General features: G+C 38.5%; 1 protein-coding gene and 1 long non-coding RNA gene across 3 annotated transcripts in view; one reads left to right on the top strand and one right to left on the bottom strand.

Moving 5' to 3' along the window:
* Positions 1-24,806: 24,806 nt before the first annotated feature.
* Positions 24,807-51,708, bottom strand: LOC120539139 (major histocompatibility complex class I-related gene protein-like). 2 transcript variants are annotated; one of them, XM_039768945.1, is made up of 7 exons: positions 51,426-51,708; positions 49,445-49,705; positions 45,393-45,671; positions 37,076-37,363; positions 35,453-35,548; positions 29,809-29,928; positions 24,807-25,661 (listed from the first exon to the last, which is right to left on the bottom strand). In XM_039768945.1, exons 1-7 carry the CDS (start codon positions 51,508-51,510, stop codon positions 25,618-25,620), a joined length of 1,173 nt encoding a protein of 390 aa, XP_039624879.1. In that variant the 5' UTR covers positions 51,511-51,708; the 3' UTR covers positions 24,807-25,617. The 2 variants fall into 2 exon arrangements, with proteins under 2 accessions (XP_039624879.1, XP_039624880.1); XM_039768946.1 differs by having other exon boundaries at positions 51,450-51,705.
* An 11,402-nt stretch (positions 51,709-63,110) lies between these two features.
* The window catches only part of LOC120539148, an 18,965-nt gene continuing 12,955 nt past the window's right edge, over positions 63,111-69,120 (top strand). Inside the window, exons 1-2 of the long non-coding RNA XR_005635561.1 lie at positions 63,111-63,190; positions 66,069-66,249. This is a non-coding gene — a long non-coding RNA (uncharacterized LOC120539148). The remainder of the gene's footprint in view (positions 63,191-66,068; positions 66,250-69,120) is intronic.

Here is a 69,120-nt window from a genome sequence, read left to right as displayed (position 1 = left end):
AGAAAGATAGAAAGAATGAAAGTGAAAGGGTACTATATGATAGAAAGAAAGAAAAAAGAAAGAAAAATGAAATGCACTATATGCTAGAAAGAAAGATAGAAAAAAGAATAAAAGAAAGACAAATGAAAGGCTCTATATGATAGACAGAAAGAAAGAAAGAAAGAAAAAGGCATATATGCTAGAAAGAAAGAAAGAAAGAAAGAAAGAAATGAAAGGCACTATATGATAGACAGAAAGAAAGAAAGAAATGCACTATATGCTAGAAAGAAAGATAGAAAAAAGAATAAAAGAAAGACAAATGAAAGGCTCTATATGATAGACAGAAAGAAAGAAAGAAAGGCATGATATGCTAGAAAGAAAGAAAGAAAGTGAAAGGCACAATATGCTAGAAAGAAAGAAATGAATGAAAGGCAATATATGCTGGAAAGAAAGAAAGAAAAATGAAAGGCACTATATGATAGACAGAAAGAAAGAAAGAAAGAAATGAAAGGCACTATATGCTAGAAAGAAAGAATGAAAGAATAATGAAAGGCACTATATGATAGAAAGAAAGAAAGAAAGAAATGAAAGGCACTATATGCTATAAAGAAAGAAAGAAAGAAAAGCACTATGTGCTAGAAAGAAAAAGAAAGAAAGAAATGAAAGGCACTGTGTGATAGAAAGAAAGAAAGAAATGAAAGGCACTATATGCCAGAAAGAAAGAAAGAAAGAAAGAGAGTTAAGTTTTTAGGACTGTGTCTCTAGCTGTGGATTAGAGATGTTTTATCTAGTTATTAAATCAACTTCAAAGTATGACATACACCTCACACTGAAGGAGCATGTAGAGGGTGCATGTCAAAATCAGCTATACAACTGTTACTTGTAACGTCTTGCCTGTGTCCCTGTGAGTTTTGTGCCTCACTTATTCAACCTGAGGTATCTTTCTCTCAAGCTACTTGCTGACTGGGTCTGCCTTTTACTTGCAATCCTTTGCTTCTATCCAGCATACCAACAATAAATGATATATTTTTCATTTTAAAATGATGTTATGTCAAAACAAATAGAAGTAAGTATAGTTGATGCAAACAATCGCATAATCTGGGTGGATCAGGTCTTCATTCAATCCCAGCTGAGAATTCTCAGATGATTTATTTAGATATACAGTATCCTCAATCGAAAAAGATGTCTGGTAAACAAATTTTTGTGAACATTGCCATGCATGAACTATGGCAGCTCAAACCCTCAACAAGTTTCTCTTCTTTCAGCAAGAAAAATAATGAACTTCTAGTGGAGAAAGCAACACTGTACAGAAACATTGATGAATCCCACTTTCTGCTAATATATGTTAATGGATAGACTAGGATATTGTAGTCCCAGTTTATAACAATGCTGCCTTGTGGTGGTGTAAGGGTGTAGGTGGGTTTTAATGTAAAACACAAAGCCCCTTGGCAAAAGCAGAGGAACCTATGAATGCTACAAGATACATGAAATTTGTTTCTGAATGAGCAAATCCAATGAAAGAATCCGTGTGTCTATCTGTGAATGAGCAGGGTAATGCTCCATTGTATAAACCTAGAAAAGCCCAGCAGATTCAGCTTAAACTAGAACTAGCAGTTCTGAGCAGTGACACAGCACTAATAACAGCCATGGTGTATTTACAAATGTACTTGAGGCTATCCAGTTGGTGCACCGGCATCAACACTCTCAGCCTGGATACTCTGAAAGCACTCATTTCCTCCTACACCACTGGTTACAAATGGAGTCACTGTCAGCATTTCATTTAAATTCCCACTCATGACCATCACTCAGTCTGAGCACAGATTTAAACATAACTCAAACCTTAAGATTCAGCAGCACCTCCACCTTGAATGCATCCGTCACTCCTACCGCAGACCTCACCAATGTCACACTTTCCTCGTACATATCCTGTACAACTCTTACGTACTTCTCTGCCACTCCCAACTTCCTCATACAATACCACAGCTCCTCTCACTCATCCTGTCATATGCTTTCTCCAGATCCACAAAGATGCAATGCAACTCCTTCTGGCCTTCTCTAAACTTCTCCATCAACATCCTCAGAGCACCATACTGCTGCTCTCTAATCATCACCTCACTTCTTAACCGAGCTTCCACTACTCTTTTCCACAACTTCATGCTGTGGCTCATCAATTTTATCACCTGTAGTTACTACAACTCTGCACATCCCCCTTATTCTTAAAATAGATGTAAAAAAGACAGATCTTTTAGATGTAAAAGAATAATAGAATATAATTTAACTTTTTGATGGAAAAATGTACATAAGGAGCCTGTTTAGGAGTATCCTGTAAGTCAGTGATATAGTTTAACCCTATTGAGGTAAGGAACTACTGTATCTGTTGGGGTCTATTAACCAATATTTCTTCAAAGAGTCTCTCTCAAAAGCTTCAGGAATGTGACAGCAGTTTAATTTTACCTGTTTGATGAACAAATGTAGATAACAACTTGTTTAACTATACCAATATTTCCCGACATTTTTTTCTGTGGTGGCACACTTTTTGTAACCAAAAACATCTCAAGGCATACCACTATTTTGCTGACCACAAACGTATTACATGTCATACAGGCGCTCAACTGTCCAAAGGGGTGGATCCTCAACAGCTGGCTTGAGGGACCCAAACACTCTCTCAACAGACAATGTATGGCCTACATAAAATAAGGTAAGAGTGCTTATTTAAAATTTTTTCTCTATTGTACTCCTCTGAAATGATTGTTGTAAAGTGGTAGGACTGGAAATGATGGACCTCACATGCATTAAACTGGAAAATTCATGGGGTCAGAAATCAACAAATATACTTTGGTCCTTTTGTAAATTCAGATCTATAGTGTTCAAGGAACACCATGTGGCCGTGTTGTTAAGCTTTAGGCTTGCAATTAATGTCAAGATTGATAGGTTTTAAGGAACAGTAAATAGCTAGAGACCTGTGACAGGGTCCCTTCAACTAGTTTGGATCAATAGCCATGGCAGAATCTGCTCAAAAATGAAAAGTTAAAATGAACCCAGCAAAATGCAAAACACTGAGCAGAGAACTGCATGCATTAAAAAAGTAAAAGAAAAAGTCTATCTGGCCTAGTTAGAGAATTCATGTGTACAGACTGAAAAGAAGTACAACTTAAAGCAGGAATCCCCAACTCCAGACCTGGAGGGCCACAGCAGCTGCAGGTTTTCATTCTAATCCTATTCTTAATTAGTGACCTGTTTTTGCTAATTAACTTCTTTTGAATTCATTTTAATTGACTCACTCTTGACAACTGGAAAACTGGGGAAATGATAATAATGACAAAGTTGAGCTTGCTGTAAACATTTTAAAAATATGCAAGATTATGAAGGCAAATGTAATTGTTTTGTACAACAGTGCCATCTGCTGGGACATTGGGGCAGTGCTTCAATTCCTCTAAATGCGGACCTGAGTCAGCAGCAGTATATGACATTCCATATTCAAATGAGCAGCAACAGCGCTGGTGCAGGGCAGTCAACAAAAAGAGAAAGTCGGCCACAGTCCTACAATCACCATTCTAGTGTGGCTAATTAAGCTGTTCTTCTAAGGATAGCAAGCTACCTAAATGAGTGATGAAAGGAGCAACAATTCATTTGGTCAGTACTTGCAAGTACCAAATAGTGCTACATATAAGTAACATACATCAGGTACGCTCATATAGTTGTACAGTATAAGGTGCTGAATAACGTTAAAACTGCCACTGAATCTACAGGTGCCTGTGCTAACAGACCCGTACTGTTTGCCAGTATGAAAAATGGAGAGAGGTGACTGTGCAAGATGACATGTCTTTAATAACACTCAGCCATGCTAAGGCAGTGTGTGTTAATACAACACACTCTGTACGTGGTTCTGAACTGAGCAGGTGCTGTACCGCGATGTTACAGTACAGGTAACAGAAGAATGCATGGAAACTTTTTGTTAAATATAAATTTGTACATTTTATGTTGCAGGTGGCTTAGTGACATACCAATCAGTGCGGCTTCCTCTCAGCCCTAGAATCTTGTGTTCTATTCCTGCTCCTGCACTATCCATTTAAAGTTTTCATAGTCTGTGTCTGCAAGTTTTTTTTCCTTCAGCTTCACAGTCAGCTGCAGGGGATTCCATAAAACTCACATAATAAATTCCAGCCTTTGCAGCAACAGCAAGCAGTTACTCAAAAAAAAGGACAAAGAGCTACTTGTAAGATAGATGTCACTTTGCTCCACCAAACTCCAGTGCAGCATTTAAATACTAATATATACTTTTTATGTAGATTACTGGATTACTTCATTTTATCCTTGCAGTGAAGCTCATATTTGTGAAGTCCTAAATTTTCATGGGCTTCATTAGATTGAAAGCTGATCAAACCCCCATTATGTGTGTTTAAAAGCAGTGCCTTTCAACCTTTGGGCTGTGACCCACTTTTGTTGCATCGCCTTTGGTTGGGAAAGTAAACCGCGAAAACGTCAACAGTGGTGCGACCCCTCCACTGTTACAATATTGCTCATTTCACCTTGATAAGGTAAATCTGGCTCGCAATACCATAAATGTTGAGAAACACTGTCTTAAAGAACACTGCAGAATTCATAAGCACTTTATAGAGATGTACAGCAAGCAAAAAATACAAAATTTTAACAATTTTCACACACGTGTGATTGGGAGGCAGCTAAAGGGTGGTTCCATACCAGACCAGGGGGTGGTGAGCTGCATTGACTTTCTCTCTCAATCCTCTGCAGACCATTCACGGGGAATCCTGCACGGTCCTGGCACCAATGATGACGTCACTTCCAGCTCCGAGGGTATCACTTCCGGTAGCAGCATTTCAAGCCGCCTTCTTTGCTCATCTAAGGCAGTTCTGTTTTGGACTTGGACCTGAACGCTACTCAGCTGAAAATAACCCATTTACAGCCAGGGCACAATATACTGGTGGCTGCCCGAAACTTTCTTTGATGTCTCTGGTCTCTTCTTATGACACAATAAAACTATTAACAAAATCATATGGTGCAAATTTACTGCATACTGTATGTAGCACCTGGAATATTTCCTCTATATCATAATGTTCTAGAGTAACCTGTAGCGTGATGTGTTAGACATTTATGAATGCAATGAAGAAGTGAAGCAAAATAACACCTTTAATATGCTAGCTTGCTGTACTTCACTTCTCATTGCATAAAGCAATCTTGGAAAAGGTAAAATGCTTTCCATGTTGTTTTTATCCAAAAGGTCTCATGAAATAAGGTTTTGTCACCTTTTGACACCTCCACCATTATATCTGCTCCTCCATTAACTCAGTGAGAAATGATCTAACCCTGGAGTGTTGTTCGATCACTTGCTTGCTCGCTCCTCCACTGGGCCGACTGCTCTGCCTTGTCTTCTTCAAGCTTGCTCGGGCACGCTATATCATACTCGCTCTCGCTCACAGTTCTGTTGTTTGTTTCTCCCTTTGACCGTGCATGAAGGCTTCCTTTTATGCACTTATCAGGTGCAGATGCTACAATCAGCCACTCTGAGGTGTGAAAGAAGCACTTGGCCAGTTCCGCCGGTGATTATGTGTGAATACGTGATCAGCCAAAGTCCCCCCATTCAACCTTGGAGCTTTATGTTCACACTCACACATACACCTGTATGCTCTGTGACTCCTATTTATTAAATTGCACAGTGCCACACATGTCTCTCATCACAACACAACCTATAATGTTTATCTGTTTCCACATCGTAGCTTCAGTGCCTGATCTTCTGTTCACAAGCATGAATTAATTTGTGAATGTTTTGTTTATCTTTGTTACACACGTGTGATTAGGAGGGAGTTGAGAGGACCAAGTGGAGGTAATTACCTGCCAAGCCAGGGGGTGGCAGGATGCACTAAACCTACCTCTGTTATCTCTGCTGGCCAAATACGGAAAAACCTACCTGAGTCATCATCAATAACATCACTTCCGGTCCCGGCATCCAGACTGATGTCACTTCCGGTCCTAGCACCCAGATCAGCATCACTTCTGGTTCCGGCCCTAGATGACACCATTTGCGGTGTTGGCTTATACAGCTGCCATCTTTTCAAAACCAAATCAGTTCAGTCTTGAAACTCAAAGAGAGCGCTTCTACGTTCATTTGAATACCCTTTTGCAGCCAGGGACAATATAAGGGTGGCTGCACCAAATTTTTTTGTGTGTTGAGACTCATTCTTTCACACTTTCAAAACTTGTTAAATATTACACTTCTATGATGGCCTATGAAGGCATGGATAGAGAAATTTTAAAGAGGACTGCAATTGTCCATACATAACATCCATCCATCCATTTTCCAACCCACTGAATCCAAACACAGGGTCACAGGGGTCTGCTGGAGCCAATCCCAGGGCACAAGGCAGGAACCAATCCCAGGCAGGGTGCCAACCCACCACAGGACACACACTAGGGCCAATTTAGAATTGCCAATCCACCTAACCTGCATGTCTTTGGACTGTGGGAGGAAACTGGAGCACCCGGAGAAAACCCACACAGACATGGGGAGAACATGCAAACTCCATGCAGGGAGGACCTGGGAAGCAAACCTGGGTCTCCTAACTGCGAGGCAGCAGTGCTACCATTGCGCCGCCGTGCTGCCCTCCATACATAACATCTTTTTCTAATTCCTTTTGAAAAGGCAACTTAGGGGCCTAGTCTGGAATTCACAACTTTTGATTAACTTGGGACTCTTTTATGTCATTTAGACAATCATTCTGACTTCTGATTAAAGGTACGTAAAGGTGATATGCAGTGGATTAAATGTTTTCAGCTATCATTTCAATTACTCTTCTCATTCAGAACTTCAATCTAATTTGTAAATGATTTATACTATTGAATTATCTAAAAAAATCTTAATTACAAATCATTTAAAAGAAAAGTATATTTTGTTTGAACAGTATTATGATGAAGTTGTTTGGGAGGGCCCCAGGATTTTCAAAACCCTGGAAGTGTTTCTGAGTTTGTCTCCTGCAGTACAGAAATTGGGGTTTAAAGTCTGCACAATGTCAATGGTACATGAGGTGATCAGAACCCACGGCATAGCTGTCATTAAGGTAATGGAACCAGTCTTTATGATAAAAAGAGTAAGAACAGAGATGACAAGGAGACTTTGGTGCTTTGAGCACAGTGTTTGAGATGGACAAGTGTGCTCAGTGTACGTGAAGAGGAGATACGGTGAGTTAAGTGGCAACTTCTCCCAGGTTTCATGGTGTATGTTAGTTGTTTTTGCAGGTATTCCCCAAATTCCCTGACATCATAGGTGTGTTAGGGCTCAGCATTTTATCTGTTACTGTGTAAAGCAACAAATAAAATCTTCCATCTAACCGCTGATCCTGTGTGATGTTTCCGTGTCTTTGAGTCTTTCCTGTCTCGGCGCTCATTACACTATCAAGAAAGACACATGGTGACCAAAAAGAAAGCATTTGTTGTTTGAAATTATGTTCACTAACAAGATAAGGACTGAGTTTACTAACTTATACTTCAATGTGTCCCTTGTGGCCATGGAAATGTTAAAGAAATTTCTTTCTTTCATGCACGTGAAATGCATGATAGGAGGTGCTAGTGAAAATCTTCAGTTTTGTGGACTCACTTCCTCAACCATTACATGAAATGGAATCCCCACTAAAACACTTGCTGCACCCGACTGCCTCAGACGACAATAATGTGCCCCACATAATTAATATGATTTGCTTAGAAATATCTGCACAATTTAAGAATTTAAATTCTAGTTAAGTCATTAACTGTAACATATTTGTTGCAAAGAAATATAATTAGACGGCAGTAATGCAGTACTTTGTACTGATTATGGTAATGCTGATACTTCTGTGTCTACTCAGATAATATTATTTTAAAATAACAGAATGGATCATTGTTAATAATCTACCCATTTTTTTGTATATCCATCCATTTTCTAGTCCATTTACATTGCCACTTGTTCCATTCTTCTAGAGTTACAGGCGAGAAATGCTCATAATCTAGAAATGCAACATAATTAGTTATTAGAGAGTGTGTGTGTTTATTTAAATATATAAAATGTTTCAAGTTTATACAACAGTAAACTTGGATGGCGAATAAGGCTTTTATGTAAGTATCAAAGTGTTTTAAATATGCTGCATAACAAACAGTACAATGTTGGGTTGTCGTATCTCTAAAGATCCTGCTGAAACCTCTAATGGAGGACTAGTCTAGTTTAGTCAGCTAATCGGTTTAGTGAAGGAATTCTTTTTAGATGTATGTAGGGCATGACCGTGCATTGTTTCATTTAAAGTAGTATTATTACTTCTATCTAGCCAGATTTTAAAAATTATGTACATAAAGGGAGGATGTTTTGAAACACAATTTTAGCATCTGAAAGTGTAACAAACAATAAATATAACCAGCAAACGATTTTGTGCTTCTTTTTGAAATGTACGCATCATTGTGACTCTCAGACATGCTGGTGTTATCTGTTGCAAAATGGCCAAACAGATTCGGATATTGACTCCATGGTCTGAATCCTCCAGTGTGTATTCTTTTTGGCTTCCCTGCAGGCAAGAAAAAAAACATGCTTATACAAAAGGTACAGTAAACAATATGAAAAAAAAATAATTAAATCTGCTTTTTATATTTTGGCTTAATAAAAATACCATCCTGAAAACTGACCTGTCATTAGTGGAGTCACCTCTGAAAAGCTGCTTTATTGATTGCTGCTTAAAGGAATACTCCACCCAAAAAGTATAATTTTTTGTGTTACTTAGCACGTGTACTTTGTAGCAGTGGCAGAAGAAAGAAAGTTATGTCATTTTTAGGTAGAGAAATGACATTTCTAATAGCATGGGACCCAATAGTGACCAAAGTTTGACAACTGCAAATGATGTCAAATGGGAATACCTTTTAAATAGAAAACTCCCCACGCTCCCCTGTTCATTGGTCAAGAGTTCTGTGTTCAATTCATAATGTGAATGAGACTTTTAGTTTCCTGTTTATTATTTGCTCTGTTTTTCTGGAAGTAACTATTTAACAATATTTTAGCAAAAAAGCATGCATTTTTCATGTTTTGAGCATATGATAACTGAAATGTGGATTATGTGGCACAAGTAATGTGAGCAGTGGCAGCTTGTAATGTGGGTGCCCCCATATATTTTAAAAACTCTGTTTGAGTTAATTAGGTCATGTGAAATAATCATGAAATAAATTTGCTTATTTACACATGTGCCTGGTGTCAGTGCATATCAAAATCCATTAGAAATTAGTTCTGACTTGCATTTGTTTAATTTCTATGTGAATAAAAAAATACCTTATTTCCAGAGTGAAGGGCGCCAGCCAAATGAGAGTCCATGTAAGTTTTTGACCTTTCGGCAAGAAGGTGACCTGAGGCTGCCTTTAATTGGTTGCTTTCGGATTTTTCCCAGGACTCAGCTGTCTGTGGCCCACACAATCCCATATTTATTGGCAGTGAATTAGTATTGTTTTAGGGTTTTTGTAATCAAATGTGAATGGAGAATTGTCGATGCAGTATGTCATGTTGACATCAATGGCTCACAGCAGTACAGGAAAAAAAACAAACAGTAATTTCAAAAAGAACATCTTTTCAGGGGGAGACACGGTGGCGCAGTGTGTAGCACTGCTGCCTCGCAGTAAGGAAACCAGGGTTCGCTTCCTGGGTCCTCCCTGCGTGGAGTTTGCATGTTCTCCCCGTGTCTGCGAGGGTTTCCTCCCACAATCCAAAGACATGCAGGTTAGGTGCATTGGCGATTCTAAATTGTGCTTGGTGTGTGTGTGTGTGTGCACGCCTGCGGTGGGCTGGCCTTGTGCCCTGTGTTGGCTGGGATAGGCTCCAGCAGAGCCCCATGACCCTGTAGTTAGGATATAGCAGGTTGGATAATGGATGGATGGACATCTTTTCAGACCTTTCAAAATGGCTGAACTTCCAGTCATATGTCCTTCCGGCAGGAAAAAGCGGTTCCAGGCGGACAGTCACTGGAAGTCACGCCAGAGGTGTTACAGCTATTAATCATCCATTCTGCAAAGGGAAGAAGAGAAAAGACATTACTGGACTTTCGTGTTAATTACAATTACTAGAGCCCTTTAGCTGTCCCCTGTGCACACATGCTTGACGCTGGCACTATAGTTCATAAACTCGTTCTTGCCTAAAGGTGGAAGACTCCTAATTTAATTACATTGGAGGACTGGCTGCCTTCCTTTAACAACTTGATCCTTCTGGAGTTGTCTGCTTAATGGAGCTGCCACAATTCACAACTGGTATTCCTTTGCTTCCGCAGTTACATCTGGCATGTGCGAAAGATTTGTGGTGCAGTCACTTACCTGATTGAGTGTGATGGTGTGGTTGGATGGAGTTGCTGTATATTCTGGCAGCATGGTATGGAACAAGGGATGGAGTGTGAGAGGTGGGTGAGGGACAATGTGCGAGTTAATTTCTTATGTTGATTGATCCTCATTTTGACATACTGATTCCCTTTTGACTTTGTTGATCACGAAAAGAGAGGTGCAGTGTAGAAAAAATGAGTACAAAAGAAAAAGCTGATTGATCACATCATCTGCATTCCACTTTATTATCCCTACCTCTTTGTGCAGGTTATCTCCAACAACTGAATTCGTTTTTCTCCTTTGATTGATGATTTTAAACTCTTGATCAATGAGTAAGCATGGGTGATTGAAAACTTATGATCTCCAATGAACTCAAGTCACATCTGCTTTTCTGAAAACACAGATTTAGAAAATGGACAGATGTAACATTATGGTAGAACTGTATTGAATAACTGAATACTAAAAACTATATTAAATAATTGAATTCTAAGTTTTATAGATATGCTTACTTTCTAATATGTACTATAATTCCGTTTTTTGTTCTAACTTCATTTCTTAATTTCATTTTTGCTGATATGAGAACATGTTAATTTTGTGCCTTTCATTCTGTCACATCAGTGTATTCTTATATTGCTCTTTTCTTTTCCAAGAACAGTATCCAGATGATTTGTCCCCAAAACAGATTGTTAATTTTAAGTCCTTACCTTTTTTCTGTTCTATCCATTCATTATCCAACCTGCTATATCCTAAAACAGGGCCTGCTGGAGCCAATCCCAGTCAACACAGGGTGCAAGGCAGGAACAAATCCCAGGCAGGGCACACACACCCACATCATCAAGCACACACATTAGGGACAATTTAGGATCGCCAATGCACTTAACCTGCATGTCTTTGGACTGTGGGAGGAAACCCTCGCAGACACAGGGAGAACATGCAAACTCTACGCAGGGATGATTTTTCTGTTCCATCTCTTTCCAAATATTTTATTAAAATAGAGAGTTCATACACAGGTGTAAACAGGAACATTTTAGATGTTAAATGTCTGTTTCTTTTGTCAATTTCCATTTAATTGTTAATTGGCAGTTGGTTAAGACAGCGTTTATCAACCTTTAAGTATTTGCAACCCGAGTTTTCATAACAGTTTTAATCGCCCTAACATTTTTTGAAATGTAGATACATATTTTATTATACCTACTTAACTTTTATCGACATTTATCTAACTCTATATTTATTGTTCTAGTATCAGAATGTAGTTTAAGTTAATTTGTTTTGGTTTCAACAGATTTTTTCATATTTTTGATTCTTGTTTTCTTTTTTCACATCTTTGCCCCTTTTGTTACTTCTTACTCCCCTAGGGGCCCACCCCACAGGTTCAGAACCACTTGGTTAAGAAAACGAGAAGCAAATAAAAACAGAGAATGCAGCCGTGTAGCGATTAAAGGTTCGATGTCTTAAAAATGAATTAATTAAATTGAAGTACATTAACTTTGCTTAGACAATAATTATTTTAGCCAAGGTAATTAGCGTTTAATTCTGAAATTGGGTTGGAACAAAAACCTCAAGCCACTGCAACCCCTGGATGTAGTTGATCAAAAAATGCCAAGGCTTTACATTTCATTTCAGCAAGTGAACAAAGTAATCTGCTCTCTTTTCCACATTTTACTGTCAACAGGAATGTTGTATTTGAGAAAAAAGTACAGAAGTGTTCCAGCCCAATGTAACTACTAAATTTAGCTCAACTGTTCACTTTTATTTCAGTGGCAACATACATTCAACTGTTTTATCTCTTGTATTACATACCGTCTTACATGAAATGTTTCATGTTAATCCCATCTACTTCTGAATAGCATCCTTCAGAAACAATACAACACCATCAGTAATTCCTCCCCAGAAGAATTGTTGGATTTTTTTTTTCCGTGAAGCACATCACATTATATGTTGGTAAAACTATTTGGATGTTAGGAAAACTTTAGCCCAAGATTAAACCTTACATTTACACCGTGTCTTTAACTTTTTGCATGTTTCCATTGCACTTTATGAAGAGCAGTGCTGCACCATATGATGTTTAATTTGTAATTGCATTAACTTACACATTGTCTGTTATTTCACAATGACTCTGAATGTGAATCTGTTATACAATAAAATGCTAAGGACTGCGTTCATTTCCACTTCCTCAGAGTAATCCGACTGGTCTTTTTGCCTTTGTTGACATGACAGAAAGAGGAAAGGCAACCGTGAGACCCACAAGGAGGTGTCAAGGTGTAGGAGGCATGCTGAGAGTCACCTTCAAAGATGGGAAGTGTAAAAGCAGACAGAAGGAGAGCAATAAACCTCGAAATGACAGTCTGTGAAGCAGACTTTAAGGCAACGTGCTCAAGAGAGAGAGCGTCAGTCAAGAGAGGTTCAGACACACAAGGATACCGAGAAAAAGGTGCTGAAGGTACATACAAAGCAAGATATACCACATTTTTTATCTGTCTTCAATAGGTAACGTGCCAAGCAATTAAAGAATATTCAAACAAGCCTTTTGTTATATGCAAGAGCAATCAAATGATAAGATTCTAAGTAATTATTGAGACAGTATCGCCACAGCATGTTTTTAAACATCAGTCTTATGAATTTAATGAGACTTCATATCTTTTGAACTGAATTGTTCTCACAATATTACATTTGCTTTTCAATTTTCAAGAATGCATTCCTGACATAGTGTTTACTGTTTAAATCCATATTTACTGATACACTTTTGGTTTAATAAGTCATACTGTTGACATTTACTCATTATTCATTTTGGGCAAAAAATAAAAAATAAAAATTTCAGTTGCTTTTTGTTGTGAATTGACAATGAAATATTTTGTTACAATAATATCAAATAATTATTTTTCCTGTGTGTTCCAAGTAGGATAGCAATTGAAAGGATGATAAGAGATGGAAAATAAAAATGTTGATGTCAGTCTGTACTCCTGCTTTCTGTCAGTACAAGATAAACAAAGTACAACTCACATGCTTAAGACAAATACAGTAAATAAGCCAAATGGGACACACTACTGAGCTGGAGTACTAGACACTAAATACTGGTGATGTGAATTCATTTGTTTTTAATATAGGCAACAGTGTTTTATTTACAAGAGAAGATTCTTCTAGATCTAACAGTCATATGCTAAGACAAATGATCGATCATGAATTCATAATCCAGACTCCTTCATTATTAACACACACACACACTGAATTAAACTTAATTTACTTTTGAATAAGCACTTTAGATTAAGTACAAGCCTGTAGTAAATACACATATTACAATTAATAGTAAAAAGGAAAATATTTCAACACATTAACAACTAAACCAACACAAAAATGCAATTACACTGTTATGTGCTGTCAGTCACAAAAGCTGATTCTAGGTGAATCCAAACAAAAGCTCATTCAAATGACATTTTTTCCATCAACTGCCCTCACTTATCCTGCTTGTGAAAGTCTTTAAAAACCTCTGTGTTTCATGTGATGATCAGTTTGAAATGTGACAGTCAGTATATCACCTACTTTCTATTTTATATATTTCCCATTTGTTTGGTTTATTATTTTTCTTTTATTTTCAACTACAAACAGCACATCAGGATATATTACTTATTTTCTTTTGCAACTGTAAATAAAAAGATTTCAAAAGGACAAAAGTGTACAGAATTGGCCATGCATTGATCTCTATAGCATCACCTGCTGAAATGTTTTGGAAAGTGTAAAATTAAAAGCAAAGTCTTGATAGGTACAGAAGTGAAAATAAAATGATATTTACAACTTTATTATCTTGCTCCTTATCTTTTTTTTTAATTTTATTGATTTTATTGTAATCATTCCATACAAATAAATCAATTTTTACAAAAAATAGGATTGAAAACAAATCAACGCCCACCCCTATCTTGCCCCTTATCTTAATGTATTCAATTTTTTTATCAGTTGTGACAGTCCAGATGTACATCACGCTCCCAGGCAGCTGTTGAACCTGGAGCCATTGATGGTCAGAGGCCAAGGATGAGTCTGGCAAATGAGAACACACACAGTCAGCAAGAAGTAGGTGTTTTATTTCAAACAAAATTAAACAGTGCAAATCAACTCAGTGCAGTGCTTCATTTATGAATAAATCCATAAAGGAAAGTGTTCTTCAGTGGAAGTTAAAAACAATAAATAAATAATAATTAATCCTTAAAATGAGGTTCAAAGTAAGGCAGGTCTCCCTTTAAAGCAGTCACAAGCCCCAATACATCTCTCTAAATCCAGCGTCTGCTCACCTTGCAGTGAGAGTAGACCCCCACCGAGAGGTGCAGTAATCCATTTTAAAAAGGGCTTGGGCCCCCACTGCCATTCCCTTGGCATCTGCAGGACGCTGCACCAAACCCCACTCACCTCTCCTTCTGCCAGGCCTTCGGCTACATAAGGGAGACCCTGCACAACTCCCCTGCATTGCTCTACAGGAGCGCCCCTTCTTAAGCCCCCTTCTCAAACTTGGGCCTGCTACTCGTTTCCCTTGGGTCAGACTCCTGACGAACTGCCTCCACACCAAACTACATGGGCTCCTCATAATCCTGCCTCTCGCTCTCAATCTTCCCTCAACCACTGTTCTCTTCTTCCTTTGTTCTCCTTGGTCTCCTTTTTTTTTTTAAACTGTGTCCAGGCACAGATGCTGCAATCACTGCCTCCATGGTGTGAATGAAGCACTTGACTGTCCCTCCCACCTCTACATGCAATCAGCCAAGCACCCCAGTCAGCCTCGGAGTGGTGTGGGCACATTTTCACATGTACCTGCACTCACCTGCAGTCTGCTCACTATGCCACGAACCACTGTCATCAAAAAGTTTATAGTTAAATCAGGCAGTTATTGCATAAAAAGATGATAAATGATAATTCTTTGCATTTATATAGCACTTTTCTCAATACTTAAAGCGCTTAGCAATTGCAGGTTAACACTAGAATTACCAGAGCCTACGAAAAAACTCGTAATTCCGTCCCACCTTAAACTGCTTCTTAAATCCCTTCACACCTCTCCGCCAGCGTCCTTTGTCTTCTAAATGTGCTGATAAAGAGAAGCTCGGAGCAGCCGGCTATTCCATCCCCCCACCAATTTAGAACGTGCACGAACTTCTCTCAGCTCATGCCTTGATTGAGTATCTGGGAGTGAAGTGGAGTTTTAGAGTGGAAATAATAGATCGTTGTTTGGAACACACGCATTTCATGTCTGTTCCGTTTCTACAGTAATCTGTGTCAACACATTGTTAAAACAGAAACGTTTTTTTATATTCTAGTAGTAGATGACAAAATGTAGGCATAAACTATATAATGTATGAAGCCTGAAGTCCAAATAGCAAAGAAACATTTTCACAAGAATAACACAATTGCGCTTTTATTCAAAAATATAACTGCAGAAACAAAAAGCCGCCTAAACATGTGACATTGACACCACTTTATTGTAACTGCCTCTGTGGCTCAATAGACTCAGCCTCCGCTTGGGAATCAAAAGGTCACGAGTTCGATCCTGCGCCCATCCGTTTTGAGAAGTAAACTGCTCTTAGTCTTACTGTTTTAAAATAAAAGCATACATTTGATTTCAGTATGTAACAGCCGGTGCAATTTATGATCCTTGTAAAGGCTAGCTTTTTTTTTTTAATTCACTTTTCATTCTCTCAGTCGCGTTCAGAATCAATCTATACAACCCCATCTGACACGGCTGTTTTCACTAAAGACGCTATAGCTCTGCAGTGTACCACGATGCATACTAACGCCAAACACCCTCAACCTAAAGTCCCCGGGTTCTGACACACAAACGCTGGCGAAGCTGCTTTCTTCCTATCTCACCGTCACTTGCTTTTCTTTTTATTCAGTTTTATTGAGTGTTCCTGCTAGTCCCCGCATGTTGCTGTATGCTGGATATGTTCATATGTATTGTCTCTTTCTTTCAGGTGTGTAATAGAAACCACAGCATAGAGAGAAGTGTGTACATTGCTTCTTACAGGAAAAGGCGATGGAAAAAGTGCACTTTTGTTATACTTTTACACCAATATATGTTCCTGTGTTTGAACGACACGGGCAGATGGGGAGTGTCTGATGATTGCATATAGCGCCGAAGTTACTGGTCTTTACCATTCTTTCCTCTGCATGTCCTGTAGTACAAAAGAAAAGCATACAGCAACATGCGGGACTGGCAGGAACACTCAATAAAACTGAATAAAAAGAAAATCAAGTGACGGTGAGATAAGAAGAAGAAGGCAGCTTCGCCAGCGTTTGTGTGTCAGAACCGGGTGGGGGGGGGCGTTAGTATGCATCGTGGTACAACGCAGAGCTATAGCGCGTCTGTATTCTGTTTCTTTTGTACTCCAGGGCACGCAGAGGAGAGAATAGTAAAGAGCAGTAAGTTTGGCGCTATATGCAATCATCAGACACTCCCCATCTGCCCGTTGTTTTGTTATACTTTTCAATACTTTTTATACTGCTCAAACGGGCATGCTCAAAAAATACACGTGTAATGCCACGAAAAGTGCACGCAGACACTTCATTTCGCCCCCCCACCCCAACCGGTTCTGACACACAGACGCTGGCGAATCTGCCTTCTTCTTCTTATCTCACCGTCACTTGCTTTTCTTTTTATTCAGTTTTATTGAGTGTTCCTGCCAGTCCCCGCATGTTGCTGTATGCTTTTTCTTTTGTACTACAGGACATGCAGAGGAAAGAATGGTAAAGACCAGTAACTTCGGCGCTATATGCAATCATCAGACACTCCCCATCTGCCCGTGTCGTTCAAACACAGGAACATATATTGGTGTAAAAGTATAACAAAAGTGCACTTTTTCCATCGCCTTTTCCTGTAAGAAGCAATGTACACACTTCTCTATGCTGTGGTTTCTATTACACACCTGAAAGAAAGAGACAATACATATGAACATATCCAGCATACAGCAACATGCGGGACTAGCAGGAACACTCAATAAAACTGAATAAAAGAAAAGCAAGTGACGGTGAGATAGGAAGAAAGCAGCTTCGCCAGCGTTTGTGTGTCAGAACCCGAGGACTTTAGGTTGAGGGTGTTTGGCGTTAGTATGCATCGTGGTACACTGCAGAGCTATAGCGCTCTTTAGTGAAGACGGCCGTGTCAGATGGGGTTGTATGGATTGATTCTGAACGCGACTGAGAGAATGAAAAGTGAATTAAAAAAAAAAGCTAGCCTTTACAAGGATCATAAATTGCACCGGCTGTTACATACTGAAATCAAATGTATGCTTTTATTTTAAAACAGTAAGACTAAGAGCAGTTTACTTCTCAAAACGGAGGGGCGCAGGATCGAACTCGTGACCTTTTGATTCCCAAGCGGAGGCTGAGTCTATTGAGCCACGGAGGCAGTTACAATAAAGTGGTGTCAATGTCACATGTTTAGGCGGCTTTTTGTTTCTGCAGTTATATTTTTGAATAAAAGCGCAATTGTGTTATTCTTGTGAAAATGTTTCTTTGCTATTTGGACTTCAGGCTTCATACATTATATAGTTTATGCCTACATTTTGTCATCTACTACTAGAATATAAAAACGTTTCTGTTTTAACAATGTGTTGACACAGATTACTGTAGAAACGGAACAGACATGAAATGCGTGTGTTCCAAACAACGATCTATTATTTCCACTCTAAAACTCCACTTCACTCCCAGATACTCAATCAAGGCATGAGCTGAGAGAAGTTCGTGCACGTTCTAAATTGGTGGGGGGATGGAATAGCCGGCTGCTCCGAGCTTCTCTTTATCAGCACATTTAGAAGACAAAGGACGCTGGAGAGGTGTGAAGGGATTTAAGAAGCAGTTTAAGGTGGGACGGAATTACGAGTTTTTCAGAGGCTCTGGTAATTCTAGTGTTAAGGGACTTGCTCAAGGGCCCAACAGAGCAGAGACCTTTTGGCATTTACGGATTCAAACCAGCAACCTTCCGATTGCCAGTGCAGATCCCTAGCCTCAGAGCCACCACTCCGAAATGAAAAAGAAGCTCAATTAAGTTACTTCAAAGTCAATAGGGATTTTTTGGTTCATGGCCGACCCCTTTTAATGTGCAGAATGGTTAATTTTATATAAAGCTAATGTTTTCACAAAAACAGTGTCAGAAAATCAGGTACTTTTTTTATCCTAAGTTGTACTTCAAAGCGAACACTAGGTGGCAGTATGGGTAAACTAATGGTAAAGTTATCGAGCAGTATGCAGGTGCAGTCAGGGCAGCTGTAGGCCTCGGACAGATCCGAGCACTTCAGACACTATGAGGACCATAAATTGACGCCCCCATGTTTCCCCTGGTGAACTGTATATTACACACCCTTCATGGCGATTTCAATTCCCTTTAGTTCCTGCACTTAAATGTGTATTCAGCATTTGTTAAACTTCTAAACTATCGAGGTCTCTCAGTTCTGCATCCGAAGCTGTTATTTTGGTGTCATATCTTAGAAACTTACTGAACCAAAAAAATCTTAACATTTTGTATTTTATAGTATATGTTTTATATCTGCATTTGCCATGTCTCATTCACGAGACTGCACTTTTTAATACGTTAGTTATATGCTGCACTCAACGGAGTAGTGGTTCTGTGGCTGAGGATCTACACTGGTAATCAGAAGGTTGATCCCATATAAAAATGGGAAATGCTAAGGAAGAAGACGAAGAATAAATGATACTAGCCAACCCGCGTAGCATATACCGCATAATCACGCCACTTTTTAATGATTTTTAAGCACAGGGGAAAAATGAACATTTGAAAAATCCATTAATTTAATAAACCACCAAGAAAAGTAACATTGCAACAATGCACGCTACAAACCAAGAGCAAGGGACGGGCTGGACGGTGCTCGCTCAGTATGCACTACCCGCTCATGTGCCCGTCCCCAACTTCTTACCTGAGTCGCTTTCATCTGTGTACAGTCCACATGCACCTGTGAGTCACGTTGACTGTTCATTTTCCAAACACTGCCTCAATCGCTTTTATCTGTGGTACAGTCCACATGCACCTCTGAGCTCGACCATGGTAGTAGCAGGGGAGGTTTGGTACAAAGGGCAGGGACGTAATCAGTGCAAGTGTATGACCTGCACGCATACTGAGAATTCCTCGTCGGGGGAACAATTGCAAGACCCTGTCTCCATCACAAATGGGGTTCAGCGGCTTACCCACGCCTCGGCGCCGGGTAGTCATATGTTGATCCATTCAGTGTAGCGCGCATTACTGGACATACAAGAGCATCACAGATCTGTTAATGCTCAATCTCACGTGGTTGAAAGCCACTTGTTCCTCTAAGAATTTGGACGCCGACCACTCTTGGGTCGCGTAACTATTTCGCAGGCGTGAGTCTCGTTTGTTTTCGGAATTAACCAGCCAAATTGGTCCACTAACTAAGAATGGCCATGCACCGCAACCCACAGAATCGAAAGAGCTATCAATCTGTCAATCCTCTCCGTGTCCGGGCCGGGTGAGGTTTTCCGTGTTGAGTCAAATTAAGTGAAAGGCTCCACGCCTGGCGGTCCCTTCCATCAATTCCTTTAAGTTTCAGCTTTGTAACCATACTCCCCTGAACCCAAAGACATCGTTTATGGCCGGAACTACGACGGTATGTGACCGTCTTCAAACCTCCGACTTTCATTCTTGATTAATGAAAACATTCTTGGCAAATGCTTTCACTCGCTCAAATTATTGGCGGGCAAAGTTCTGTCGTCGTGTGCCATGGTCGGCTGCTTAGTGAATTGTTAGTGGGCTGGGCTCTGTGAGTTGGTGGGCGGGCTCTCTCTGCGTGTGTCTTGTTTGCCATGAACTTAGTGAATTCTTAGAGTTGCTGGGCGGGCTCTGTGAGTTGTCGTCGTATCCCATGGTCTTAGAGTTGTGGGTGTGGCTCTGTGTTGTTGGCGGGCGTGGCTCTGTGAGTTGTCGTCGTATCCCATGGTCTTAGCGTTGGAGGGTGGGTCTCTGTGAGTTGGTGGGCGTGGCTCTGTCTTGCGCCTTGCCTGCCCATGGTTGGCTGCTTTAGTGAATTATATATATAGATGCTGCACTGAGCTATGATGAACACTACATATTCTTATAGATTCGGAATAGAACAAATCATATAATTTGTGTAACAACAGTCAAAATACGCAATAAACGTGCCGGACGTTTAGGAGCTCTTTAGAGTACTGCCTTTGTGATCATCTCTGTGTTACACCATTAGTACTGTATTATTACTGGTGTACATAATTTTAATACTTATATTAACGATGCATTAATTGAGTTTATGTTCCAGTGGAATGATGCACTTACCCTCAGAAGCACGATGAGGTATAATAGTCGCTCTAGTCGCCCAGCCAAGACCTTCTCTGTTAGTCGAGCGGCTTTGCGTACCCTTTGCGGATGGCTCGCGACTCGACCTCGCAGCAAGTACGAGGTAGACGTTTATTACATTAGAACGACTTTTTACCCCGGTGAAGTGTTTTTGTTTATAATAAATTTTTTTGCACGCACGTTCAGTTTGCCACCATTACAACAATAGTGTATTTACCACAAATCTGTACCGCTAACACAGGGCGGGGGCGTGGAAAGTAGGTGGGGTCAAAAAAGATGCAGCTGTCAGGGGCGTCATCTTATGGGCCTCAGAATGTCTCAGGTCGCTGAATCTGCCTGAGGTCTACAGCTGTACTCTGTGCTATTGAAGTTATCTGTCCGTCCGATACTCTGTTTTTAAAAATACATTTAAAACATGGTATAAAGTTTTCACAAGTAAACATTTTTGTTTATTGTGTTTTTTTATTAATACGTAATAATAACAGAAATACAAAATCGACTTCCAAACTAATAAAGACATTCTTTACCTTGGGCATTGAGGGACTGTTGTTTCAGCATAACTGCACCATAGTTTACTCTAAAAATATTGAATAATGTTGCAAACATTTAATCCGCAGCACTTCTATTTTAGCTCGACAATTGTACTAAAATGTAATCAAATCACTCATTTCACAAGAACAAAGCAGACTTTGTAGACAACATATTAGTCGTCTAGACATTTTGCTCACTATCACCAAAGGCTGTAATTAAACAATCTTTACAGTATTTTCACTATTACTGTTTTAGGGTTGTTGCCGCTTTAAACTCTGTTAACCCAAAACATTTGTAATAGGACTTCAGAGTAGATGGAAGGTATTTTCTTGCCAATAAATAATACTTAGTAATGCACAAATGTCCCACTTTTGTTCCTATTAAAGAATATATAATAAGGAACAGACTATGAGGGAATGCCCAGCTGGAAAGATACCTCTCAGAAGATGATGGGCAGGGTAAACTGTCCTCCCAAACTTAACCTCCCAGTTCAAACTATCAACAAGACAACAACTCTTCATACTCTTCATAGGAAGAGAGAAACAATTAAGAAACTGAAAGGCATTTTGATATTAGAAAAGCAATCCAATATGCTTGTGCAAGCAAAAGTGGCAGATGGGATTAGATTTTAGGAAGATTCAGTAGTAGTGGGCAGCCAGCAGCGCAGAAACAAGAGAAGCCTGTCCATCTCCCTTCTTACATAGAGAAAGACAGAGGGGTAAAAAAAAAGGACAGAGAGGAAGAAATAGTGTAAGGAAGAGGGGTACAACAGAGAGAAAGGAAAGAGATAAGACCTCTTAGCCAACATATAGTACCATAGTACAGAGTCCAGGGGTGAACTTTGGAGAAGTGAAGTGTGGTCCTGGGTTTGAACTATTGTTTGGGTTCCACCAAGGTGTTCTAAATGAACCATGGAAAAAAGTTTACGTAATAGGAACAAAATAAGAACAGCGAGTAATGCAAGAGCTTGCAATAAGTGCATGGACAGTCACAAGAAGATACAGAAACAGCATATGAGGTTATTTAGTGTTTAAGAGAGAGAGGGACAGAGTGTATGCAGTGTCAAAGCTAAATGTTATACTTCATAGCCATGAAAGCATAGTATGCTATGCTAAATATTAAAAACTAAGCTAATTTAGATAATTAAGATAATTTTATCCATCAGCTATTTTTTCTGTGTGTGAGAGAGAAAAAGATAAATTCAAAAAGGGAGAGAAAAATATGTAAAACAACTATTCCAGCACCTAGTTGTTTTTTTACAATATTAGGAATTATAAAAACACATTAGCATGTTTAGTTTTTCACCAGTTTGCAGACTCCTGCTGCTTCTGTTCAGCTACCAATAAGCATCATCTGTTGCTCAGTAGAGGTACAGCCAACTCAATAATTGCAGAAGGAACCGTCTGGATCACTTCATTGTCAATCAGCCTTTCCAAATCCTGCAATTAGTTAAGAACAGCAATCTGCTCAGGTATGTGAAGCATAGAGGATGGTTTCAGAATGTACACTTGTATTTATATTGATGATGGGTCATAAGGTTTTTCTAATAAGGATATTTTGTCAGGCTTTTGAATTATATGCATTGTGATAAACGACAGGCATTGGCTGGCATCCCGACCGGGACAGGTCATGATTTAGTACCCATCCAGGAGGGCAATGTAATTAATGACCAGGGGGGCACATTGTATTCAGAGCAGTGGCTTCCCCAATGCACTAGATGGCAGCACACCCAGACCAGGATTACCACATGGATAACCACAAGGCAAAATGAGAATTGTAGTCCCGTGGGGCAGCCTGGTTGGGTCACTTGGGGACCACCAGAGGGGGCTGTTGGGATAGGTAATCCCTTCTTTACAAGACTTCTGATTGACCCAGAAGTACTTTCATCGGGCTATGCCCTGGTACTGAAAGTACTCCAAGATAAAAAGAGCAGCTCTGCTACATCCAGGAGAGTCAGAGCTGGGAAAGGAGACAGGCAATGCCTGGGACGAGTGGAGGTGAAGCAAGAGAGGGAGAAGAAGAAGATTTTATAATTGTGGTGGTTTGAATGGATAAACAAGCCTTTTGTAAGGTAATTATTTATAATAAATGCAATGCCCCATACTGGTCACACCAATAATTTTAAAGGAAGCCAACACCTCATTATAACTGACATCAGACCACATGAGTATCCTGTAGTTTAGTTTCAGTGTGAAGCTGGATGAGTTGCTATGTTTTTTAGTGGGAAGAATATTTCTTTTAAAAACAAAGAAAAATATTTTTTCATACATCTTGATTAATTTCAGGGTCACTGTAGTCCATGGGGCCCTGGGCTGCAGCCCATGCAGAAGTCTAGCCGTGACTCGGTTTGTAGCTGGGACCAATTTATTCATTTACAATCAAAGCCATAGAAGACTTTACAGATCCTATTGCTCCACACTGCTATGGGGAGCAGTCAGTCTCTGGTTCAGCAAGTTACATCATTGTCATTTAAGACAAGGGGTATTCTATGGGAAACCTTCTCCTTATGTAGGTGGTGAGACACCATTGGTCAATAAAATCAGCTTCATCCTGGTGTTGTAGTAGCAAGCAAGAGTCTCCTTGACCTCAAAATTGATATCAGAGCTTGAGTGCTTGTATACCTAAGGAGGAGGGTGAAAGCCTCCTCTAGCCAAGAATCTTAACTGAGTCTAGAATCAGGCAGAGAGGTGTGTTGTAAGCTTACGGGTAAGAGAGAGGGCCCAGAGGCAGGAAAAAGAGAGTTATGATAATTGGAGAATGGAGTTCTTTGTGGTACACAAGAAGTGAGTCAGTGAGGAAAGCTTCCCACTAGACTATTAGAATTATTAAAGACATCTGCTGAGAAGACTGGGAGACATGAAACACAGAGGTTTGCACTCAGGTGCAGTGTTGCTGACTGAATTTTGTGCATTTATTTAACTTCCACTGTAAATTTCAAGGTCAGTGACTGAATAACCTGGTGGGTTTTTAAAGTAAAGGCGATGGTTTTATAAAGAAACATATAGTGATTATGGAGTATTAAGGCAAATTCATTTAAGCGTTTCAGTGACCAAATCTAATTCAGAAGTTTAGCCTTATTGAAATTAAGGTGCTTATGAATAAAATGTTTACCACTATATTTTAGACTCGTGCTTTTCCATGTCTGTGTGAGTAGCAGTATATAGCTTTCTTCTTCTTTATATATGTTCATGTTGTGTTACTTTTTTAATTGAAAGAGAGCTTCCCCTCCATGTGAAAATGCATACACAAACGTACAGTATAGAATAGAATAGAATAGAAGGTCTTTTATTGTCACTATACACATGTACAATGAGATTTAATGTCTTAACTGTGCCATTTTGTTTTCAGTTTTCTTATATTTAGAGCCATTTTCTATGCAGGATTTCCATAGATGCTGTCATACTGTTTGTAGAAACAATCTGTGCTGCTGGACATGTGATGTGATGTAATAATTCTGCCCCTATAAAGATAGCAGTGTGACTAACCTAGTGTCTAAATTTTGACTAATTCTCAAAGGAAAAAGCCAAGAGTAGTGGAGACTGAAAGGAGTTTCCAAAAGCAGTGATTTTGTAGGATTTTGAATTTGATATGTACAGTGACGTTCAGGAGGCATTGAAGTGATGATCCCAAACCCAAACAAGACACAGAAGGGAGATGATTCAGCAAAAAGTGGAATTTATTGGCACAAGAAGTAACAATTGCAACAGGGAAACAGATATAATCTACAATAGGGAACAAATCACAAAACCTAAGCCTCCAGGACCTGACTAAACACAAGCACTCGTTATCTACCCCATGGAGTTGATGGTCCACTTACCCACTATTGCATACTCTCTCCTGAACACCTTCTAAATAAATCTTCCTTTCTCTGTCTCCTTATTTTCACAGATTTGTCTTTTTTTCTTCCCAGTCCAGCCATTATTTCATACTTCTGATTTGTATGGGTGTTATAAAGTTTGCATTTTTAGATACTGTGGTGCTGTGTGGTTGCTGGGAGTGTAGTGCAAGTGTCAGTGTGGCCCATGGCAGTTTGACAGTTATGACATACAGGATGGCCACTTGGCTAGGGTATGAACTTTGTGAAAATAAGGAAAACATCTGCATGAGACCTGAGCTCAAGCAATAAACAAATGCAAGTTACATTTGATTTAGCTTTTTCTTAGAATTTAAGTTTAGTGTTGTCTTATAAACTTTGCAGAGATCGGTATGCTAACATTAAAATGGATCATGAAGAGCTGACTTTTCTTCCCAAAATATCCCAGAATAAAGAGTTCTAGATCTCTAGCACTCTCCAAATAAAACTGCCTGAGAAGCCCTGCATAGAAAGTTCTCATTGGCTGTGACACCTGCTTGAATTAGATATGCGCATATACAGTTTTTCATACAAAGTTGGCTACATAACAGGAGACCACCACATATGATTAAAGAAAGACGTGCATGCTGTTTGTAGAGTATTTCCATTCCCCGACTCATAGGTTTTCATGTAAGGGTTGAAGGCCTTGTTCATGCTCTTCTGCAAAATGACAGACAAAAATCATAATTAGAAAATATTTCTTTTAAAAAATCACTATTGCAGTTATTTTACTAATTATCCTGGAAGAGATTACTTGTAAATAACAACTACTTTTCAGTTTTCACTATGAATGCAGTTAATTTCCAAAAATAATATAACTACAAGCAGTAGTAAATGATAATCAAGCTTCTACAGATGAGTAAGTTATCTGTGACTTTACCTGGAGCCACCTTGGGGTAAATTTCTATTTGTTGCTAATTTCTCTTGCAGTCTTTAATAAAAAGAGATCTGTGCACCTTTTCTTATTGTAACCTGTGGCGAGTCGCTGGGGCTGTGACCCGGCCAGGACACCTGGAAGGACCGGGAGGTGGCGTGTACGTCCTCTGGGCCACGAGGGGGCGACCACCCTGGATCAGTGGAGATCCACAGGAGAAGAGCAAGGAGACTCAAGCTTGTTGGGACCCGTGGCCACTGCCAGGAGGCACCCCGAGTCTCAGAGGGCCTGGGACTGATTTACTTCGGCCACACCCGGGAAGATGGAGGAGGATCTCTCTAGGGACGCCCAGAGTGCTTCCGAGTGCTCTCCTGACACTTCCACCACACCAGGAAGTGTCGTCAGAGGGAGCACCTGGAGCACATCTGGATGAGAATAAAAGGGCCCGCCTTCCTATAGTCTGGCAGCTAGAGTCGGGAGTGGGAGCAGGACAAGGCTCCCGTGGAGAGAAGAAAGGCGGCCGACGGACAAAGAAAGAGAAGCCTGGAGGACTGGTGATTGGCGCTGGGAAGCACAGTGTGTTGTACGGGACTGTGTTGTGTGTTTGGAAGAAAATAAACGTGCTTTGTATGAAGATGCGGTGTCTGTCTGGTGGTGTTCGGGCATGTCTCACAAACTGTAAATAGTCAAAATGATTGGTGGTTAATATCAAATGGTTTTCTATAATTAGCAGCTGCAACAACTTAGTGCAGTTAAATTGTCTATTATTCATGGAATATATAAAACAATACATTGTATTAATATATCATTTTCCTCTACAATATCCATTTTGTAATTTATTTTCCATCTAATAGATAAAATGTTCCTGCATGTTGACAGCCAATTACAGACAGAGCCAATGCATGTTTTTAGTCACAAGATCTCTAACCTCTTATTTTACGTTTTTCTCAAGAAACATCAGACAAACAATCCTTTTGTTTTTATTGTTTGTGCAGTCCAAAACACCTGCGTTCCTCTTATCCTTATTGTGGCCTTGTATGCATTGCAGGCACTTGTTGGTTGTCAGCTCTCAAACACACACAAACCTGCTACTACAACTTAGGACAAAATCAGACCCATTTTGGGAGTCACAAAGTGGCCTGACTGAGACACTGCGGATGTCAGACTACATGCCTGGCAGTCATGGGAGCATGTCATGATTTTCTATGACCCCCAAGATCATGTAAGTGAAGACTGGAACTGGAAATCGCTGAAAAAGTCATGTAATGTGATGAAGGATTAAGCAAACTTCCCTGCTGACAGGGGCCAAAGCAACAAATCTACACCAAAATAAATCAGAGCCCACCTTGAGTTGTCTTCTTCACAGTTATGTTCAAACCCTTCTGTGCACCTACAGAGGCGTGAATCACTGCTTTTAATCTCTTCTCGCACAGGCCATCCAATCTTTTACACTCTGGATTTCCCTTCTATGTCAGTCTTTGAATTCACTAATTAAATCATAACTCACCAAAGTTTAATTTTTGAAGATACAGTGCAAGCCACAATAGTGTTAGAGGCAACTTGGGCTACATCCACATTACTATGTTTTAATTTAAAAAATGACATTTTTAAATGAAAATGATCTCCTCAGACTGTGGAGTTTTCACATCATTTGTAAAAGTCCCTTATCCATACTGAAATGTACAAAAATGCATGTGCTGCAGACCTTTGCCTACACCGGGCATGTGCCCATTGGGCATCAACTTCCTTGAAAGAAGCAATCCATCCATTATCCAACCCGCTATATCCTAACTACAGGGTCACAGGGTCTGCTGGAGTCAATCCCAGCCAACACAGGGCACAAGGCAGGAAACAAACCCCAGTCAGGGCGCCAGCCCACCACAGGCACACACACACGCACACACACACACACTGAAAGAAGCAATGTGTTGTGAAAAAATTAAGAGCCACATGTAAGTCAGATTCCCTTGCACTTTAAGTGCTTTTAAAAGTATCAGCACACAGGACTCGGATAGTGCGTTCACAGCATAGAAATAGACGGAAATTCATTAAAGAGTTGTGGTAAAATTGTCCAGTCACATTAATGCACTGATCACAGTTGAGAGTGTGGCAGTAGGGGCTAGTGCTCCTTGAACCCTCAGGTACCACGCCAGACACCAGGTAAAGTCCCAGACTCTTTATTTTTCTTTAGCACAGTGCACCAAGCACCTTCCACTCTACTCATAAATTACACACCCACAATAATAATCTCCTCCTCGCCCAGACACTTCGCCCCTCTACCTCCCAGCTCAGCTCAATGTCTGGACTGGCCCATAGTCCTTTACAGCCCCTGACCAGGAGGTGTTCCTGTCCAATCAGTCCTCAGTTCCTTATTCCTTCTGGGTCAGGGTAAACAGTCCTTTACTTCAACCCGGAGCACGCGTTTCTTCCTGTCACGTGACCGTGACGCACTCCCGGTCATAGGGCACATAAGAGCCTACAAGCCCCTACAGCAGCTCCCTGTGGCCCCAAGGTATCCAGCAGGGCTGTGTATAAACACTACATAGTCCATGAGGCCTTGCTGGACTTGGGCACGATCATGCTGTCGGGAGAGCTCCTCCTGGCAGCCTGGGGCTAAGGACCGAACACGGCCGGCAGTCCTCCACAAGAGTAGCAGTCTTCAAAACTGATGCTGGTAGTCATGTCATTAAATAAAAAAAAAAAACACAAAAATTTAAAGCAACACTTCAAAAAAAGGGATCCACTCTATGTTCATTCGCAGGAGGAATGATTATAATTAGTCCACAGTTATTAGACGGGAGTTATTGCAAGACTGTAGCAACCAATACATTATTTGCCGTTTGTGCATGTATGCAACATTCAAACTGTACAAAATGCAATTAAGACGCATACAGGTAAGCAACATAACAAGTGCCATGGAAATCAAATCTTCAATGTTGGAATTTTTTTTTATGAATCATGACTAATCTGTGAATGAGATGGTAATAAGCAGGATCCAATCAGGGAAGTGCCATGTAATAAGCACAAACCAATCAGAATGTGATATAGTTGTTTATAGAAATCTTTGTTTTTAACCCATCCACACTGAAACTGTACTGTTGCTTTAAAAAGTTTCCAGCTCTGGAGTGTATTTTCTGAAGTACTCATTTTCATAAGTTGTCTCTCACTCTCACGTTCACTTGATCTTTTTACCCCTTTTTAAGGAGACGTCTTTTCAAATCTACTGCACATGTCACAGACAGAGTAATTCAGGCATGAGGGCTTTAAAGCCCTTTTCAGGGTTGCTTCAAAGTCAGGCCTTAGAATCACCTAAGCAGTTTCCTAAACTATAAAGTACTCCTTATGAGCCTTTTCTGCCACTTGTCAGCCTGGACGTTTCTCTTGTTGTCTCTCAACAAGAAGGTCCATCACCCTTGGGTTGTACTGGGTGCCTACTGCCTTCCACCCATAAGGCCTTTCCACCTTAATTTGTTGCGTCACACATCCTGGAGGAATCTTTTTAGTTTCCTTCAAATCCAAAATCTGTTTTCAAACCTTAGTTTCCTTGAAGATTTTATTATCAGGTACTCTTTACATTGAAATAGTCTGTAACTTCCTAGTGGTTCCTGTCTTTCTATAATGACGTGAAGTGAGAACCTGCAAACTCTACATGGAAATCATCTGGGACAGAATTGACACCCAGAATTCTTAATTTGTGACACAGCAGTGGTACCAAATGCTGTACCCAATGTGCCACTGTACTGCCACTCGCTTAAACATATTTCGACATGCTATATACTGTAGGATATAAACACTCAAATAAATTAAGAACCAAGTATTGTTTTCTTTACTGAAAAAATTACAGCAATAATAGTAAATTTTAATCATTGGCACATTTATTGCAAAAAATACTGTGCTTATGTTAATGCATTTAAAATAAGAAAATATACTTACCTTCCTGAATCTCAGGGGTATTGGTTTTATCAACTGCAAATGGTAACAACAACATTGGACAAATATTTTTCTGATTTAATTCTTCCTGGCTTATTATGGCATCTGCATGCCTTGAAGTCCCTTATAAGCAAATAAAACATAATATTATGAAAACATAATTAATATTGTGGGGCAAGAGTGCATCACAGTCTCTACTCATGTCACACACACACACACTTTCACATTAAACAGTAACAGATTTTATTTATTTTTTCTCCGGCCGTCTGGAGTTTTTTTTTTTGTTTTTTCTGTCCCCCCTGGCCATTGGACCTTACTCTTATTCTATGTTAATTAATGCTGACTTATTTTATTTTCTTACTGTGTCTTTTATTTTTCTTATTCTTCATTATGTAAAGCACTTTGAGCTACATTTTTTGTATGAAAATGCGCTATATAAATAAATGTTGTTGTTGTTGTAACAGTAAACGCTAACATTATTCAAAGTTATTGTCTGTTTTTAGATTCATTTTTATTACTCTTTAATTTAATTTTTTTGTATCAGTATACTGCTGCTGGATTATGTGAATTTCCCTCGGGATTAATAAAGTATCTATCTATCTATCTATCTATCTATCTATCTATCTATCTATCTATCTATCTATCTATCTATCTATCTATCTATCTATCTATCTAAAGCAGTGTCCATTTGGAATTGCTTTTAAACTCTTTAGTGAAATAGGAGGAAAAACTCTTGAAATAGTAAAAATTTAACTTGGACAACAACAAGGCACCCCTTACTTGGTCTTAATGTATTTCTTGTTGAGGACTATCAATATTTGATGTCCAAGAGTCATGCCTTGATCTACGTGTTTCCAAGACAGGTACCCTGAAGTAAATAAATGGGTCAGAAGATGGATGGATTGACAAATCATTATTGTGTGGAGTATACAGTACATGAAAGAAGATATAAAGTGCAAGGCTAAGGCTAGATTGGGTAAATCAGAGGAATGGCTGAGACACGTTAAAAAGTTTACTGAAGTTCTTGTTTTTTGTAAATTCTCCTAATTTTAAACTCCTAATTTTGGCTTCGCCAACCCCGTGTTTGGTTGTCTGGATACACACTTTTAAGATTTGTTTTTCTTTGAATTGTTGCTATTTCATTAGTTTCACTTTTACTTCAGAACTTCTGTAAAACAATATTTGGAATCTTGCCAGTCCCAACGTGCTTTTAATGAGGTCAGTGAGACTTGTGTTTAATGACTTTGTACCATAATTCAGGATAGGTTTCTCTGTTTGGAATTTCAGCACAGACAAAACGATCGACATCATCAGCAGTTAATCATTTTTTTACAAAGTAACCAATAAATGCATGTGAGGTAAACCACATTTTTGAAATCCTCTGACTTAAACTTCAAAGCCTTACAATATTTACATACTTCTGACATATCACCTATGTCCATATATTCGATCTCTATTCACCTTTTCGTTATTTCTCAGAGTAACAATTTCTCTTTTTTTGGGCTAATGCGATGTTTACTTTCTTTGTTTTGACACTTTCATTTTTTTCTGCTTTCTTATTCTGTATCTTGCTCTGCATGTGTTTGAGTCTTTTGAATTCCAGTTTTCATTTTCTCTAACCTGCTCTGCTTGTGTTTGGCCCCCTTGTTCTTTAACCTCTTTATGATGTTTTACTTTGTTTTCTACTCTGTCTTTTATTTCTGTCCTTGCTTTGTCCTGCTTTTTTTTCAATGACACATGGTCCATGGTGATTATTTTCCCTTTTTCGAGTAATAATTTCCGTTTGTTTGCGCTACTGCGATTTTTACTTTCTTTTTTTATACTTTCTAATTTTCCTACTTTCATATTCTTTAACTTTCTCCACATGTGTATCGCGCCAACATTTTTTTTGAGCCTTTCGAATTCCACTGCTTTCATAATCTCTAACCTGCTCTGCATGTGTATAGCGCCAACGTTTGTGAACGTCTTTTATGAAGTTCTACTTTGTCTTTTACTCTCTGTCTTTTAATTCTGAGCCCGATTGGACGTGCTTTGTTTCAATTCCACTTGTTCTGGGCTGATAATTACTTTCCTTATTTTCTGAATTTGCACTTAGATTATTCATTTTCTTTTTTGCTCTTTTTTCTCTCCAATGCTTTTGAGTCTCTTTTCTCCGCGCTGCTTTCTTCTTCGCTTAGTCGTTGACGTTTCATTTATAACGTATTGTCCTTATACGCTTTATATGCACTGAGAGCCCTGGATATGTGTGTGCTCAAATCCTTTAGACAACTGAATGTTTTGCTGTCTCTGGGCTTATTTGATATTGATTGTAAGTAGGGCATGTCTTGCAAGAATGTCATGTTCCACGTCATCGCGAGACGGTCCTGGGTCAACCTCTTGGCACAAAGTCTCATGATTAAGGTCCCCACAAGATGCTCCGTGGTCAATCTCTTTCATCTTGCGGTTTCTTTTAAGTGTCTTCCGTGATCTTAACGTGAAGATCACATCTCGACGCCCGAGTGTTTCTCTCCAGGATTTTTTTTTATAATAGAGAGAAATACAAATGCGTGTAAGGTAACCAAAGTCATGACAAATGTACATTCTGAATTTTACCACAATAAATATGGCAAAATATTTGAATGTTTCCAGGTACTTTACTGATTCATAGAAGTTAGGAAAAGACTATCATGACAGTAAAGTTCACAAAAATTATCACAACTAAACTGAAGTGAGGGCCTAATCCTATAACAATCGTGTCAGTGTTTTCGAGAGCTTTGTTTCCCCATCACAGTGCTAGACATGTGAGAACGTCATGTCAATTCAACTGCATTTTTAAAATATTTTTATATCTTTTTTTAACCACTTTTCTCTTTACAAGGTCAAGGGGAGTCAAAACACAGCCAAGAAACACCTAGGCAAGGCAGAAACACAATGGCCCACTGCAGGCCACACTGCCTCACAAGACTCCCTCCAAGATAAATTAACATTGCCAGTTAAATATGCATTTGAAAGGAAAATATGTTGCATATTATTTTATACTGACTTAATAAAACTAAGTATTTTAGAAATTTTTTGAACTTTTGTGATTGTTGAAAACAGTGTTCCAGTGTTGATGGAAGCCCAACATAATTAAACAAGTCTCGTTTTCAAATCTGTTTTTGTTAGTGTGTAGTTTAAGGTAATGATCTATTTAAAATCTCAGGCTCCAGTGCAATTATTCCATTGAAGATCATATAAACCTTTACATTATAGCTTCATAATATAACTATTTATTATGTTTTCTGGTTTCTTATAATTACTGCACAAACCAGATGATTTCACAGTATATTATCCAGGCTCATGGTTTAAGGCACAAGCATCCATATCAAATGCATGTTATATACCTTAAACAATCTAATTTTACTACTAAAAGAGAACAAATGAAACTTTGCACTTCACACAATGGATTTCTGGTTACCAGTGCATTTTAAAATGATGGGATTCTCCAGTACAACAGTAAGTGGTGCTCATAGCTTTCTGGATTTAAAGAAAAACAAGCAGTTTGTGTGCAATGTGGCCTTTAAAATCAATCAAAAATATCTCTAAACCCAGAACATATTTCAAAGAGGCCAAAAAAGAGAATAAAACAAAATAATGTGCCTTTTAAAACAAATAATAAATACAAAGAAGGCTCAATTCAAAGCAGAACTCAAGGTGGCCAAAATACAAAACAATAAACCGGCTGGCCTTCAGACCTTGATTAACAGGTAAAGCCCCAGGCCACCTCAAACCAAGAAAACAGCACACTGCTCTCTCATCCCCAGCACATTTTCTCTAATGGTCTCTTGTTCACCTCTCCTCCCAACTCCATGTTTATTTAAGCCTCACCTGTAAGTACTTCCAGGGTCAGGTCTGATCCCGTCCGAAACACTTCAGAGCCAAGGACTAGCCTGTATTTTGATGAAGGACAACACCTGAGAGCCTTATACAGTAGACTCTGCTATTTCTGCAACATAACTGGAGTCTGTCTGCAATTAGCATGTGTCAAGACTTCCTGCTGCCCACAACTGGTCTGATGTTCACAGCACACATGGAGGGGCCTTGTCCATTTTGACCCAGAAATGAAGTTGAGGAAGAAATATATTTATATTGTTTGTGCCTTGTGAATGTAACTCTAACTTATGAATCTGAACAGGAACATGAGTTTGAGGAACTGCCTTAAGGGACTTTTTACCTTCAACTGTTTTTTAAGACTGTGTGCATTATTTCCATCTATGCATTTATTACGGAAGCTGGGCATGAGAGTAATGTGCTTCCTGGGTTGGAAAACAGGAAGGGTTGTGACAATAATCAGAAGGTGACAAGTCTGTCTATTTACTTTATAACTAAAAAGTTGTGGTCCCAGAAAAAATTGTTCAACTTTGACCTGACACAGTACAAATTTTAGAATCCCTGAATCAACAGTCAACCACTTAAAGTCCTAGCATAGATGAAGACTTGGGTCTATCACCAAGGAGCTACAACTGTGAAAGGTCAACTGTGGTTACCAGCAGTGGGCTAGCATGACAAAGCTTGTCTCAGAGAAGAACTCAAACTGATAGGAAGAAAAATCTTAGGCAATAAGCCAACAGGGGGGCTTATGCTCTGTGGATTTATGGAGTGTCCTGGAAATATACGGAAAGCAGCACTAGCACATCTAAAAATGTATGAGCATGATGCAAGTATTTAACGCTTCCACTGAGTGCTGGGGTGGCAGGTGGTCCAGTACAATTTAAAGATGTCTAAAAACTGGTTAAAAGATACAGTAGGTTTGGGGAATAAACAGATATGATCTGACTTTACCTCAGACTGCCAGATGGCAGCACAGAATGGCAACATGGTATTGATGCAGCCCTGTGCCTTGTTTTCAGGAACAAGAGGAGGTCACCAGTTATAAGTAGTGGTTTAAGTGTGTGGTGCAGCACAGGGATGCTGGGATTTTGGGTTTGCAAAGGGAACTCAAACAAAATTGGACAGAGGACTTTTGGGAGTATTCCTCTCTTTTCAAGTGGTTCCATGTTTTCCTCAGGCATATAAAGCCATCTCAGCACCACTGCCACTTTGAGTGTGAAATCAGGAGGTACATTAAGATCTCTACTGAAGAAAGAGAGGGAGGTAAAGGGTGCTGGAACTTTATTCTCCTCTATTTTGCTTACTCCTGCCTTATTTTTGTGTAATAAAGTATCTTAAGAATGTAATTTATTAACCTCTTTGTCTTATTTTAGGAGTTCATTTCTCATTTGAACAAGTGTATTGAGAAATCACAAACTGATGTTATTAGTCAGACCATAAAAACCTGAACATTTAAAAAAAGAAGAGCACCTGTCTGCTTTTTGTTGAATTTAAGGGAATATTAATAAACACAAGGTCCCGTTAATAGTTAAGAGGGTCTGTTCTCTGGTAAGATCCTGTTTTGAAATCTTTCCACAATCTGAATTCAGGATATCCCTGGTGAAATTAGTGTCAAGATAGAAGACCAGGGAGATACCGTTAGCTTAACTGACAAACATCATTTTAATATATGAAATAAATAAACATTGAATATTTTTTTTCTTTTAAGGGACTTCATTTTATTTAAGCGAATGCGTAGCATGTTATGCATAAATAGGTGAAAATTAGTGTTAATACAAAATAAAAGATATTTACATACCTGCTTGCTTTTTCTTCCACAGGACAATGCCAGTCAATACTGCAGTTATAACCACTGCAATGATGATAATGCTGACTACCACGGCCAGATCACTTTCTGTAACACAGCAGACAAAAAAACAAAACTATTCTGAGGGATGTGCAAGGCATACACAAGACTGGAAAATTATTTTAAAGTTAAAATGAATAAGTAATTGTATAAATCAACTTCACTTTTAACATTGTAAAATTGGTAGTTGGTAGTATAGGTTGATGACATTATTGGTCATTATTGGTATTTTTAAAAAACACTTTTAGAATTAAAATTTTTTTTGCTCCTAATTTTCAAGCTGTTACAATGCACCAACACATACTGTAGTATGATATTTTTGCTATAAGAAGCAGAATTATAGTACTGTGTACATTTGATTAATATGCACAAAACAGCCCTACAGCTCTGCAGACATACTGCAGAACACAAACATAACATAAAGCACGATGACAACTAAAAATTCCATGTGACTGAAGAAAGGCAAGCTGCTTATAAATAAAACCTGTTATCATTCGTTTTTATTAAAACACATAAGGTATTTATATTGCTTGTCAATCTTTTATTAGTACCAACAACACCGGTGGCACGAAAGGGTAAACTAACTGTCTAAAGAGAAAATTCTCTTGGACATTTTCTTTTCTCATGTGAGCATGTCGTGTCAATTCAATTACATTTTTAAAATATTTGTATATCTTTTTTTAACCATTTTTCTCTTCACAACGTCAAGGGGAGTCAAAACCCAGCCAAGAAACAGCTAGGCAAGGCAGAAACACAATGGCCCACTGTAGGCCACAGTAACTCACAAGACTCCCTCCAAGATAAATTAGCATCGGCAGTTAAATATGCATTTGAAAGGAAAATATGTGGCACATTATTTTATACTGACTTAATAAAACTGGTAGTTAGTGATGATGGCTGAGAGAAACGCACAATTCTTTTAGTGATTTTAAACTACTTTGTGTATAATTGTAACTTCTCGATTTTAGAATAAATGTAGTAAACATAGAGTATAATAAATGGCAACCTATTTTTTTGGAAAAAGACTTTAAAAAAGTATCTCCTGGAGTCTATTAGAGTTAAGATATTCCTTGAAGTGGAAACTAGAAGCAAAGGACCTTTATCAGAAACACCACACTAAGCAATTGCTGATAATCTGAGTTCAAAGTTGGGGCCTGCTAATATACGTTAAGATTTGACACCATTTTTATTAACTTATTCAAATGATCTTATTTCACCACTACTTATGACTTGTTTTTTTGATTATCACCTTTGTACGTAGGAGCACCATTGTGGTGCAATTCATAGAACTACAGGTGTATCTAAATCTTGTTTCTGTTCAATGTGTACATAGATTTTGCGTGTTTTATTTGTATCGATGTAGAATTTTAACTACATGGATATTTCCTTATCGAAAACTAATGATAAGAAAAAAGAAAGGTATATTAGGATTTGGCTATTCTAAACTTGTCCTGTTCCACTTCTATTTGTATATATGTGAGCGACCCTGTGTTGGATTGGCATCCCATGCTGGGCTAATATCTGCCCCACCATCCAGAATTGGTTTAAGCCCCACCATCCAGAATTGGAACTTACCTTTGCTTTTCCAGGGAATAATTAATTTCTTAGTGAGACTGGCATGGTCCACATGACATGAGTATTTATATTTTTCCAAGTCCGCATGATTTATTATGATGGTTTTTCTCACTTGATAGGTTTTATCATCATTTGGCAGAATCTCTCCATTTTCAGCCTCTAGCTGGTCCATTTCATTTCTGATCCAAGTGACCTCAATATCTCTTGGAAAAAACCCAGTCACGTGACAAACAAGTTTAATGTCAGAAGGTGCCTGACTTGTCTGGAATAACGAAACCTTGGGTATCTCTGTGGAAAAAATCAGCAGCTGTTAAGATAAGTCAGTATTACTACTGCTAATGTAAAGACAGAGCACTGGGAAATATTATATTGGTTATTTACAGCATAGTAAATGTTTTTCTAATGATACTAGTAACTTTAGCTTATGGAACTGAAGATGAATGGAATAGAATCTTGTCAAATATATACAGTATTTATAAACACAAAAAACTGCTGTTAATTATCATTTTATTGAGAAGGTTACCTATTACATGCTTACTTTATGGATTTATTTGCTTAGCTTCCAGTTCTTCTAACTACAATATTGCAAAGAAGTCAATTTTTCTCTTGCACTTATTTAAGGAAAGCATTAAAGCAACAGAAAAAGTAAGTTTAATTTGTAACAGCCTAAAAGTTCCTCATTTTAGGACAATATAAATTTACTATATTCAAATTTTAGGAAAGTTATTAGGCCTATGAAAACTTTTTCAAAAAGCAATATTCATAGGAATTAATGGTCTCTTTATCAAACTATACAATCAAATAAGACTTTCAGAGTCATTTTTGAGAATTAATTGTATACAAATAAAATAGAGATAATCAGAAAAAACATCACACAATACAAAACAACAACAGAGGGTTATGGTATTTGCACTGAAATGAAAAACTACAATCATAATAATAATTATATGCATATGCTATCATAGAGCATTTCTTCTGCTGTTTCCACAAACTGCTCTCATGTCTACAACAAGACAAGCAGCACATCATCTAAGTCACGACCAGCAAGATAAAAAACATTTTTAAGAACAAGAGGTATCTCACAATTTCTGGAACATGTTAAGTGTCTCCTTGTTGTTATTTTAAACCTGCAATTTCAAAGGTCCCTGGTTTTATACTGAATATTATGGTATGCTATATTATATTCCTATGCTATTTTTCAAGTATCTAAATATTTATTTCATTCATTCTTTTCTGTATACACTTATTTCAGCACAGGATGGAATGAGTGACTACGATACTTAAATTATCATCATCAGAACAATTCCTTGTAAAAAGCTTTCTGATTTTCATTCAAAAGTAATGTTGCAGATTTGATGAAGTCACTTCACTGAAGCAGTGAGGAACTGATTAATGATTGCAGTCCAACATGGCCCTCAGGGCTCACTTGTGTGTACCTAAGTGCAGGATATTTATAACATAATTCTATGATTTGGGCATTACTTCTGGTGTGGGTATTCCAAGGGCACTGTCACTAACAACCAATATCTTGACAAAACATTAATACTTTGTACTTACAAATAGTATATACAGTACATCTATACTGCTTTTAAAGACACAAACAGATGTCATTTTTACCTAGCACATAATTTGACATTTACATTAAATATTGTATGTGCATGAATTTCTGCTCCATTGTTTCCTCACTATTCTGTATATTTCGCATGTATTACAATATTGTGAAGGCAACTGCATTCTTGCAGATCATGTGTTATGGCATGTTGAGTCATTTTTAATTTTTTACTCTATAAAATGATACACACTTTAGCTCTCCTTCTTACCACAGTTTTTGTCCATGAATTTTTTTGCCTTTGAAGCTTACTGAATCTATGCCTGGCTTTTGACATCAAGCTTTGCCTGCTCCCTTTCACTTTTCCTCTTTACATCTTTACTTCTTTTCTAGTGTGCATTCCAGATCTTCAGAGTGTCTACAACACTTCCTACATCTTGATACACCATAAACAATTTCCCCTCTACTGTATATTATAGTGTATATCAACATTGGCCACTCTCACTCCTACCTCTTGCTTGCTCCTTCTCCTCTCCCAACTATACGCTGAATGATTCCAGACAATGGACAGCGATTAAACCAAACTCTTGCCATTCCTTTCAAGTCAACTCCTGAAATCATTCCTGGTGCAGGAAACTCTCTGTTGCATTGAGGCCAACAAGCCAGATTCTTCTCTATTCTTCTTGGAAGCCTTTTAGAGTCAAGTTTCCAGTACACTTAAAAGTGGGAGGTTTGGTTTTATTAAGGGCTTGACTGATAGCTGAAAAAGATGCCAGAGTTTGAGGAAAAAAGGTTTGGGAGACAAGAAGGAGCTGTTTTTCAATGTAGCTGGTGTGGGTAAGTGTTTTAGGCACATCACTTGTTATACAGGGCTCATCATTGTTTTAAATTCTGGTTGCTATAATGCTATGCCTTACTAGGGAGCGTATTTACACATGAGAGTGTGTGTGTGACATCATGATGGCCATTTTATTTTCGGTCAAGCAACATGCTGTATTATGGTTGTAGAAAAGGCGCTATATAGGCGCCTGACCCGACACTGAAAGACACGGAGGCACGTATAAAAAGTACAATTACTTTTATTTTTTTCTAGCTGTGTGACACGTCTTCCCGTGCCACACAGCCCAAACACAGTCCCAAAGCACAAAACTCACAGCAAACCACAATTCTCCACCTCGCTCCACCACTCCTCCCAGACAAGCTTCGTCTCCTTCTTCCTCCCAACTCTGGCTCGTCGAGTGGTGGTGGCTGGGCCCTTTTATAGCCCACCCGGAAGCGTTCCAGGTGATTAACCACCTGGTCCTAATTGCACTTCCGGGTGGGGCTGAAGACTCGTCCAGCTGGGCTGTGGGAAGCAGACAGCCTCCCCTAGCGGCCACCCCGGCCCCAACCAAGCTGTGGAGGACTCCATCTCCCATGGAGCCCTACGGGCGGTTGGGGAGTCACCATCGCCAGGAGGCTGCCACCAAGCATCCTGGGGAGGTATTGGACTGCCCATGGCGGCTCCCCGAACATAAGTAGCAGGGCGTCCCTGCCGGGCATGGGACCCAGCTGTCCTTCACATAGTCTATCTTTGTTTAACCTTTATCTGTAATCTGATTGCTGGTTTCTAAATCTTCTGTGTATTGACCCCTGTTTGATCCCAGCATTCTTCCTGTATTGTACTTTTGATTTTCTGCCTCATACTGTTTAATAAAAACTGCCTTTGTTAAATATTTTGTGAAAAGTTCAAATGGTTAAGACATGTGAGAAAAAGTTTAAATTGACAACTAACTTGTACAACAACACTCCATTCAAATATAAGCATCCAGAGGCAAACAACAGAACAAAATAGAGGAGAAGGCCATGAATAACATGTTTGGTGTAACTAAGAACATGGCAGAAGTGAAAAGAAGGGTGTACTCTGACTGCATTGTTTAATGGACTCATTTTTGTACACAAAATATAAATAAATTGATAACAAGTTAAAGTAGCTAACTGTCACAATCGATGATATTTAAAGGAACACTTTTTAATCAGAGTATAGCATAAAGTCAATGAAACTTATGGGATATTTAATCTGGTCAGTTAAGTAGCAGAGGGGGTTGTTAATCAGTTTCAGCTGCTGTGGTGTTAATGAAATTAACAACAGATGCACTAGAGGGGCAACAATGAAATGACCCCCAAAACAGGAATGGTTTAACAGGTGGAGGCCACTGACATTTTCCCTCATCTTTTCTGATTGTTTTTACTAGTTTTGCATTTGGCTACAGTCAGTGTCACTACTGGTAGCATGAGGCGATACCTGGACCCTACAGAGGTTGCACAGGTAGTCCAACTTCTCCAGGATGGCACATCAATACGTGCCACTGCCAGAAGGTTTGCTGTGTCTCCCAGCAAAGTCTCAGGCGCATGGAGAAGATTCCAGGAGACAAGCAGTTACTCTAGGAGAGCTGGGCAGGACCATAGAAGGTCCTTAACCCATCAGCAGGACTGGTATCTGCTCCTTTGGGTAAAGAGGAACAGGATGAGCACTGCCAACACTCTACAAAATGACCTCCAGCAGGCCACTGGTGTGAATGTCTCTGACCAAACAGTCAGACACAGACTTTATAGGGGTGGCCTGAGGGCCCAACGTCCTCTAGTGGGCCCTTTGCTCACTGTCCAGCACCATGGAGCTCGATTTGCCATGGAGCTTTCTTTGCCAAAGAATACCAGAACTGGCAGGTCCACCACTTGCACCCTGTGCTTTTCACAGATGAGAGCAGGTTCACGCTGAGCACATGTGACAGACGTGAAAGGGTCTAGAGAAGCCGTGAAGAACATTATGCTGCCTGTAACATAGTTCAGCATGACCAGTTTGGTGGTGGGTCAGTGATGGTCTGGGGAGGCATATCCATGGAGGGATGCACAGACCTCTACAGGCTAGACAACGTCAACTTGACTACCATTAGGTATTGAGATTAAATCTTTGGAACTATTGTCAGACCCTATGCTGGTTCATTGTGTCCCGGGTTCCTCCTGGTGCATGAAAATGCCCAGCCTCATGTGACGAGAGAATGTAGGCAGTTCCTGGAGGATGAAGGAATTGATACCATTGACTGGCCCCCACTCTTGCCTGCCCTAAATCCAATAGAACACCTCTGGGACATTATGGTTTGGTCCATCTAACGCCGCCAGGTTGCACCTCAGACTGTCCAGGAGCTCAGTGATGCCCTGGTCCAGATCTGGGAGGAGATCCCCAAGACAACATCTGTTGTCTCATTAGAGCATGCTCCCCAAAAAACGTTGTCAGGCATGCATACAAGCACGTGGTGGCCATACAAGCTACTTAGTACGATTTTGAATTGCTGCACTGAAATTTTGGCAAAATGGAATAGCCTGTCGATCGTATTTTCACTTTGATTTTGGGGTGTCTTTGAATTTAACCCTCTGTAATTTTCATTTCCATTAAAACGATGTGGCATTCCTTCGTTCCTAACACATTGCCCAGTCCGTATCAGTATAGATATCCAGCATGACTTTTTTCCCATTGAGATCTGATGTGTTTTCAAAGTGTTTCCTTAATATTTGTAAGCATTGTGTGTGTGTGCATATATATATATACAGTAGTTGATTTTGCTATGATGTTAAACATTGCTACATTTCATTTGGGTTTAGACTCACTGACTTGAAATAGAAGTGACTAAATTCAGCTCCCCATATTCACAATATAGGTTAAGAAAGTTTACAGCATAACATACCTGACCAATGAAACCTCTGACAACCAGTAAATATGAATAGAGGGATAGAAAAGTATTAGTATTAGTATTCTAAACCCTACAGTACAGTATATGCAGAGAAATACTCATAAATTAAAAGGATGCTTTTCTTCTTTTAATGCCAATTTTGACAGCATTGCCCCAATACATAAAAAGGGTAACTGTACATTGGAAAGACTTTATAGTACTGCTGGTGAAGTATGAATAAAAAATGATGCTGTGTCTGTACTGAATATAATTTTGAGTAAAATGAACATGTAAAAAGAAATAATGAGATGTGAATAACTTACATAAGGAAGATTTTTTTATTTTTAAGAAAAGCAGTAATGCAAGCATCACGTAGCTCAGATCCAGTAATTTAAAAACTATTATGTATACTTTTTATAAAGTATTTTTCATTCTGATACTTGCATAACATAACATGACATTCTCAAACTTGATTAACCAATTTATTTTCCTTGGGGCTGAACTTACAGTGGATTCAGATAGTATTCAGACCACTTCACTTTCTGCCCATATTACTATGTTGTAGATTTAATTTTAAATTGATAAATTTAACGTTTCCCTATTAAACTACACTGAACAACAGTGAAACATGTTGTCAGAAAGGTTTACAAACTTATTAAAGTCAAAATTGAAATCTCCTATTCATGTCACCCTTTTGGCAGACATTACAGCTTTGAGTCTTCTTGGATAAGTCTCTACAATCTTTCCACACCTGGATTGGAACAGTTTATCCATTCATCCCAGCAGATCCTCTCAGATTCCATTAGATTGGATTGGCAGTGTCTATAAACTACAATCACCGTCTCTCTCACTGATGTTCTATTAGGTTTAAGTCTTGGCTTTGGATGGGCCATTCATGGAGAGTCAGAGACTTGTCTCAAGCCTCCACATTGTTGTCTTGACTGTATGCTTTGTCGAGCTGAAAGGTGAACTGTCACCCCAGTCTGAGGTTGTGATCACTCTGGAGCAGGTTTACTTCATGTAGTCCACTGTACTTGGCTGCATTCATTTTTCCCTCAATTCTAACCAGTCTCCTCATTCCTCATATTGATAAGCACCCCTATAGTATGATGCTGTCACCACCATGCCTCACTGTAGCGATGGTATTAGTCAGGTGATGAGCAGAGCCTTGTCTTTGCTAGACAAAGTGTTTGCCGTTCTGTCCAGAGAGTTTTTTTATCTCATCAGATCAGAGAGTCTTTTCCACGCATTCTCAGAGTTCATTAAATGCAGTTTGGCAAACACCAAGCAGTAGTTGGACACTGTAACCATAAACATCTAATTGATGGAGTGCTGCTGAGATGGTCATTCCTTCCAACATGTTCTCCATCTCAATAGAGCACTTCTGAAGCTCTCTTAGAGTGACCACTGGGTCTTAGGTCATTTTCATGACCAAGGCCCCTCTTGCTGGGTAACTGGCCAACTCTAGGTATTTCCTAACGTCTTCCATTACACAATTATTGAGGCCACTGTGCTCCTTAATTTATAAATGGTTTCAAACCCTTGCCCTTACCTATGGCTCATCACAAATTTATTGCAGAAGTCTACCAATAGTATATTGGACTTGATGGCTTGTTTTTGCACTGACATGCATTGTATACTGGTGTGTCTTATATACACAGGTATATGTCTTTGTAAACTATATCCAGGCATTTCCGTTTGCCCAAGGTGGACTTCATTCAAGCTCTAGACACATCTCATTGAAAATGAAAGCAAACTGGATGAACCTTGTGACAATTTGAAGTGCCACAGCAAACATTTGAATTCTTATTGAAATGAGATATTTCATTTTGAATTTGTATTAAATTTGCAAATCTTTCTGAAAACATGTGTTAATTTTGTCATTATAAACTATTGACTCTAGATTGATGGGCGAAAACAGTAAATATCCATTTAAAATTAAATTTACAACACAATTTTCGTGAACTTGGAAAGGAACTTAGCAAACAGAGCCCCAAAATGCTTAGCATAGGGACAAAACCATCAAATACTTGCTAGTCACAAAAGCTCAAATGTAGAATCTTTATAAATAAGCAGATTTAACAAAACAAAAAAAAAAATACTCTGTGGCACTTCACTGGTGTCGACCGTATAAGTACATCCCTGCGCACGTCCGTGGGCGCAGTGCCTTAATCACACACGCAGGAAGCCAACGAGGCAATCGAGAACGATCGCACCCACTCATGCAGGTGCGACTCGCTCTAACTACCTCATTAACTCCCGCGGATGTGCAATCGTGCCCATGGAGAACGACACAGCTATATGGATTTAAAACCTGGCGCTTTTTTCTTTTAAGCGCGGACCCGCTATACCACAGGCACAAAAATAAGCTATGAGGAGCACACCGCAAAAGGAGTTGTCTGAAATAACAAGGCCATTCAGAGAAAACAAGTCCCAATACGCAAATCCTAAGACTGAACAAAACAGAAAATCAATAATCCAAAAAGAATAACCAGAGAACTCACTAATACCAGTAGATTCAATGACCGCAAGGGACTGTGCTTTTTCAGCCATTATAGGGATAAGCGCAGACCCTTGATGGTGATGGGCAGATGGCCCTTTCTGTTTGGGAACCACACACAAAACACATGACACATAGGAAAATACATATAGAAACTAAAACAATTAACAATATTAACAAACAAAAGGGTCAAAAATGAGCAAAACAGAAATAGCAAGGACATTTGGCTGAAATGATAACAACAATAAAGTGTAAAAAGTGAAGTCTGAACACTTTCTGAATTCAGTGTATATAAGCAGCATTGGTGGAAGATTAAAAACAGCCGTATACACTCACATTCACAAACACTACAGCAGGCCAGTTTAGAGTTGCCAATTACTTAACTTGCATGTTTCTAATATATGAGTGAAAAACTTGAGTACTTCCAACAGCCAGCACCTGGCCAGAGGATTTGAACACAGAGGTCATGTGGTGACAATGCCAATCACTGCCTCACTCTGGTATACTTATATTTAAAACAAAACAAAAAATAACAAACCAGTGTACAGTATAATGACCCACCTTTTCTCTCCAGTGTCTCTTTTCCAAACAACAGGTATTCCTTTAATGATAGAACACAAAATTCTCTAAACGCATCAACGTCAATGTAATGATATCTTATCTCAGAATTGCATTCTTCTTTTATACTGTCTGCTTGGTTATCCAAAATAGTGCAAGTAAGTTCTTTCAAGTCAACGTCAAGCAAATCTTCTCCATTAAATCCGACGTGACTAAAGAACCAGTCAGTCTGATCTTCTTGGTCTACCTCACAGCCAACAATTACCTGTCCAATGTGAATCCCTATTGAAACATAGAAGCAACATTTTAGTAAATAAAAATCTCTCTTTAAAATTTAAATTAAACCTTTAATATTAATGGAACATAAAAATATTATTTAAAAATTCATGAAAGTAAAATGATCCTTGAAATAGTTACTAAATTATTTAAGTGTTTTTAGTTTTAAATAAACCTTTTGGGGTGGCACGGTGGCACAGTGGTAGTGCTGCTGCCTCGCAGTTAGGAGACCTGGGTTTACTTCCCAGGTCCTCCCTGCATGGAGTTGGCATGTTCTGCATGGGTTTTCTCCACGTACTCGGTTTCCTCCCACAGTCCAAAGACATGCAGGTTAGGTGCATTGGCAATTCTAAATTGTCCCGGTGTGTGTGGGCTGGTGCCCTGCCTGGGGTTTGTTTCCTGCCTTGTGCCCTGTGTTGGCTGGGATTGGCTCCAGCAGACCCCGTGACCCTGTAGTTAGGATATAGTGGGTTGGATAATGGATGGATGGATGGGTAAACCTTCTTATATTGTAAAATTAATGTAAAGTAATATCTACTGTATAAGCATAATTTAGGAGCTCACTAAATACAGACTTTACTTTTGTCAAGGAATCCCATTATGCTTGATTTAAGATCTATAGGTGCTTTACTTGTCAATAAGAAAGGACATTTTGATGCTACTGTTTCACTTTAGTAAAGAAAATTTACAAAATCCTTCAGGAGCTCGTCATTACTGTGACTTAATTTAACCTAATTCGTTATGTTGTCACAGAAGAAACTTACAAAGGAAGGAATTGCACACTTCAGTCAAATTTTTTAGCTGGAAAAATAAATTTTATAGTACCACTTTAACTTTTGTGATACTGTACTGAAGATGTTTATATGTTACATTTTAACCAGGACATTTTATTGAAATAAAGTAAATTTCAAAGAAGTTCATACCAATAAATTGTAAGTATTATTTAGCAGAAAGGATGTATGTAATGAAAGCTGAATATGTAAATATAATTTAGTTTATATGTAAACTGCACCACAAGGTCTATATAGTATATACAGTTATTGATGCAAATAACCAGGTTTTAAAATAATTTCATGTTAATTTGATTTATAAAACTTGTGTATGTGCAAAAGAGGCTCGAAATGTGCATAGGAACCTTCCACACAAAAGTTGGGAGTTACAAAAGAAAACTTAACATGAGAACGTGTGTATATTTACAGCAACTCTGGCCCATCTGTGCACAACATTTCTGAGAAACTGCGAAATGACGATACTCTTCATCAAGTAGGAAATACAGCCAAACAAGTTAAATAACGGCTTGCATGCATAATAATTTTATAACTAAACCATTATTATAATGGGTATTGACATGACAAACATATTAAGCCTCAAAAAGGATCAATATAATGTACAGTCTCTGTTTTAGGTCCCTTTTAAGAGGACACATTCTGCGTATTTACACTGAAGAACTTCTATGTTTTTCATCAGTTTATTTCAGTTGCCTTTACTCACTTCTCAGGGAACTGGCTGACAGGTCAGGAATATCTCAGCCAAGTTTCAGTACATCTTGCCTACTGTGCTGGATGCCATTAACCAACCAAAGAGTCACTACATTTCACAGTTTTCATTTGGTGTGGGTGTACATACATAAAACATTATATGTTTTTCCAACATAAAAGTCAATTTGCAGCAGTGTCTGGTTCTCCTTTACTGCACTCATTTTGCAATAAGGGCACCTAGGAAGAGTTAAGCTGCTTTTATCAACTGTAAGCTCTTACATTTCATTAATGCACAAGTTGTGGGATAATCTGTGCAATGATTTAAATATGTATGAGAGTGTGGTTTGATGGCTAATGTACAATATGTAGGAGGTGGAGGAGGCTAGCTGGAAGAAGAGTTTTTGGTTGTTGAATAAAGAAGGTTAACTGCTTGAATGGTGTCAGAAGTGCACTGTAAGTAATATCGTTTCACTTGTGCATGGTGCAAAGAAGAGAAATCTAAGTTTAGTGAACAACTTTTAAGTTAAAACAAGAGATGTAAAACTTACCTGCTTTTATTTGTAATGGAGGGTAATGCATCTCAGAGTTCGAGCAACGCCATGATGGGTATACACTGGGACTTAGTGCCACATTTAGCAACCAGCTGCCAGAGTCGTTTGATTTCATGAAACCTCAAGAGTGGCCCAAATAGATACGGCATTTTAAACAAAATGTGATATCCATCTCTTTGATGAAGAAATTAAATAGCAAAAACTCAAAAACTTTCAAATCAGTTAACTAAGTCACACTCGAATATTACTTTATGTATTTTTTAACTTCTTAAAATAAGAAAGGGCTTATTTTGAGACAATTACAATATGTAGTCAAGTAAACTTAAAATCCCAATGTTTTCAGCCATTTAAATATCTTTAATGATATTTGTGTTCTTTTCTGTGATGAAGACTGACTTATTATACAATTTAGATGTCCTAGAGTCATCCCCTTTGAGTTTGTGCTGATTTGGAGCCTACATTACAACTGAGTTTGCAAAATAAAAGATGGATGGACTGACGGATGGGCATCAGAATGTGAATGAGGCATCACTGAAATATGCAATGCAATGAGATTTTCCTTTCACTTCATTGTCTTGATGCCAGGAGTTGCTAAAATGCTATCACCATAAAAGTCTGCGTGGATGGTCAAAACGTTCCATACCTTTAAGACAATTTGAATTCCAAGTTTCTGTTTTATAAATCCTTACTTGTGCGTAAGAAATAGCTTATGCACATTTCTAAGCTTAAGCAAGCTTTATACGAGGCCTCTGGACTGTATAAAATTATGACATCTAGTTAGTTTGATCTTACTAAACTTGGTGTAATAGACCTCACCATGATATGAAGAGATGCCAAATGGTTCATATGCTTATAAGTCTCTCTATGCCCCATCTACATTATCCAGTACATTTCTAGGAGTAAGTTAAAGGAAAAACAAAGTATCTCTCCCTCCTTCTGAACTGGTAAAGAATTCATATCTGGGGTTATGAGGCATCTAATTTGCTTTCTCCTCATGCTCCCAGTCACCACATCTCACCTCTTCTCTCAGGTGCTTTTATCACTGTTGTATTTCCAGTTTCTCTTTTGCCTCAAGAGTCTGCTTAAAATCTCAGGCTACCATCCAACTATCATCCTCTCATTTCCAATTTTAAGGCTAATCATATCTTACATAGGGTAGCCATTTCAAAGCATCTTTATATCTATGCTTCCTCAGAATCACTTCTGAGATCAGGAAGCTACAGGTCCACCAAATCACTGCTTGGTCCTGGTATCTCTGCAACTCTGGGCCAAGATAATACTGTTGTTGTTGGTTGGAAGACAAGGATGAACCTTCCTGAAAGCTCATAGTCCTGGTCTAGAACCCTAAGCCTAACCCCATTTGCTACTGGGATACAAACCATAAATTAGACTACTGCCCCCAGAAGTATTTCAACAGGCAAGGGGTATAGATCTTCTTTGAATTCTCAAGATCCAAAACACTGAATGGTTTAGACTGCAACTTTATGCAATCAGAGAGCTCCTTTCTCACATCTGATCTTCTGTCTCTCACTTTATGGTAAGCGTTTCCTCTGTTTTCAAGCAGTGTTGTATACTTGTCACAGTAAGCTATTCCTGTGATTCCTACTTGCTGTTAAAAGTAAAAATATTTTGATACAGGCTGTATTGATTTCAGGTTAAAATGTGAAACTTAGTTTTGGAGATTACGTTCGTAACAACATCCTTGATTTTTACCGCTTTCAACCAAAATGTTTTTTCCGAATCTACTTACCATTTGATCGGTTTAATAATTCTAGGACACGTCTCTTGTATTTTACAATAGTTTCTGGAAGGCCATAAATCATTTCATAAAGTAAATATAAATTATTAAACTTCTCCAGTCCTTCTAACCAATCATATCGGTGGATAAGTGTCATATTATTGCTGTCATAATAATAGAGCTCGTCTTCTCCCACCATTTCAGAAAATGTTAACTTAGGAATTCTGCTGTTTTCCAAGCCTTCTGTGATCAGAAATCGAAAAGTATGTAAAACTGAAACAGAACAAAATAGGGAAAATGATAACACTTCACTGCAAGTATCCATTACAAGAAGCTGTTTAAATTGTAAAGAGTTCAATTAATAAGACCTTTAAAAATAATGAATAAGTTAAAACATTGAGACTTGAAATATATCAATCGTATCTTTCATGATTGAATAAAAATGACAAATATGTTTTGTGACATGTATTATAGCTCAGGTCACTAAGTTCCTGTATATGACACTAAGAGTCTGGACACACTCAGACATTTTTCTATTTTAATAGAAATTGATACTTTTGTTTTTATCAAAATACATTAAATCAATTTACAAATAGAGCCAAGAAACCTGTTACTCTGTTAACTTGGAAAGCAAGACACTGGCGTTCCTAAAGTTTATTTCTAGGTTGAAAACAACCAAAATAAAAAGCCTTCTCAAGAAACATGTTAGTCTATTGATGTTTTTTAAATCTTTTTAGAATGAAGGTTATTCTATGCAAAACATGTCAAGAAATGGAAGATTTCATGCCAAGGTGTCTATCACTGTCTTGAGAGCTGAGGCCAAACTGAATCAAAACAGGACAGAAAAAGAACGGAAAGTCCAGTGGCAGAACTGCAAAAGGATGAGGACATCAGAGTCTGTAGTGTGAGAAACAAACACCTTACAGGTCCTCAGATGGTATCTTTCTTAAATACACACCAAATGCCAGTGTCATCTGCAACAGGGAAGCCTACTCGGGAATGCTGCCCATTTTCCAGTCATCTTTCATCCCATGTCTGTATTTGTGTGTCCATTTCCATGTTTTCTTTTATTTGCCTGCAGTTTCTGATTTTTCTTTGAAACTCTGCCTCAAAGGCCAGCCTTATTCACAAATTAACTGGCAAGCATTTATAATTATAATATCACTGTTCCTCTTCAACTCAAAAATCTATCCAATTCATTCAGACCATAGAAACTTAAAATTTTAAGCTGATAAACTTAAGGAATCTATGAAGTAACAGAAAGAGCAATTCTCATGAAATTTGGAGCAATGTACCTACTCCATACAGAAGGAATCTGGGATAAACGCATTCCAGCCTGGCGTTGTAACTTCCAAATTTAATGGCACAAGGCACACACACACACATCTAACACATTCACTCAATTCAAGACATTTTAATTTTGTAAATTAACCTAACAGTAAATCTTCAAATTAGTCAGGAGAAAACTGAAATCCCTGAAGGTAACAAATGCAATTACACGAACAAACAACCTACATATAGCAGAACCTGACCTGGGTGTTGAAATATAGCATTTCTATTTTACTTTTAAAATATTTCTGAAAAATGACTGCTCATGTTTTAAAATAAACTGACTATACCAGCTTGTTGCCATCAGGATGCAGATTTAGAGAGCAACAGATTTAATAACTCTTTTATTCATAGAGCTATAAACATTTTAAATTCTGTTACTTGGAGATGCTGCTGAATGTTAAATTCTGCATTATTATTTTGTGTAACGTTGATAGTAATTGTTCTTCTTTGTATTGAACATGAATGTGTGTTTATGCAGTAAAACTGGTTGTCAAATGTTGTGTCTTTGTTGGATCTCTGTAACGTTGTCCTCTGTTTTGCACTTTACTGATACAAATAAATACCCCCTCTTGGATAATAAATTCCACCTAAACATATACATAGTGTACGCAGTAAAAAGCCTAATGTTTGATTAGCATGTCGAAAGAATTAATACTCTTACTTTTGTAGAATTTGGTGATCTTACCAGTCAAGGATGACGGGGTGCAATAAAGACAAATCAGTGTGACTCGATACATGTATTCCATGATTTAAGATGATAGAGTTAATGCCCGCTGTCTCTGTCGCAGCACGTTGCCCGTAGCTGCTGCGCTGTCTTTGTCACTTTGGCGCTGACTCGAGGGCGTGGCTCTCGTTAAACCTGAGCGTCTTTGGCAGCTACCGTGGAAGTGGATGGAACTTCAGTGCAAATCACAGAGTCTGTTTTATTCGTCAATAGTTTATTTTCGTATTAATTAAAAGAATTGTCTTTCGACACTTATTTTTATTGATCGGATATGATGATATTTTATATAAAAAGCAAGTCAATTTAGAACATTAAAAGTTATTGCCGGGTAACTTCCGTAATGTTCAGCTGTGCTGTTATGGAAAGGTTTAGCACGTAGGTTCAACAGTATAAATTACTTATATGCATATCATATAAAAATAATATTACATTTTCATGATCAATTTTAGCGATTCGGTGTAAGCTTGAAAATTAAAAAATGCTAGAAAAATGTCTCCCGCTGAAAATGTGCATTTTGAACTATAAAGTATACATAGGTGGTCCCTCTCAGTCCCCTTTTTTTACCAGTTTCTCCTTTCCCGCGAATCCTAAGAGACAGATGGAGCCTGAAGTGCTGATGGAAAAGTCCTGACCCTCTTAACCTGTGCTGAATTAGGAGGATCTCTGATGGATGCGTGAGTAAATGTACGGATTGAAGAGATAATTTAGTGATATGTGATACCAGAGAGTAACTACTACTACTACTACTAATAATAATAATAATACTAATAATAATAAACGCTTAAAGGGCTTTTGTGACGCAGATGTGTACGAGCTGGTATCTTGTAGAAGGGGCTGGCTGTCTTCACAAATTCGTGATCTCAGTTTTACCTTTTCTATGTATTTTATGTTACGAGTGTTACAAATGAACAACAAGCTGTAACCGTAATGTCCTTTTCGGTTTCTCTGTTATGATGATTGCTGAGAAGGAAGGCGCTATACAGAAACGTTTCAACTTTCCTACGTTATTACGTATTAGGCTATTAAATGTGTGACTCTCGAGTTTTACTATCTTAGTAACGCCGATGAAAATCATGAATACTTCTAAATAAACTCATCTATTTCTTTATTAAGCTACAGTAGTAGTAAAATCTCGGGATACATTACACTTTTTGTTATTTTATTAATTCAGTCGTTTTCACCTTTTGGAGTTATTCAGTAGTTTTAAATATACATGTAAAACAAACACGTAATGTAATCATTAATTCAAAAACTGATTTGCCGGTAATGCAACTTTACTTTATACAGTTTAACCTTGTAGTGAACTTCCTACATTCCTGCAGGCTTTCATCTGGAAATACCCTCTCGATTTACCTGCCGGTGTATTTCCTTGTTTGCTTGTATTATAAGGTTAGTCACATCGAAGGCCCTGATATTTTTACATTTTATATAAACTTGTTTATCTGCTTCATTAAATATTTGCATTTGACATTGAAAACACTGACTAGGCCGACTAAAATACTTTGTACAACTTGTTTGGTGGCCTATTTTCCATCCATGAATGAACCCGTTTATCCAGTTCAAGTTAGCATGAAGGCACGCCGTCGGTCCATTAGCTTTATTATTAAGGTTCATCCAGATATGGGCAGAGGGGCCAGAATCTGCCATAGATGAGGTACCAATCCATGGCAGGACTCACCTGCACATACCATCAGACTGAACAGTTTAGGGTGCCATGTCTGCACTCTTTTAGATGTTGAGGGGAATCCAGAGTACTCAGAGCAGAACCACAGGCAGGAGTCTAGGCAGTGGGAATGGATTTATTCCTACTTTTGTACAATGATCCAAGGAATGATCATTGATATGACATGACTTTGTACTCTCTTAATAAAATAATGTTTATTTAATTGCATTTTATGTTTTTTACTGGGTTGTGTGGTTCCTTGTAGAATTATGTCTTGATAAAGCACCATTTCATTCTGTGAAGGGTTCAAAGCTCTTTTGTGTGCTTTGATAAACTTATGTACGAAAAAACTGAAATCTTTAACATATGGTCAGCTATCTAGCAGGTCCCTAAAAGACTAAGAAAACCTGGACTTAGCCCGAGTTATTGTATGCAGCAATAGTCCTTTTAAAATCATGAGCCATTGGTATTTTACAAATCTGTGACCATCTGTTCATGGTTATTTACTGTATGTGGCCTGTTAAAAATCTAAATAAATAAAAGCTCTTTCTGGAACCTTCATGCAGATGGGACTTTTAGGAACCAAAATGGTTTCCCTATGTCATGGCTCTGAAGATCCACTCTGGCACCTTTATTTTAAAGAGTGTGCTCTTTCAATAAATGGGCCTCTCTGTCATCGAAGAATGATCTTTTCTTCATTTTACATTTTTATAAAGTTCCCATTACAGTGTGGGACATTACCGACAAATCAAGGTGGGTGAGCCACTGTTTTTATACAGTGGTGAAGTCCACAAACCAGCTTTGTCATTTTTTGAAGTAATATTTTTATTTTATTTATATTTAGTCCTGCTTTTTCAAAGAGTAAATACATTTTAACTTGGTCAAAAGTTTTATATTTTGTAAGTTGTCAAAGACTTTTTCCAATTTATTTGTCATGGAGTAAAAAGTGTCTGTGACATAAAATATCAAATCCACCCATTTTCTAACCAACTTATAGTCATAGATATAAAAATTGGGAAAATTCAATAAAAACTAGAGCACAAAATAAGAATTGGAAAATAGAATTCACAGTGTTTGTATATTAATATTGTACAGCATCAAAGAACAGAAACTGTCGTGATTTGATGTACTGTGATAATTAAAGCAAAAGAAGTTTTTAAAGTCCAGAATTCAGACTATGGATGTGTTAGGATCATAATGTATTACATTTCATAGAAGTTTTTACAGAAATACTTTGGAATCTTTTTACTTGATGTAGAGGCTGTTGAGGCAGGCTACCTGTTTATATCACAATTCATTTAACTCTCTAAAGAAACATCTTGTGGTGTTAAAATCACTAGCAGTCCCTAACAGTGAACTGGCGCAGAGGAACAACATGGAGACCTTCTTTAAAAGCATGTACAGTAGGTGTAGGCAACTGACCCTATGTACTTACAAGTAAGAGCAATGAAAGTTAGTACATACTGAGCACCAAGAAACCACACTGCACAGTAAAACAAGATGTAACAAATTATTAAAAAAAAGATGTGTGGAAATTTTAAGTGTGTGAAACACCCAAGAAAATAAGGCACTACACTTGTACATGATCAGAAAGCCAGCAGTCTTAACCTTCATGTTCTCTTTTACCTTAAATTTCCACCATGATGTAAAACACCTATTATGCACATCTTTCCTGGCAATTGGTTCATTTTTTTTACTTGAAATCTAACATTCATAGGGCAGAGTGGTGGCCCTGAAGCTAGGTATCTGTGCCAGTAATTGGAAGGGTGCTGGTTCAAATCTCATAAACTCTCAACCTGCAATTACTTCGTACTGGGTGTGACGTTCACCTGCACCCAGCCCTGGAAATACGTCTTCCAACTTGCAGGAAAACTTGGGGTTGGTGGCAAGATTGGCACTGCAGCCACCATAAAAACCTCACACTGTGATGCAGTGGTATCACCCATCGTCGGCTGCACTCAGGTCCCAGTCAGGATGGTCTGTTGTGTGGTGGGGTGCAGCAACACACTGTATCTGTGTATGCCCCCAACCTGTCCTCCTCCTAACATCCATACACTTCCACCTACAAAATTACACTTTGAATAACCAAGAACAATTACCCTTACCTTCACTTTTGATGTTGAGTTTACTCCTTAGAGCAAAAAGCCGTCAAAGGTATCAATATCAGAACAAAATCTGTGGTCAACTTTAATGAAAACATTTAACACATTAATAAATGTGATGTATTTATTGCTGGTTATTTTAATAAGCTGCTGTAGAGAACTTTCTCAGCCTATTCTGTTTTTATTTGTGTTTTTATGCCTTGGTGACACTGTGGCGCAGTGGGTAGCGCTGCTGCCTCACAGTTAGGAGATCTTTTCCGGTCCTCCCTGCATGGAGTTTGCATGTTCTCCTCGTGTCGGCGTCGGTTTCCTGCTCCGGTTTCCTTCCACAGTCCAAAGACATGCAGGTTAAGTGCATTGGTGATCCAAAATTGTCCCTAATGTGTGTGTGTGCCCTGCGGTAGGCTGGCGCCTGCCTGGGGTTTATTTCCTGCCTTGCGCCCAGTGTTGGCTGGGATTGGCTCCAGCAGACCCCGTGACCCTGTAGTTAGGATATAGCTGGATGGATGTTTATGCCTTCTCTCATTTCCTTTTCACGACTTACATACATTATTTTTGGCCATCCGTATCCCAAAGACGTGCATGTTAGACTTATTAATGCTATATTAAGTGTGTGCGAGTGTGCAAAACTGTACTCTGTAATGGACATTCAATAGTAACTTTCCATGAGCCTGTGATACAATAATGGAGTTCAGAAAATGTAATAATGGAATGAATGAAAATTATATTAACAATCTTTTCAACCTGCTTTCTTCAGCAAACCAAGGCTCTGGTGCTAGAAATAAGTGTGTACAAGGAAAACACCATAAACCAATGTTTTAATAGATTTTCCCTCTGTCAACCACCGCCATCTTCTTCCAATGAGCAGACTGCCCACACCATCCCCACTGCATCAACAACTGCTACCACTTCAACTGTTACTGGCCAGTGATGAGTCCACCTCTGACCCTAACGATGGCCTGTCCATAAATGATGACCAAGTAAGAGACAACTGGGAGGCCACACACAGGAAGAGTCAGTCCTCAAGTTCTTAAGGCCTATGCTGACCAACACTGTGGTGTCACCTTGTTCAGTCTTCCACTAAAGCTCCAGAAAGTGTTGTTGCTGTGTAAAACACCCTGCATTGCTCTAATTCCAAAAAGAATTATGTACGCCTTTTTGCTTAATGATTACAGACCAGTGGCCCTTATGTCCTACTGTGGCAGGCTGCGTCACAGGTTTTATTAATTTAAACTTTTATTAGCTATTTATAGCCATTTATTAATAATGTAAATAGTTATTGCTCTAAATACACTTACCTAAAGTTTGTCAAAGTAGCACTTCAATGAGGGTCAGCACAGTAGCAGTATGAGGATGCGCACCAGAATGTGGACCCTTCAAGGATGCAAGCCACTTGGAGGCCTACAAGTCAGTTGCAAGTCATGTCTTGAGGTTCAAAAGAATGGTTTAAAGACAAAAGCTTTATTTAGTTTCCGCATTTGCAGATACAAGAATAGTATCCTGAGTTAAAGGCAGTGAGTTCAATGAAATTCTTAAGAGTAAACGAGTTTCATTTGGGGCACACGTGCTTGAGCAAGAGGGAGAAGACACTGTATAGAGAGCATTAGCCTGTTAAGAGGGCAATGTTAGATGGAACATCTTGTCTTCTTTAACAATTGGCTTATCCATGTAAACATGGGCTAGAATTGGTGATAGAGAACTAGTTCTGAGTACAAAACGGTAGAGCTACAACAACACGTCGTCTTTTGACCATCTTTGGACCTCCTGGCTGGGTTTTAAAGCTGCTGAGCTGTTGGAGCAGTGAAGAGTCTAGTGGTAGTGTTTGTAAATAGATACTGTGTATACACTGCCAGTCAAGAGTATGGACACATCCAGAAACATTTTCATGTTTCTAAAAGAAATTGATACTTTTTTGTTTTTATCAAGGTGCCATTAAATTCATTTAAACATACAGCCAAGACAGTACTAGCATTTTGAATGGCCGTTACTGCTTGAGATAACTAATTTTTGATTTATTATTAACCTATGACTGCACAGCCCCATTTTAGGCAGTCATTCATTCTGAGTTCTTGTAAACTCTCTTAGTTTATTCTTAATTAGTCATTGTAAATGCCAATTGCTTATTAGAGAAACCTTTGTAATTGCATTAGCATCACTGAAAGGTTTTTCTGTTCACTTAGGTTGTAAGGTGCTGACATTCCTCCATTTCAGTCCAGGAGCACCACAAGAAACTGTCCTGTCCCCTTTTCTCTTCACTTTGTACACCTCAGACTACAAATATAACACCAGGTCATGTCACTTGCAGAAATTCTCAGATGACTCAACACCTATGGGGTGTATTGACAAGAGTGGTGAGACAGAGTATAGGAGTCAAGTGGAGTTTATTTATTGGTGCAAAGAAAATTGTCTACAGCTTAACATCAGCAAACCAAGAAACTGATCATTGACTTTCCCCACACCAAAGGGTCACTAGGTCACTGTTCTGGAGTGCATATGGAAAAAGTGTGGATACACGTCAAGGACAGGCTGGACTTGTCTTGTAGTACAGAGGAACTATATAAGAAAGGGTCGAGCAGATTCTTTTTCTTAGGAGACATTGTGCTCCTCTATTGTGATAGTGACATCCTTCACATCTTCTACTTGCATGGCTCTGTGATGGCCAGTGAGATTTTCCATGCTGTGTTGGGCCAGTATCATCACTTTAAAGGAGCCCACTGAATCAGCAAGCTAATTAAATGGTCAGGCTTAGTGATGGGACACACACTTAACCTGCCTGATGAAGTGGCAAAGGAGAGAAGGAAATCAAATCTATCTATCTATCTATCTATCTATCTATCTATCTATCTATCTATCTATCTATCTATCTATCTATCTATCTATCTATCTATCTACAAAACAATAGTTAATTCATTGATTGATGACCATCAATCAATCCACTGTTCTTCATTACAATTTCATGAGCAGCCCTTTTGATAAAACTGGTACTGTGCTACTTGAAAGTGTATTTCATTTGGTTTGCCATCTCTTCTTCCCAGGAATTGCAGAGAGTTTGGAGTGGCAAAGAAGTGGACTGATGTTCTCTGTTATTAGTCATATCCCAAATGCAGGGATCAGTGTGTTAACTTTTTCTGTTTTAATCTATAAGGAGCTTCACCAAGTTTGTTAATGCCAAAGTAATCAAGGTTGAAGTACAGGTGTCCAAAATTATTTCTTCAGATGTGTTGTCCATCAACAGATGAATCCCAACGTGTCTTATGGGTTTTGTTTGTTTCAGCATTTGGCCCATAAAATGAGTTTAGATTTTAGGTAATGAGGATATTGTCATGATTAAATTTCACACCAAATAGTAATGGCTCTTATTGCTACAATTCCTAAATAGTAACATTTACTGTACATTATGCTTGAAAGCATTATTTTTATTATTTAGAAAAATTTTTTCAGGTACAAAATTTCAAATAAATGCAATTTGTTAATAAGTAGTTGAGTGCTCAATTAACATGAAAGAGAACAGAAAGCAGACCTTAAAAGCTTGGTCCTAAAGAAAAGGTAAAAATAAACTTTCAGTCTAACTACACCCCAGTTAGTTAACTGTTGATGGGGTCAGCAGAGTATTGCTGATATTCAGAAAGTGAGTAAAGGGCTGGAAGGCATAGACAGTGCCATGAAGTCTGATGAAGAGCTCAGTCTTCAGGAGTCACCTGGATATCAGTAAACTGGAAGTAGTTGAAATGGTCACGGAAAGCTTTATCCATAGATGTGGTTCTCCTGTATTGTGGGAAGAGGTGCTGATTGTTTGACAAGGAGTGGATAATACTATGTTTTGTACATTTTATGTAGATATTTATATGTTTTCTTTTGTTTAAGACATTATTCATGCTTGTTTAATCACCTTGAGTTTTTATATTGTGTTTTCTTCTATTATATATTTAAGTATTGCTGCATTTTAGGTTCCTTTGTGTTATGGACACATCTCTGGATGTTTAAATTTTTACTGCCATGAAAGAGAGAAACACAGATCAAGATTAGGACTGGATCTTAAGAGTCGTGCCTTTTGGAATTCTTCAGCAGATCACGTGGTAAAGAATGTTTGCTGGATTGTGATTCACGGGCTTCCTTAACCTCTGGTAAACAGAACGGTGAAGGAGCTAGCAGTGCATTTTCTGCAGGAGAAGAGAACATAGAGTATTAGCATTCAACACACTGGACAACTTGTTGACTACATTTATGCGAGGGCATGTTCACCCTGTAAGGAAGGAGAGTGCTATACTTGGAGGTGGACTTCTCTCATAATACAGTGTATATAGAAAGTATTTGCCTCTTTTGAAGTTTTCACATTTTATTGTTCTACAATGTTGACTCATAATGAATTTTAATTTGGCATTTTGACCCTGATCTACAGAAAAAGACTCTTTAACATCAATTTGAAAAAGATCTCTTTCAAAGTGGTCTAAAATAATTACAAATATAAAACACTAATAATTGACTTAAGTATTCACTTCCTTTAATATGACAGACCTAAATCATCCCTGGTGCAGCCAATTGGTTTTAAACGTCACCTTATGAGTTCACGAACCTTTCTGCAGATTTAATTAATCCACCTTAGTAAAAGGACAAGTGTCTGTGTGTGTGTCAGAGAGTCTGTGTGCCCATTCGATTTCTGTGTCTGTATTATATGCCAGTTGGTATGGGATTCATAAAAGCAGTACTAGTCTTGGTGATGCACCATTTAATTTGAATGAAAATGCCATGTATTCTATAACTACAAATGTTTGTGATGTGCCATCAGTTGGAATGTAAAATGCAATGTTTTTATTAGTGCAAGCAAAACAAAAACATTCCAGTAGATGGTACATTGCAAACGTTCACGCTGAATATACTGAGGTCTACATTGATTATTGATTATGTAGTTTTCAACCAATCTTAGATGGGTAGATCAGCTAGTTGTAGTATAAACACACCTTATCTGTAAGGTCCAGCTTGTGGCGAGTCAGTATCATGACCAAACCTGGACAATGAAGACAAAAGAAAACTCCACAAAACTCATTGAAAATGTGACTGAAGCTCACTATTAAGGGGACAGATACAAGAAAAAAAATCCATGTCACTAAATATTCCTTGGAATCCAGTTAAATCAATCAATAAGACATGGGAAGAGTATGGCTCAGATGTATATCTGCCTAGAAGAGGTCTTCCAGAAAAATCTGATTGTGCAAAATGACAACTAGTGAGGGAGGCCACCAAGAGACCTAGGAGAACTCTGAGAGTTACAAGCTACAGTGAAGACTGTGCATACATCAGAGGTGCCCGGGTGTTTCAAGAGGTAGAACTTTGGAAGAGAATTGTGTTTGGCAAAGCTGGAAAGTCATCTTCTTTTAAGTTACAGCACCTTGAACTGAGCTTTTCACTGTTATACTGCATGAGTAATAATATTTTTGTCAAATTCTTATTTTACATCTGAGTCCACTTAGTGTCATTGTGTGTCCAGTGTTGAAAGAACGTTGTTAACCCATCTCTGGATTTTAAATAGTATAAAATAACTACTGTAAGAGTGAATTTACTTCCAAAATATGAAACTTCATCATCTACACTAAATAAAGGAAAAAGCTATCTAGTTCAAATGTAAAACATTACAAACAACTTCTTGCAAATTTAATACTTTACATAGGCTCTTCTCAAAACAGAAACTCTTAACAGACAAAAGTAACAATAGCTGTCTGCTTCTGCACCTCGCTCTCACACATTTGTTTCTATGCATTTATTTTGCTTTTTAATCTCAGTTCCTTAAGTTCAATGGCAAATACAGTATATTGGGGTCTTCCTTGTTCTTTCGTATGTTTAGCTAACTTTGGATTTGGTTAAAGAGAAAATGAACTAGAAGGATGAGATCTTTCTTGGATGGACCTCACTCTTCAGCACAGAGTCTGCTTGTGAGGATAAAAGATTGCTGCTAAGTAACAGTAGAATGTCTGGGAGGAACATAAAAGGTAATTAATATAAACATAATTGATGATCTGATGTGAAGTCTATTTTCAATTGTCTGAAACTATCCTGCTTGGCAGTACCAACAGCTTGGCACTGAACTTAATCACCGACTGAGGCACACAGTGCAAATTTTAGGAGATAATTTTATCTTTTGGAGTTCAACTATCAATAGTAGGATGCAGGATGTGCTCTCCAGGTTGATGGAAACAATTGACTTCTGTAAGTGAAATATATTAAATATTATCATGATTGCTCTGAGAGGCATAGGGCACTACTACACTGGAACAGCTGAGTATACAATCTTGATTCCTAATAATAATAATAAGTTACATTTACTGAGTGCCTTTTACAAACCCAAGATCGCTTTACATACAGAGTAAAAAAATTACACAGATGACAAAAGTTCGTAGAAGAGAAAGTTTTCAGTTGAGATTTAAAACTGCAGAAAGAGGAGCAATATCGGAGACTCAGGAAGAGAGTTCCAGAGTTGAGGGGCGGGCTATGGCACTGAAGGACCTGCCCCCAACGGTGGAGAGTCTGGTGCATGGGACAATAAGGATATTACTGCTCGAGGACCTGAGAGAGCGACAAGGACTGTAAGGAGCTAGCAGCTGAGTGAGGTAGAGGGGGCAAGGTAATGTAGGGCTTCATCATCATTTACTATTTTGTATGTTGTGGTATTGTTTATGCTTTATGTTGTGACCACTGCGGGCATCTCACGAACCCCAGACACAACTGCACAGACAACAGTTCCAGCTGTAAAAGTCTGATTTATAGTTTTATTGTTCCCTATACAAAGCTTCTTCTTTCCATAATATAGTTCTTTTGCTGTTCTCTCCTCCATTCCTCCCCAAGCAATAGCTGTCCTCCTCCTCTCGACTCCAACTCCCTGTTTTAAAGTTGTGGGCTCTTTTTAAACTCAACTGGGAGTAGTTAAAATATTGTCTCTGAAGGCTCGCCAAGAAGGATGCTGCCACCCAGTGCACTGGGAGCTACATGGCATCAGGAGGCAATCCCCCTCTCCCTTATGTTGACTTCCCGACCAAGAAAGGGAACAATGACCCTCACAGTCAATTTGCTGTTCCATCCATGACAAGTCACCTGGCAGGATAAGTTAACACCAACTGTTTTGGCGGGATGCCCATCCACCCATGCTGTCCATTCATTATGATGGCCTCCCAGCCAAGTACAATGAAACCATCTCTTCCATCCAGGATGCTAGTCCATTCTTGTCCTCCATCACATTTTATGCAAAGTACAGTGGGTTTGTGCTGACTTTTAAGCATTATTTTTATTTTTAAATGAAAGTATGAATTTAAGCTTGCAACATGTGTTTATGGGTTAAATGTTGAGCTTAAGCTGATTAAAATGTTTGTAACTGCAACCAAAAAAGTGTGAGATACTGACAGAGGCTTAGATAAATAATTTTTAACCTGCTTTGTTCAGTTCAGGATAGCAGGGGTTAAAGTGTCCGTCCCAGTAGCTTTAGGCACAAACATGATGTCAGCTGATTGTAAGCTACAAACACACCCGAACAATGTTTTATAACAGGCCAAATCAGAGTCGCCAATCAGCTTGTGTTTTGAAAGTAAGAGCACAATACCCAGAGAAAGAAAAACCTCACCCAGACTGTAATCATTCCAGGACAGCCATTCTGCATCTTGAAGCTGTGTGGCAAATGCACTGCCACCATGACACAAATAGTTTTAAATTTCCAACCTGCTTAGATTAATAGTATTACTAGAAGTGACCAACATAAAAAAATAGCATTTTCAATCATTGTATGAAGCCTTGTTACTTGTATCCTTAGTTTCTTGCAAAAATAAATCACTTAGGAAAATGAGCTTAATCTCTTTTCTTTTTCTTTTTAAATATACGTACCTGATTATGTCTGGGAGCTTATGGAACTACTTGATGAAAAAGAAGAGAATGTAAGACGATCCTTAAACTTTGAGGTGAAATCTCTCACATATGTTACTGCTTCTTCTCCAATAGTGGCTAAAAGTGAGACAAATATATATTGGGAATTTCAAAACTTCAAAGCGCAAACAAATTTGAACATGTGCTATGCAACTTTGCAAAACTAAAATACTTTACTATCCTAAAAACTAATTACAGAATATGGAATGGTACATTGGATATCATTGTTAATTCACTGACAACTGTTTTGATTCCTGGTGAATATGTCATATGCCTTCTAAAATTCAAACACATACTATGAGGTAAATTGCCTCATATTTGTATTGTTCCATAATCCAATTCTGGTTGATTTCTCTGGAAACATTTGTATTAATGCTACTATCTAAAGAGACCTGCAACTAGACCAGGGGTGCCCAATGCGTCGATCGCAATCGACCAGTAGATCGCAAAGGTAGTGCAGGTAGATCGTGTTACATTCAAAAAATTTTTTAAACGTTAGTCTATCATATATCCTCCCTATGGCATTTGCCACTTGATTGACATACAGGGCGGCCAGTCTGAGATTTCTTTTCTTCTAACACACTGGTCATCCCGCACGCACGATCAAACGCGCGAGCTACTGCAAAACTCCAGCTGTGATCTAGTTAGCCTTTCAATTTATATCGACTAAAGAAGGGATTTTAAACAAATTGTTTGGGAGGGTATGGGCTTTATGTGTAATTAGAAGAGGATTTTTTCTCTCACTATGTCACAATCGAAGTGCGTTTGTCTGATCTGTCAATCTATCATTGCTATTCCAAAGAAGGAAAATGTGGAAAGGCACTTTCGAACTGTTCATAAAACTACGAAACGGACTTCTTTCCGAAAAGCGATCTGAGAAAGAGAAAGGAGAGGGAACTAAAATCGCAGTTAATCGGACAGCCGTCATTTTTCACTCGGCTGAATTCAAAAACTCCTTGACTGCATTATTCGGCTCTACTTATTTATGCGAGTCAGCCTTTTCCCACATGAAGATTATTAAATCCAAATACTGTAGTGACCATAAATGTATTGAATTGTATTGAAAAGGTTATTCAGTTATGCAAGGTATGACAACGTATATTTTATGTATAAAGTATACTCAGTGTGTGTGTGTGTATATATATATATATATATATATATATATATATATATATATATATATATATATATATATATACATTTTTAATGTAGGTAGATCATTTCGACCTGGTCATTTTAAAAGTAGCTCGCAAGCCGAAAAACTGTGGGCACCCCTGAACTAGACATTTTATTGTACTACAATGCATATATGACACTAAACTTGAACCCAACTTAAACTGGCCTGTTTTGTGCCTCTTCTACGTTAGAGTGGAGTATCAGCCAGAATTGGCTCCTACTATGTTCCAAAATAGGCCTTGACTCAGTGGATAAAGTTCACTCATTTGATAGTGATAAGGAAATAAAAAGTCAGGAGTTGTCTCCCTTAGACTTTCTCATATACTCAAATATGGGGATGGATATTTGAGGAGTAAACCAAGGCAATGATTATATTTTTATATTATGTACATTATAGAACCGTCAACAGCAAATCAAATCAGATCAATAATATATTGAACAATTATTATAAAAGTTGAATAAATCAGACTCTGCAGCTGCATGAATAAAAGGTAAAGTACACTTAATGGAAACAGCCCAAAGGTTGACAGAAATCTACGCTGTGTTCCTAATACTTGCATGCAAAATTTGGTTGACCTAAGTGAAAGCGTACTCAAGTTATTGTATTTACATACACACACACACATTGGGCCCCTCATATCAATCATTTGTTATTTGTTCTGTATTCCAGTTACCAGCTGCCTCAACTTTAGACATATTATCTTGTATATCCACGTCAAGGATTCTGTGCCATGCATTGCTTACTGCTCTTGTCTTCTTCTCTTGAATGTCATATTAGGGCTTGTCTAGTTATGCTAGATGCAGGTTTTCAAAGAGTGTGGCCAAGTCAACTCCATTTTCTCCTCCTCAAGATATCTTCTTCCATGGCAAACTGTTATATTTTCTGCTATTGGTCAATGCTGGTGATGGTTTCAGGCCATTTTACAATTTTGCACAAGGATTGGCTGACAATGGATATATATTCCAAATAGAAGCACTGAGGGTTTCTGTTTTTCAGTTCCTCACTATAACTCAGATTTGATGTTTGAGCTAAACAAACATATCCTGGTGGAGTAGGTGACTTCTTTTGAAACTGAATGATGCTCCAATCTTTCTGATTCCAATACTGACATCAGCCTCTGGCCCACTCTGCTTGTCCACCTAACTCCTAAGATACATAAAGGACCCTAAACCTTCAAGGGTATCTCGGTCCATGTTATATGGCTCTTCACAGTTTGTACTGATCTTCTGGATTTTTGCCTTTTCTCTGTGGATATTGGTTTTCAGCTGAGCTAAAAAGTTAGCAGATCTGGTTGACTTCTCTGGCACCTATCGGTAGCTATGGGACAGAAAAGCAAGGTCAAAAGTGAAACCACTAGATTCTGCTTCTCTTCCTATTGGTGATGGTCTTCATGACCAAATCCAAAACCAAAAGAAATTAAAATAAAAGATTAGGCATCCTTGACATAGAATCCCTCCGTCAGTTGCCCTTTACATAACAGCTTGCTAGACACAAGTTCTCAATCAAAACTGTGAATTTTTGGGGACTCAGTAATATTGGCAACTTCTACATCATTTCCTTGTCTTTACTGTCAAATGCTTTCTCAAAGTTAATGTTCAATGACAAGTTCCAGTAAATCAGCTGTTCCACTAAGATGTGGAGAGTTCCCATCTGATTAATGCTTAAAGGATTTTGCCTGAAGCATTTCTGTTTTTCTTGCATCTTCTTGTCAACTGGTTCTTTCTGTTCTTCACCAGATAATTCTATTAAAAATGTTTCTGGGGACAGACAGAAATCGAAAATCTAACTTGCTGCATCACTTCTGGGCAGCTTGACCAAGTGGCCTTTCTTCCAGTCTGTTGGGATCTCCTCAAGCTTCCAGATTCAAGCAATCCATGAAGAATCCTCACAGGTGACATTAGTACCAGGCACCATGAGGTGCGTGTCAAAGTCGTATGCATTAGAGCCTATAAAAAGGGCAAGGCTGTCACAGTTGTACAATTTTTTATTCATGTGTGGCTAAAGTGAGAAGTCCTTCCAAGGATAGCGAGCTACTTAAAAGAGCAATGAAATGAGCAAAATCCACTGGTGTAGCACTAGCAACTGTCACGAGCACTAGCAAGAGCCACAGTTAGGTCCATAAATATTTGGACAGAGACAACTTTTTCTAATTTTGCTTCTGTACATTACCACAATGAATTTTAAATGAAACAACTGAGATGCAGTTTAAGTGCAGACTTTCAGCTTTAATTTAGTGGGTTGAACAAAACGATTGCATAAAAGTTGAGGCAAATAAAGCATTTTTAACACAATCCCTTCATTTCAGGGGTTCAAAGGTAATTGGACAATTGACTCAAAGGCTATTTCATGGGCAGGTGTGGGCAAGTCCGTCGTTATGTCATCATCAATTAAGCAGATAAAAGGCCTGGAGTTGATTTGAGGTGTGGTGCTTGCATGTGGAAGATTTTACTGTGAACAGACAACATGCGGTCAAAGGAGCTCTCCATGCAGGTGAAAGAAGCCATCCTTAAGCTGTGAAAACAGAAAAACCCAACCGAGAAAATGCTACAATATTACGAGTGGCAAAATCTACAGTTTGGTACATCCTGAGAAAGAAAGGAAGCTCTGGTGAACTCAGCAACACAAAAGACCTGGACGTCCACGGAAGACAACAGTGGTGGATGATCGCAGAATCATTTCCATGGTGAAGAGAAACCCCTTCACAACAGCCAACCAAGTGAACAACACTCTCCAGGGGTAGGCGTATCGATATCCAAGTCTACCATAAAGAGAAGACTGCATGAAAGTAAATACAGAGGAGAGGGTGCACTGCAAGGTGCAAGCCACAAGAATAGAAAGGCTAGATTGGACTTTGCTAAAGAACATCTAAAAAGCCAGCACAGTCCTGGAAAAACATCCTTTGGACAGATGAAACCAAGATCAACCTCTACCAGAATGATGGCAAGAAAAATTATGGAGAAGGCGTGGAACAGCTCATTATCCAAAGCATACCACATCATCTGTAAAACACGGTGGAGGCAGTGTGATGGCTTGGGCGTGCATGGCTGCCAGTGGCACTGGGACACTAGTGTTTATTGATGATGTGACACAGGACAGAAGCAGCCGAATGAATTCTGAGGTGTTCAGAGACATACTGTCTGCTCAAATCCAGCTAAATGCAGTTAAATTGATTGGGCTGGCGTTTCATGATACAGATGGACGATGACCCAAACATACAGCCAAAGCAACACAGGAGTTTATTAAAGCAAAGAAGTGGAAAATTCTTGAATGGCCAAGTCAGTCACCTGATCTTAATCCAATTGAGCATGCATTTCACTTGTTGAAGACTAAACTTCGGACAGAAAGGCCCACAAACAAACAGCAACTGAAAGCCGCTGCAGTAAAGGCCTGGCAGAGCATTAAAAGGAGGAAACCCAGCATCTGGTGATGTCCATGAGTTCAAGACTTCAGGCTGTCATTGCCAGAAAAGAGTTTTCAACCAAGTATTAGAAATGAACATTTTATTTCCAGTTATTTAATTTGTCCAATTACTTTTGAGCCCCTGAAATAAAGGGATTGTGTTAAAAATATACTTAAGTTGCCTTACATTTTTTGCAATCTTTTTGTTCAACCCACTGAACTAAAGCTGAAAGTCTGCACTTCAACTGCATCTGAGTTGTTTCATTTAAAATTCATTGTGGTAATGTACAGAACCAAAATTAGAAAAAAGTTGTCTCTGTCTAAATATTTATGGACCTAAACTATGGTGTTAAAAGGGACACGGCAGAAGAGAAGACCACCTCATAGTTTCAAAGAGTGTGTGGGGTACTTCAAGGAGTTGGAAGTGATTGTTGTGACAACTGACCTCTTGAAGGAAGGACTATGCCATTGTGCTGTGTAATGGTTGATGTATCAGCCATCAAGGAGTCAGTAGCACTATGACCTTGCATTCCATCATTCAAATTATCCGCTTTAGTGCCAGTTCTGGGGCAGCTAATAAAAAGTCTACTAATGTTTCATAATCTCCATTCTAGTTTGACTAATGAGAGTCATCCTTCTATGGTTAGTGAACTACCAGAAAAACAACAAATGAACAAAAATCCATTGGGTCAGTCCTGGCAAAGCATCAAGTAGCATCACAATATTATAAGAAAAATACGCAACCATAGGGAAGACGTTCTGTAAGTAATGTGCTACAAATATCGAAAACAATGGGAATGTAAAATTTCACCTGATTTTGTCACCTTAGGTTTAATAAATTGGATTCTAGGTAATCTGTCCGTAAAAGAAATCAAATTCTAGTTTATTGTTTAATGAATAAGGACTACCTACATTAAAAACAAAATGCTATGATATGAATATGTTGTGTAGCCTTAAAGTTGTAATCTTGAAAACCTTTTATAAAATGTCATTGGAATAAAAATCTAATCGTCTAATCCTCACAGACAAGTGAAAGGACTGCTGGTGTGTGTCACTGCCTTACAGATCTAAATGTCCAAAGAGGTGCTCATTAGGTTACTGGCATCATGTAATAGGATGTGTGTGTAGATGGATCCAGAGATGGACTGGTGCCAGTTAGATTTTGCTTTGAACCGAATGCCACTAGAAACAGAATTGAGCCCTGAAATGGATTAAGTGCGTCTGAAATATAACGGTATGAAAGACGATCAAAATGAATTGAAAATGCTAAATTAAAACATACCATTTTGCCTCCTTTTCCAAATGATCAACACGATGATTGCAACAATAATTAACAATACAATAGCAATGGCGACTCAATGATGATACCAGTAGAAGAATCAGATTCTG

The sequence above is a fragment of the Polypterus senegalus genome, chromosome 11 (genome assembly GCF_016835505.1).
Source record: "Polypterus senegalus isolate Bchr_013 chromosome 11, ASM1683550v1, whole genome shotgun sequence".
NCBI lineage: Eukaryota > Metazoa > Chordata > Cladistia > Polypteriformes > Polypteridae > Polypterus > Polypterus senegalus.
The sequence above is the reverse complement of the archived record's forward strand: the minus strand, read 5'-3'. Positions and strand labels throughout refer to the sequence as shown.

Bases quoted from the DNA above. Each gene is read 5' to 3' on its own strand.
- LOC120539139 (XM_039768945.1), bottom strand. From the start codon at position 51,510: ATGGAATACATGTATCGAGTCACACTGATTTGTCTTTATTGCACCCCG. The intron at 49,706-51,425 runs GTAAGAGTATTA...GTTCTGTTTCAG, and splicing joins GATCACCAAATTCTACAAAA to TTTTACATACTTTTCGATTT. The intron at 45,672-49,444 runs GTAAGTAGATTC...ATGTTTCAATAG, and splicing joins ATTATTAAACCGATCAAATG to GGATTCACATTGGACAGGTA.